General features: G+C 40.8%; 2 protein-coding genes across 2 annotated transcripts in view; one reads left to right on the top strand and one right to left on the bottom strand.

The window, feature by feature from the left end:
- The window catches only part of tedc1 (tubulin epsilon and delta complex 1), a 20,976-nt gene extending 20,199 nt beyond the window's left edge, over nt 1–777 (bottom strand). The window contains exon 1 of the mRNA XM_048551691.2: nt 426–777. Within this exon, the coding sequence (XP_048407648.1) occupies nt 426–557 (132 nt within the window). The 5' untranslated portion in view covers nt 558–777. The remainder of the gene's footprint in view (nt 1–425) is intronic.
- A 36,771-nt stretch (nt 778–37,548) lies between these two features.
- Nucleotides 37,549–71,695, top strand: nlrc3 (NLR family, CARD domain containing 3). Its single transcript, XM_048552443.2, has 18 exons — nt 37,549–37,669; nt 39,403–39,663; nt 40,835–42,590; nt 44,803–44,889; nt 48,810–48,893; nt 48,978–49,061; nt 52,022–52,105; nt 53,915–53,998; nt 55,338–55,421; nt 56,093–56,176; nt 56,565–56,648; nt 58,652–58,735; nt 60,259–60,342; nt 60,690–60,773; nt 61,543–61,626; nt 68,083–68,166; nt 69,547–69,630; nt 70,077–71,695. Exons 1-18 carry the CDS (start codon nt 37,663–37,665, stop codon nt 70,165–70,167), a joined length of 3,294 nt encoding a protein of 1,097 aa, XP_048408400.1. The 5' UTR covers nt 37,549–37,662; the 3' UTR covers nt 70,168–71,695.
- Nucleotides 71,696–72,089: the final 394 nt, after the last annotated feature.

Raw genomic sequence — 72,089 nt, 5'->3', positions numbered from 1 at the left:
GGACATTAAATACTGCAAAGCCCTCATCCCATGAATGAATAATTAAAAAATAAGGCTTTGGAATGGAAATCAGACTTTACTGTTGAGGGAAAATGATGAATGGAATATATCAAAAAAATTCTCCTGGGGATCTCCTCTCCTAACAAACGAAGATTTGGTTCAGTTTTTTTTAAGAAAAAGTGTCTTCAATGTCATCGAAACAAAACTAAAATACATGACTACTGGCTTCAAACGGATATCTAAAGAGTATAGGCAACTTTGACTGAACCTGTAGATGATCAATTCACTCCGTATTTTCCACGGTCCCACCCTAGAAACATGCCATTGGCTGTCCAACTTTGTGAAGACCCCACCTCCACCAGATTCATGTACTCTCGCCATCAACCAATGCAGACGATCCTACCCTCCTCCCTGAAATCACTCACCACTTCATTTCGGTTGAACTTGGCCTTGCGAAACATTTCCGGACTGACATCGGCTACAGCGGCCGCCCCATCCCCGAACCGAATCCCGACGAGCACTTTACACAAAGCAGCGATCGCCTCCTTAATCTTCATTGCTGAAAGCGCGAGCGCGAGCGCGCCCCCCTCCCTCGCGCTTCAGGCAGCCGTTAAGCAATGAGCTCGAGATGAAGAGACTTCCGCACTTTGGTCCTCCCCCTGCAGCGCCCCCACCGCGGACCCGCATCGTCGCAAATCTTAGATAATGAGAACTGCAGATGCTGGAGATTCCAAGATAATAAAATGTGAGGCTGGATGAACACAGCAGGCCAAGCAGCATCTCAGGAGCACAAAAGCTGACGTTTCGGTTCTAGACCCTTCATCAGAGAGGGGGATGGGGGGAGGGAACTGGAATAAATAGGGAGAGAGGGGGAGGCGGACCGAAGATGGAGAGTAAAGAAGATAGGTGGAGAGAGTATAGGTGGGGAGGTAGGGAGGGGATAGGTCAGTCCAGGGAAGACGGACAGGTCAAGGAGGTGGGATGAGGTTAGTAGGTAGATGGGGGTGCGGCTTGGGGTGGGAGGAAGGGATGGGTGAGAGGAAGAACAGGTTAGGGAGGCAGAGACAGATTGGACTGGTTTTGGGATGCAGTGGGTGGGGGGGAAGAGCTGGGCTGGTTGTGTGGTGCAGTGGGGGGAGGGGATGAACTGGGCTGGTTTAGGGATGCAGTAGGGGAAGGGGAGATATTGAAACTGGTGAAGTCCACATTGATACCATATATGGCTGCAGGGTTCCCAGGCGGAATATGAGTTGCTGTTCCTGCAACCTTCGGGTGGCATCATTGTGGCAGTGCAGGAGGCCCATGATGGACATGTCATCAAGAGAATGGGAGGGGGAGTGGAAATGGTTTGCGACTGGGAGGTGCAGTTGTTTGTTGCGAACTGAGCGGAGGTGTTCTGCAAAGCGGTCCCCAAGCCTCCGCTTGGTTTCCCCAATGTAGAGGAAGCCGCACCGGGTACAGTGGATGCAGTATACCACATTGGCAGATGTGCAGGTGAACCTCTGCTTAATGTGGAATGTCATCTTGGGGCCTGGGATGGGGGTGAGGGAGGAGGTGTGGGGACAAGTGTAGCATTTCCTGCGGTTGCAGGGGAAGGTGCCGGGTGTGGTGGGGTTGGAGGGCAGTGTGGAGCGAACAAGGGAGTCACGGAGAGAGTGGTCTCTCCGGAAAGCAGACAGGGGAGGGGATGGAAAAATGTTTTGGGTGGTGGGGTCGGATTGTAAATGGCGGAAGTGCCGGAGGTTGGTAGGGTGGTGTGTGAGAACGAGGGGGATCCTCTTGGGGCGGTTGTGGCGGGGGCGGGGTGTGAGGGATGTGTCGCGGGAAATGTGGGAGACGCGGTCAAGGGCGTTCTCGATCACTGTGGGGGGAAAGTTGCGGTCCTTAAAGAACTTGGACATCTGGGACGTGCGGGAGTGGAATGTCTTATCGTGGGAGCAGATGCGGCGGAGGCGGAGGAATTGGGAATAGGGGATGGAATTTTTGCAGGAGGGTGGGTGGGAGGAGGTGTATTCTAGGTAGCTGTGGGAGTCGGTGGGCTTGAAATGGACATCAGTTACAAGCTGGTTGCCTGAGATGGAGACTGAGAGGTCCAGGAAGGTGAGGGATGTGCTGGAGATGGCCCAGGTGAACTGAAGGTTGGGATGGAAGGTGTTGGTGAAGTGGATGAACTGTTCGAGCTCCTCTGGGGAGCAAGAGGTGGCGCCGATGCAGTCATCAATGTACCGGAGGAAGAGGTGGGGTTTGGGGCCTGTGTAGGTGCGGAAGAGGGACTGTTCCACGTAACCTACAAAGAGGCAGGCATAGCTGGAGCCCATGCGGGTGCCCATGGCCACCCCCTTAGTCTGTAGGAAGTGGGAGGAGTCAAAAGAGAAGTTGTTGAGTGTGAGGACGAGTTCAGCTAGGCGGATGAGAGTGTCGGTGGAGGGGGCCTGGTCGGGCCTGCGGGACAGGAAGAAGCGGAGGGCCTGCACATCTGCCAATGTGGTATACTGCATCCACTGTACCCGGTGCGGCTTCCTCTACATTGGGGAAACCAAGCGGAGGCTTGGGGACCGCTTTGCAGAACACCTCCGCTCAGTTCGCAACAAACAACTGCACCTCCCAGTCGCAAACCATTTCCACTCCCCCTCCCATTCTCTTGATGACATGTCCATCATGGGCCTCCTGCACTGCCACAATGATGCCACCCGAAGGTTGCAGGAACAGCAACTCATATTCCGCCTGGGAACCCTGCAGCCATATGGTATCAATGTGGACTTCACCAGTTTCAAAATCTCCCCTTCCCCTACTGCATCCCTAAACCAGCCCAGTTCATCCCCTCCCCCCACTGCACCACACAACCAGCCCAGCTCTTCCCCCCCACCCACTGCATCCCAAAACCAGTCCAACCTGTCTCTGCCTCCCTAACCGGTTCTTCCTCTCACCCATCCCTTCCTCCCACCCCAAGCCGCACCCCCAGCTACCTACTAACCTCATCCCACCTCCTTGACCTGTCCGTCTTCCCTGGACTGACCTATCCCCTCCCTACCTCCCCACCTACACCCTCTCCACCTATCTTCTTTACTCTCCACCTTCGGTCCGCCTCCCCCTCTCTCCCTATTTATTCCAGTTCCCTCCCCCCATCCCCCTCTCTGATGAAGGGTCTAGGCCCGAAACGTCAGCTTTTGTGCTCCTGAGATGCTGCTTGGCCTGCTGTGTTCATCCAGCCTCACATTTTATTATGTCGCAAATCTTATCCTACTTCTTGCTCCACTCTTCTTTTACGCAGCGTGACAGGTATTGAAGGAAGTGCTGTGGAAGATGTCACTAAGTTTTGGGGTGGTTGTTTCGCTGTGGCTTTTTGGCGTGGCTCAGGCTGCGGGAAGGACAAAACATAAACAAGAACAGCAACTCATATTCCGCTTGGGAACCCTGCAGCCCAATGGTATCAATGTGGACTTCACAAGCTTCAAAATCTCCCCTTCCCCCCCACTGCATCACAAAATCGGCCCAGCTTGTCTCTGCCTCCCTAACCTGTTCTTCCTCTCACTCATCCCTTCCTCCCACCTCAAGCCGCACCTCCATTTCCTACCTACCACCTCATCCCGTCTCCTTGACCTGTCCGTCTTCTCTGGACTGACCTATCCCCTCCCTACCTCCTCACCTATACTTTCCTCTCTACCTATCTTCTTTTCTCTCCATCTTCAACCTGCCTCCCCCTGTCTCCCTATTTATTCCAGTTCTCTCTCCCCATCCCCCTCTCTGATGAAGGGTCTAGGCCCGAAACGTCAGCTTTTGTGCTCCTGAGATGCTGCTTGGCCTGCTGTGTTCATCCAGCCTCACATTTTATTATCTTGGATTCTCCAGCATCTGCAGTTCCATTATCACACCACAAAACACAAACAGGTGCCTTGATGATAAAGTACAATGTTTAACGTTGGGAAAGGTTGCATTACACAGACACTCATCAAACAAAAAGTGAACACTAAGCTGGTTAGGTTGAATGGTCAGAATTGGGTGTTTGGAATATTTCATATGGTGCTTGAATGACAACAGCCTTTAGTAAACAAAAAGCAAAAGCAGAAATTGCTTGATAAACTCGGGAGGTCTGGCAGCATCTGAAGAGGATAAAACAGAATTTGTGACCCTTCTTCAGAACTTACGAAGAAATATTGATGTCAGAGGTCTAACGCTATCTGAGCACCCCATTGTAGGTGCATGGCAAGCTAAAGTGTGCAAAAGATGCTTAGCATTATCTTTCCACATTTTATTCTAGATCTGTTTCCTGCTTCCCATCCTGCCAGTACATCTATAGTTTCCTTCAGCTTCATACTGGGCAGACCCAAGTCATAGAGTCATATAGCATGGAAACAGACCCTTTGGTCCAACTAGACCATGCCAACCATATTCCCAAGCCAAACTTGTCTAACCTGCCTGCATGTGGCCCATATTGCTCCAAAGCTTTCCTATTCATGTACTTATCCAAATGCCTGTTAAAAGTTGTAACTGTACCTGCAGCCTCAGCTTCCTCTGGCCATTCATTCTAGACACTAACCACTCGCGGTCTAAAAAAGTTGATTCTCATCCTTTTTAAATCTTTCTCCTTTCACATCTCACAAACCGGATTGAGTTTTTTGAGGAAGTAACTGAAAAGATTGAGGGCAAAGCGATAAACATTGTTTACTTGGATTTTAGTAAAGTCTTTGATATGGTTCCACATGGTAGATAAATTAGTAAAGTTAGATCACATAGGATTCAGGGTGAGCTTACTAACTGGGTACAAAATTGGCTTTACGGCAGGATACAGAGGGTGGTTGTGGAACACTGCTAGCCACAGGCCTCCAGTCTGAAAAACAGTGTTCCACAGCAATCAGTACTGGCAACACATCTTTTGGTGTAAATAGCAAACAGCTCTGATCTGATTCCATTAATTTCTGAAAAAAAGTATAAGACCATAGACATAGGAGTGGAGGAGTGGAGTATAGAAGCTGATGATCTGAAATAAGAACAGAAAGTGCTGGAGAAATTCATTAGCTCCAGCAGCATTTGTGGAGAGATATACAAGTTAATATTTTGAGTACAATTTGACTCTTCCTGAAAGACGCTAAAAAGGGCAGTGTTATCAGGAGGATAAGAGGTGCCTTCCATTGGCACAAGACCTGCAGAGGAGATCCAGATCCCATTCTTGCTTGGATTCAGACTGTGCAGCTAAAGCTGCTGTTTAACTGTTGATGAATGAAATAATGGCCTTCATGTCCTTGTAGTATTTCATACAGATAGGCATTGGATAGGCAAAGAGTTGGATTTTATGGGCCCATCCCCTCCCCCACCTTCAATTGTGCTCATAGGAGAGTGTAAAATCACAATTAGTACGATACACAATGGCGCCATTTGGCCTATTGCACCTCCTTCAGCTTTGTTAATCTGGTGCCAATCTCCTCCTTTTCCCCATACTCTGCGCACCATTACTATCCAAATAATCCAATGGCCTTTTAAATTGTTCAATTGAACCTGCTTCCACCACATTTCTGGGCAGTGCATTTCATACCCTAACAACTCACTGTGTGAAAATGTTTTTTTCTGATATCACTCTTGATTGATTTACACATCACTTAAACGCTAAGGTTGTCACTGAAATGTGCCTTATGGAATGCCAGCTGAACAAAACAGGTTATGGAATTTTCAGACAAAATAGAGAAGGGGATATGGTTCATGGTGTTGGTTAAATAAACAATCACAACTGGACAATCAGTGAATAAGTTTTTCCCATTTTAATTATTAATTGGCCAAGATACTTGTGGGTTGTGCTAATTTTCAAGTAGTTTATTGATGTATTTGCACATTTGAAGTCATTTTTTGACCTTTGCTTAAGATTTTTTGCAATGAACAAATTATTTGTTAATTTAAGAGAACTGACTTATTGCTAGGGTATATATATCCTCAAATACTAGATGTATATGAAATTGATAATGTTATCACCCTTTTATTGGAGGAATGGGGTAAGGAAAGATCTAACTGGTTCATAATACATCACGAGCAACAGGATAATTAAGGAAAGGGTAGGCCCAACTAGAGATGAAAAGGTAATGTGTATATCTAGGCAGAAGGTGTGAGCCTGGTTCATAATGAACTCTTTGAGTCTTTTCACAAATGATGGGGAACAATGCAAACATTTTTGTTGAGGATAGTTGTGTTAGATAATGGTTGGAAGTCATTGAGAGGAAAAATATCAATGCATTTGGAAGCTTTTGAATTTTTAAAAAATGATTCCAGATTATTTGACTTGGATCAAAATTAGATCCAGGAACTCCACTTGTTAAAATTTGAGCAAATACAGGCTTGGGAACTGGAACAGCAGATCAGCTAGTGAGGAGAAGATAAAGGTTAATAGGATGAATGAGAAGCAAAGAAGCCCACAGAATTGAGGGCATATTACTGACATGGATTGAAGATTGGTTGAGTGGCCAGAAATGGAGAGTTGAAATAATGGGTAAGTGCTCAAATTGGCAGGAGGTGACTAGTGGTGTCCTGCAGGGATCTGTGTTGGAGCCTTAATTATTTGCAATGTTCATTAATGATTTGGATAATGGCATAAAAAGTCAAATATCCAAATTTGCTGATGATACGAATTGGGCAGCATTGCAGACACTGTTGATGACAGCATAAAATTCCAACAGGATATTTTATGGATTACATGAATAGACAAAGCTGTGGCAGATGGATTTTAAAATAAGCAAGTGTGAAGTTATTCATTTTGGACCGTTAAAGGATAAATCAGGGTATTTTTTTAGAATACACAAAATTAAATACAGTGGATGTTCAATGAGATTTGGGATTTCGGGTGCATTGCTCTTTGAAATGCCATGAACGGGTGAATAAAATAGTCAGAAGACTAATGGAATGCTGGCCTTCATACTGAAAGGGCTGGATTATAGGGATGCAGATGTTATGCTGCAGTTATTCAAAAGCCCTAGCTAGACCCCACTGAGGTTAGATAAAGATAAACTCTTTCTATTGGCTGAAAATTCTAGACCTAGGGGCCACAGTCTAACAATTAGGGCCAGGCCATTCAGGAAAGATGTTAGAAATCACTTCTATGTACAATGAGTAGTGGAAGTTTTGAACTCTGTTCCTGAAAAGGCAGTCAATGTTAATTCAACTGCTAAATTTAAACCTGAGGTAGACAATTTTTTTTATGAAGCAAGAGTACCAAGGGATAGAGGCCTAAGGCAGACAAATGGAGTTTAATCACATACCAGAGACTCATCAAACAGGTAGTTCCTTTCTTTGTGTTGGAGCAAGAATTAATTTAAGTCACCTGCAATTAATCTCAATGCGTCCAATGAAGAAAAATGTAATGACCGACGTGTTCTTGTAGCTGGAAGGCTGTTTCCAACGGAGTTCTTCAGGGTGCAGTATTGGTTCCCATGTTTTTTGTGGCACATACCCATGCGCCATACTCATAGAATCATAGAGGTGTACAGTACAGAAACAGACCCTTCGGTCCTACTTATCCATGCTGACCATATATCCTAAATAAATCTAGTACCATTTGCCAGCATTTGGCTCATATCCCTCTAAACCCTTCCCATCAATATACCCATCCAGATACCTTTTACATGTTGTAATTAGACTGCCTCCATCACTTCTTCTGGTAGCTCATTCCGTACACACACCACGCTCTGCCTGAAAAGTTGCCCCTTAGGTCCCTTATAAATCTTTCCTCTCTCAAACTAAACCCATGCCTTCTAGTTTTAGAATCTCCCATCCTTGGGAGAAGACCTTATCTATTTACTCTATCCATGCCCTCATGATTTTATAAAACTCTATAAGGTCATCCCTCAACCTCCAATCTTCCAGGGAAAGTAGCCCCAGTCAATTCAGCTTCTCCCTATAGCATGAAAACTCCAACCCTGGCAACATCTTTGTAAATCTTTTCTGCACCCTTTCAAGTTTCACAACTTCCTTCCTTTAGGAGGGACACTAGAATTGAGCACGAAGAGTAGGCCAAGTTTTGCACTTTCTCTAGTAGGTAAATCCACACACTGAATCATAGCATTTTCTTGTACACATTTAACAAATTCCTCTCCATTCAAACCCTTAACACTATGGCAGTCCCAGTCTATGTTTAGAAAGTTAAAATCCCCTATCGCAACCACGTTATTATTGTTACAGATAACTGAGATCTCCTTACAAATTTATTTCTCAATTACCCGCTGACTATTTGGTTGTCTACATTACGATCCCAATAAGGTGATCATCTCTTTTCTACATTTCAGTTCCACCCAGATAACTTCCCTGGATGTATTCCCAGGACAATCCTCCCTAAATACAGCCAAAATGTTATCCCTAATCAAAAATGCCACTCCCCCTCCTCTCTTGGCCCCCCACCTTCCAATCTTCCTACAGCATCTATACCCTGGAACTTTAAGCCGCCAGTCCTGTCCATCCCTTAGCCATGCCTCTGTAAATTGCTGTAATATCCCAGTCCCATGTTCCTAACCATGCTTTCAGTTCATCTGCCTTACCTGTTAGGCCACTTGCATTGAAATAAATGCAGTTTTAATTTAGCAGTCCTACCATGTTCTCTACTTTATTCCTGCCTGCCCTGTCTGTTTGACTGATAGAAGGAACTGCAGATGCTGGAGAATCTGAGATAACAAGGTGTAGAGCTGGATGAACACAGCAGGCCAAGCAGCAATCAGAGAGCAGGAAAGCTGACGTTTCAGGCCTAGACCCTTCTTAAGAAAAGAAAACGCCAGCTTTCCGGCTCCTCTGATACTGCTTGGCCTGCTGTGTTCATCCAGCTCTGCACCTTGTTATCTCTGTCTGTTTGACGTCCTCCTTTTCCCAATTGTACCAGTCTCAGACTGATTCCTCACTAACTCCCTGGGTCACCCCATTTACTAGTTTAAATCCTCCCAAGCAGCTCTCACAAATCTCCCTGCCAGCATATTAGTCCCCTTCCAATTCAAGTGCATTCAGTTCCTATACAGGTCATTTCTATGTCAGAAAACATTCCAATGTCCAAAATGTGAACCCTCCTCCTCTACACAAGTCCTCAGCCACACATTCATCTGCTCTATCTTCCCTTTCCTAACTTCACTAGCTTGTGGCCCTACGAATAATCCAGATATTATTACCGTTGAGGACCTACTTTTTAAATTAAATTTTAAATTTTTACAACTTCCTATATTCTCTTCTCAGAATCTTGTCCTTTTCTCTTCCTGTGTCATTGGTTTCAATGCATAAAACCTCCTGCTGGTCCCTCTTACCTTTGAGAATATTCTGCACCCTCCCCGAGATATCCTTGATATTGGCTCCAGGGAAACAACACACCATTCTGATGTCTTGCTGTCGGCCACAAAATCATCTGTGCCTCTGACTAGAGTGTCCCCTAATCAATCGTCACAATCAATCGCTTGGAATCTGGCATACCCCTTGTAACATTAGAGCCATTCTCAATACCAGAAATCTGGCCGGCAGTGATATATTCTTTTGAGAGTCCATTCCCATCATGTTTTCCAAAACAGCATACTTGTTTGAGATAGGGATAGCCACAGGAGACTCCTACACTACCTGCCTCCCTCTCCAACCTTTCCTGGGCGTCACTGATCTACCTGACTGTATCAAAGAAACAAAGAAACCTACAGCACAGGAACAGGCCCTTCGGCCCTCCAAGCCTGCGCCGATCAAGATCCTCTGTCTAATCTGTCATCTATTTTCTAACGGTCTGTGTCCATTTGTTCCCTGCCCATCCATGTACCTGTCCAAATATATCTTAAAAGACGCCAATGTGTCTGCGTCTACCACCTCCGCTGGCAACGCGTTCCAGGCACCCACCACCCTCTGTGTAAAGAACTTTCCATGCATATCTTCCTTAAACTTTCCTCCTCTTACTTTGAACTCATGACCCCTAGTAATTGAGTCCCCCTCTCTGGGAAAAAGCTTTTTGCTATCCACCCTGTCTATACCCCTCATGATTTTGTAGACCTCAATCAGGTTCCCCTCAATCTCCGTGTTTCTAATGAAAATAATCCTAATCTATTCAACCTCTCTTCATAGCTAGCACGCTCCATACCAGGCAACATCCTGGTGAACCTCCACTGCACCCTCTCCAAAGCACCCACATCCTTTTGGTAATGTGGCGACCAGAACTGTACACAGTACTCCAAATGTGGCCAAACCAAAGTCCTATACAACTGCAACATGACCTGCCAACTCTTGTACTCAATACCCCGCCCGATGAAGGAAAACATGCCATATGCCTTCTTGACCACCCTATTGACCTGCGTTGTCACCTTCAGGCAACAATGGACCTGAAAACCCAGATCTCTCTGTTCATCAATTTTCCCTAGGACTTTTCCATTTACTGTATAGTTCACCCTTGAATTTGATCTTCCAAAATGCATCACTTCGCATTTGCCCGGACTGAACTCCATCTGCCATTTATCTGCCCAACTCTCCAGTCTATCTATATTCTGCTGTAATCTCTGACAGTCCCCTTCACTATCAGCTACTCCACCAATCTTAGTGTCATCAGCAATCTTGCTGATCAGACCATCTCACCTTCCTCCAGACCATTTACATATATCACAAACAACAGTGGTCCCAGCACAGATCCCTGTGGAACACCACTGGTTACAGGTCTCCAATTTGAGAAACTCCCTTCTACTACTACCCTCTGTCTCCTGTTGCCCAGCCAGTTTTTTATCCATCTAGCTAGCACACCCTGGACCCCATATGACTTCACTTTCTCCATCAGCCTGCCATGGGGAACCTTATCAAATGCCTTACTGAAGTCCATGTATATGACATCTACAGCCTTTCCCTCATCAATCAACTTTGTCACGTCCTCAAAGAATTCTATTAAGTTGGTAAGACATGACCTTCCCTGTATAAAACCATGTTGCCTATATATATCCTATATAAGCCCATTTTCTTCCAAATGGGAATAGATCCTATCCCTCAGTATCTTCTCCAGTAGCTTCCCTACCACTGACGTCAGGCTCACCGGTCGATAATTACCTGGATTATCCTTGCTGCCCTTTTTAAACAAGGGGACAACATTAGCAAGTCTCCAGTCCTCTGGGACCTCACCCGTGTCTAAGGACACTGCAAAGATATCTGTTAGGGCCCCGGCTATTTCCTCTCTCGCTTCCCTCAGTAACCTGGGATAGATCCCATCCAGACCTGGGGACTTGTCCACCTTAATGTATCTTTGGCTTATCTCCCTCCCTGCAAGTGCCATCCATCACACCCCTAGCTCCTGTAAATTCCTCATTGCCTCTAAATACTGCTCCAACCGATCAATGCTACTCAATAGGATTCACAACCAAGCACACTTTCTGCAGACATAATCATCAGTAACATGGAAATTTTCCCTAATCTCCCACATCCAACAGGAAGAGCACATCACTATATTAAAGGCTACTTTTGCACCTTAACAATCTACACACCTAGAAAATAGCACAGTCTTACTGCTATAACGGCATTGCTGCAGACTATCATAGTACCTATCGTTTTATATTTTTAAAGTATTCTCAAGAGACAGATCGCAAAAACAACATATAACAATAAAAAACACTCTACTCGCAATTGTAGATTTACAAAAGAAAAGCAGTAAGGTTACACTTTCAAAAGTCACTTAGCTGTTCTCTTGCAGTGAGCTCCCACACACAGGTTTCTCCAAGGTCAACTGTGAATCTCACTGTCTGTTTATTTTTCTTCGAACAAGCTCAGACGTCTAGAGATACTTGAAACCAGACAGCAAAGGCAGCAACTGTACAGGTTACTGCCGGGTCAGACAGCAGTGTAGGTTTCTTTTCTCCCTTAGAATCACTTCCCATATGGCCAGTGCCTTTGCTGATCTTCCTCCTTTTTCAGGCGCCATTGTTTTGATCTTTTTTTTTCCAAAGTTCCAAAATAAGGCAACTGATTATAAAATGGTAATTACTGCTCCTAACATTCGAGGAAATCAACTCTAACACTGAAAATACCTCAAAAAAGGAGCAGCTCTTACAGTCACATTTTTCCCATCTTCCATCTTGGATTACCTAAAATGACTTAGGTATAAATGTGGAGAGCATGATTAAGAAGTTTGCAGAAGATGAAAAATTTGTTGTGTGTTTCATTGGGAGGAAGAAGGCTGTACACTGCAAGAAGATGTCAATAGACTGATCAGGTAGGTAGAACAGTGACAAATGGAGTTCAATACAAATAATATGACATGGCGCACTTGAGAAGGGCAAACAAAACAGGGGAACTCATTGCATATAGTAACGTATGACATGAAAAGAAGAAGAGGGACCTTGGATAAAGCTCTGGAGTACAGGAAGATATCATTAGACTAGTTGGATTAGCGAAAAAGTGACAAATTGAATTTAATCCAGTGAGGTACATATTTAGAGAGGATAAACAAGGCAAGGAAATTCTCAATAATGATAGGATACTGAAATTAATCTAGTAGTGGAACCTTGGATTCTGTGCCCACAGATCTCTAAATGTAGCCATATAAAATATTCAGAGATAGTAGGAACTGCCGATGCTGGAGAATCTGAGATAACAAGATGAAGAGCTGGATGAACACAGCAGGCCAAGCAGCATCAGAGGAGCAGGAAAGCTGACATTTCAGGTTTGGACCCTTTCTGAAGAAGGGTCCAGACCCGAAATGTCAGCTTTCCTGCTCCTCTGATGCTGCTTGGCATGCTGTCTTCATCCTGCTCTACACCTTGTTATCGCCTATGTAATATTTCCTTTTATTAGCTGAGGCATATTTTATTAGAGCAGGGAAATTCATTAGAACTGTACAAAATACTAGTTAGACATTGACTGGAGTGTATTGTGCAGTTCTGGTAACCTTATTAGAGGAACTATACATTCACACCAGAGGAATCCCAGAAGATTTACAAAAATGTCACCAGGAATGGAGAAATCTAGCTATGAGCAAGGATTGTATGGGTGTGGCCTGTTTCCTTCACTACAGAGGAGAGTGAGGAGAGATTTAATTGAAGTGCATGCAATTATGAGAGTCCAAGCTGGATGGTCTTGTGGCACAGTGGATAGTGTCTCTGCCTCTGAACCAGAATCTTGGGAGGTTCAAATCCTACTCCATGATTTGATGGCTGTGGGGAAGAGTTCACCCATGGCATAGTCATAGAGTCATACAACACAGATACAGACTCTTCGGTCCGACCGGTCCGTGCCAAACAATTCCAAACTAAACTAGTCCCACCTGCTAGCTCCTGGCCCATATCACTCCAAACCTATCCTGTTCATGTACTTATCCAGATGTCTGTTAAACGTTGTGATTGTACCCATAGCCACCACTTCCTCAGCAAGTTCATTCCACACGTGAACCACCCTCTGTGTAAAAATGTTTTCCCTCATGTCTTTTTTAAATCTCTTGTCTCACCTTAAAAATATGTCCGCTAGTCTTGGAATCCCCCATCCTAGGGAATAGACACTTACCGTCAACTCTATCTATACCCCTCATTATTTAATATGGCCAGACTGCTTGTGCATTAACTTGTAAATTCTTCCAACACAGCCAGTGGCAGGCATTAAGAGTGGGAAAGATTCCTAGTCAGCCATATAATGGAAGGAAATTAGAACTTCTACCATCACTGTCCAAAGCTGCAGGCTACAAAAGGTGTTTACAATGTATGCTTTCATAGCAACACGGACATCTGGGGACTGACTGACTGAACAGCCAGTGTTGATCAGATTAATGCCAAGAGGATTTATTCTGTTTCTGCCTGTTCCTGCCAAACAGACCCCATTTCTTCCTACCTTGACTTTACCTTTTCCTCCACTTGTTCAGTCCCGTCCCACTATCTCCTGTGATTCATCTGACACTTTACATCGGTTTTAAAATTTACAGTTTGCCACCTGCAACCCCCCTGTGCTTTACTGTGGATGTGCAATCTCTTTTCATGTCCACCTCCCTGCCAACCAAAATGGTTTGAGGGCTTTCCACATCTTCCTTGACTGCAAGCACTACTTTCCTGTGCCTGGCTAAATTTGTCATCACATTGAACAACTTCATTTTCAACTCCTCTCGCATTCTTCAAGTCAAAGGTGTGGCAATGGAGTTATACCTGTCTCTTTGTGGGTTACACAGGACATTCCTTTTTCCAGTTCTACTTGGGCCCTGCCAACAACTCTTTACACAGTACATCGTTGCTGTTTCCCTCACTCATCTGAAATTGGAAAAATTGACCAATTTTGCTTGCAATTTCCACCTGCTTTCACCTTCATCTTGACCATCTCTGACTCCTTTTCTCCCTTCCTCAACATCTGTTTCCATTTCTGGAGATAAGCTGGCCACCAATATTCCTTACAAACTCACCATTTCCCATAGTTGCCTTAACTACACATTCTCATGCCCTGCGCCCTATAAGGACTCTATTCCATTCTCCCAGTTTTTCTGGCTCTGCCTCATCTGTTCTGATGATGCCACCTTCTTCAAGGTCCCATAAATTTTCAATGTTTTCCTCAACCAAGGATTCCCTGCCACTGTGGTTTACAGCAATGTCTGACCCATTCCACACCCTTATTCCTTCCCTTCCCTCCTACAATAACGATAAGGTCCCCGAACCTCACGTTCTACACCACCCCTTCTTAGCCAAAGGATGAAAAGCCACCATTTCTGCCACCTCCAACAGGATGCCATCACCAGACAAATCATTCCTGTCACCTCTCTTTTCAGCATTCCACAGGGACTATTCCCTCTGAGACATTCTGGTCCACTCCTCCTTGACCCCCAACACTTTACACCCCCAGAGCACCTTCTCAAGCAATCACAGAAAGTGATTTGTCTGTTTACCTCCTCCCTCCTCACTATTCAATGCCACAGAAACACCTTCTAGGTGAAGCAGCAATGTACTTGCACTTCATTTAATCTAATCTATTCTACTTGCTGCTCACAATGTGGTTTCTGTATTGGGGCAATGAAATACAGACTGGGTGACTGCTTTGCCAAACTTATGCTCTGTCTGCAAAAATTACCTCAAGCTTCCAGTTACCTGTCACTTCAACACACCTCTGTGCTCCCATGCCAATATTTCTGTCTCTGGCCTGCTACAGGCCTCCAGTGAAGTTCAACGCAATCTGGAGAAACAACCCCTCATCATTTATCTAGATACTTTACAGCCTTTAGAACTCAACATTGAATTGAACAATTTCAAAATGTGAACGCCTCCTCTATGTTCATTACCCACCACACTAAGCCCTAGGTCATATTTTATATAAGTTACTCCCAGAACAGCCAACCCATTTTCAACCATTTGCATTCCTCATTATCACCCTACCCAGCATTTATCTCTATCTTTCAGTTTACCATCAGCAATCTCTTTGTTTGCCTATCCATTTTTTTCCTTTCTCTCTCTGGGCCACATCTCTGTATACTCTATTCACTTGCCCTATCCCATCATCAGCAAAATATCATTCCCAGATATTTTCAGTTCTGATGAAGGGACACTAGGCTCAGGACATTAATTCTGTTTCACTTGTCCTGATGCTGCCAGACCTGTGAGTTTCTCTGGCACATTTTGTTTTTGTTTCAGATTTCTAGCATCTCTAGTTCTTTATTTTTATTTTAGCATTCGATTTTGTGCTGGCTGTAGCAGATTCCGAAACTGCCTCCCAGTCCAATCTATAATGGAGATTGCAATGCTATTCAAAACTGAAAAAGAGTGATTGAAGGACGTATTTCCCTTAGTAAGGAAGTATGTAATTGGTGAGCATTCAAGTTGTATATAACTTCAGAGTAATTGATACTCATCGGAGATGGAGGTAATTTAGTTCACCATCTGGGTGTTTGGAATTCACTGCCGTTCACTGGAATAAATAGGTTATCAACTTTTAAAGAATACTTGGATAACCCAAGGACCACAGACCAAGAGGGGGAAAATAGAATAAACTGAATCACTCTTTTTCTGCTAGCACAGGAACAATGAGCTGAATGGGCCCTTTCCTTGCTAATAAAACATCAATGTTCCTAGTTTACCCTTTGTCAGGCTAAGTGTAGGGGTGGACATGTCAGGTATCAACTAACTCACTGCTCCCACTGCTGAGAAAGCTGGCTGTATTGAGTGCCAGTCAGCTTGTTAAAAGTTGACCAGTGAATTTTCTCTTCTCAGCATATTGTAGCCCTGAACTGTGCCAGAGTGACTCATCAGAAGTTGCAGACAATGAGAATCCCTTAGTTTCTGGGTCCTAAAGCCAATTATTTGAGGCCTGCTCTGCATGGAGACCTAATGGTGAGAAGGTAGGTTTTATTCTCATTTGCTTCCTGCAGTGTATTTGTAATGGAGAGAAGAGATGAAGGCTGTAGAAGGCAAGGGTGGGAAGATGCCTTCATGGACTACTCCCTTGTAACCATCCATGCCTATAATTTACACCGGATTGGGTCCCTCTCCCCACTTCCTCCAACCCTTTCCTAACCAATAGGTTGGGAAACTACTGTTGTTACTTGCTGGGAGGCCCAAGTCCCACCTCCTCCAGAGGTGTGTAATAACATCCCTGAATGGGTTGATTAGAAAAATAGGTTAGATAAAAAAAAAGGGTCTTAATTGCTGGCTAGTCAAGAAGGTCCCCAATGGGCATTTTCGCTCCTCAATTGGTGAGGAGGCGAGAGGGTATGAGTTTCTCTCCAGGGTAAACTTGCCTAATTATTTCTCCACCTCCAGAGAGGAAAAAATTTCACTCATGGACATTGTATCTACTCTTCCTACAGTCCATTACTGTAACATTCCTTTTGTTTTAGTCTTGCAACTTTAAGTTTCAGCACTTCCAGATGCTTTGCAAGGTATCTTTGCTACTTCCTCTGCATCTGCATTAAACAATTCTAAAGGGGAGGAAAGAACTACATTAGTGTAGTGCTTTTCACATGCTCAGGAAATGGCAAAGTACTCCACAGTCACTTATGCGGTGTGAGCAAATATGCAACAGCTAATGCATGCACACAACAATGCTGCACAAAGAAAATGAAATAATTAGCCAATTTGTTTCTCTTTCAAATGGTGGTATTTGTGTTAGATATATTATGTGGTCAAGTGTCTGAAGAGAAGCTTGAATCCACAACCTTCTGATTCAGAGGCTATTACTACTACCACAAAGTCAAAACTGAAAACACTAGTCCATTTGTCATTGTCTCTCTCTACCCATGTACACATTTTTAAGTGTTGCTGTTGGCTTCACTTTATTTCAATGGAGAAAAATGACAATCCTGATGGTCATTAGTGACAGTTTGATCCCACTTTTAGTTGCCATTATTGAGATGTTTTGGGGTTTCTGCCCCCAATATTTCTCGTGTGTTTAATGTCTCAGAAGATTCTCATAGGTAAGCTATAACTCAGATTGTGCTGCTTGTAGGTAACTGTAGTGAACTGAACAAAGAAACAAGGTCCTTGTTGCTGAATTTCCATTTGCTGATTACTACATATACTTAAGTGATTTTTTTTAACTTTAGAAGTTACTGTAGAAATGCGAGCAATATGATATATTAAAGACAAAAATATTGACTATCTACCCTGTCTCTGCACCACCCAGAATACATATCTACGTTGGTGTAACCTGTCCAACAGTCTGGTGGAGAGGATGTAAGATGGGGGACATTTTAAGTATTTTGGTGCTGCCACATGATCCTTTTTTTTGTTTTTAGAAAATGTGTGCACTACGATAAGTATTTAACCAGAGCTTCTTGTGTTACAACTCTTTGAATTATGGGTAAGAAAAATTTTGATTATGCTTTTCATCATCTCGTCATGAGCTCCGAGGCAGTGTTCCCTGCACTTTACTTGGAGGCTACAATCAGCAGTTTAAACCCACATCCCCCTCTCTGATGAAGGGTCTAGGCCCGAAACGTCAGCTTTTGTGCTCCTGAGATGCTGCTTGGCCTGCTGTGTTCGTCCAGCCTCACATTTTATTACTAAGTGAAGCATCTAATGTAGTCAGTGACTTTACCACAAAACCTAGATGTGCACCAATCAACTTTCTGCTTCTTAAAATTTGTGGGTGTTTCCTGTAATTTACTGTGGAAAAAATGACTTTGCTTGAAGCTGCATGCACAGGAGTTCAAGTGGAGCTGTAAATTTGAGTGTTTTCTACTGTCATTGGGTCAACATTACAGATCTATTTTGGGGTGAAACTCCAATGTAACACATTTTTTTGATTTATCACTTTCTAAGGCCGTCCTGTAGTTGCTTCTTATATTTCTTTCTGCCCTCCCCAAATAATTTTTGCTCTACTTCCCTGAAGGTGGTGACTTCCCAGGTGTCTTTGCCTAACAATGAGCACTGATGGGTTAATCAATCTTTGGAGTATCACAGAGTCATTTCTTCTGTTACCTCCATTGCTGTGAAACTATCCGTGACAACCAATACTTGATACATCTCAGTAACTGTCTAAAGACCAAGAATAGGCAAATTTTTATTCCTGCTATGGTTCAGAGACAGGCTACGGTAGAAATTGCCTATTGATGTGGAAATTTAGATGAAAGGAAGTGATGCCCTAGTGATATTATCACAGGACTGTTAATCTACAGACCCAGATCATGTTCTGGGGATCTGGGTTCGAATCTCGCCATGCTAGATTGTGGAATTTGAATTTAATAAATATCTGGAATTAAGAATCTAGTGATGACTGTGAATCCATTGCCGATTGTTGGATAAACCCATCTGGTTCACTAATGCCCTTTAGGGAAGGAAACTGCCATCTTTACGTGGGCTGGCCTACATGTGACTCCAGACCAACAGCAATGTTGACTCTTAACTGCCCTCTAGGCAATTAGGGATGGGCAATAAATGCTGTCTAGTCAGAATGAATAAATCTATAGTGTTGTTGTATGACTTAATTGTACCAATCTATGGTGTCCAGGTTAGGTTAAATAAGCCGTGCAGGAGCCCAGACTTTCATGTAGGATGTTTATAAGTATAATGTCAATGGTCACAGTAAGCAGATTTTACCTTTCCTACAAGTTTGGGTAGACCTTTACCAATGTGATATGCATATGTTGCAAGACTCCAGGGGTAAACATAGAACTCCTTCCCATGTCTCACTGGAATGTATCTCACACTAACTCATTGCCTCTAGTTAAATAGGTGAATAAATCCCAATCAGAATCAACCATCATATACACTTACAAAGGGGAACAGTAATCTAGTAGTTATGAGAGTACTCTAATAGCCTTGAGGTTGAGTTCAACTCCCACATTATCTTGAGGTCTGGCACCAGGAAATGACTGCCAAATTTTGTAAAAACTCAACTGGTTCTCTAATATCAATCTACATGCAATCCCAGTCGTACACTATTTTGTGGTTGGTGTTTCATACCCTTTGACAACTAGAAATAGTCAATAAATACTGACCTGTCAGGAACACCTACAATGCAGTTGTCAAAGGGGATAAACTTTGTTGCAAGTTACAGTGAGGAGGTAAATTGCATGTTATATGAGATGTATGAAGCATTCTCTTCTAGTCTGGGATGAAGATGAATTCAGAAAGATCTGGATTCCCATCTTCCTGATGTGTGAAGAAGATAATATAACAATAACTCAACTAAAGTATAAAAGATTTAGTTTTCTTCTAATAAGGATAAAAAGGCAAATTTAATTTTGTAAAGTTTTAGAATTTTAGAAATAATTTTCATTTTGTAAAATCGAAATAGATTGCTTAATAATGTTGGGAATAAGGACTGTGAGGTTACGTTTAATGCGCAGTAACAGATGTACTGCAATGAATTGTACAGTAATTCTTTCTGTGCTTAATTCTTATGTGGGCTGTATGATGCATTGAGAGGGATGATACCCCTTGCAGCTTAACTCATCTTTGTATTGTCTTGTTTTTTGTCTGCATTTTGATTAGTTGCCATGTGCTGATTATTCTCACATCCTGTTGTCTGTCATACTAACAGGAAGACAAAAAAAAAGTCAACCAACAGGAAGAGATGTCACAAATGGAAGACAAGCTGTTTTTTTTCTTCAAGAAATTACAGTAACTGTAAAGATTTGCCAGGTGCGGTAAAACATCTGATGAGACATTCTCTGTTGCCCTGATGGCTACGGAATTCTTCTAAAAGAGTAATTTTGTTGCGTCATTTTTAAATATCGAGAAAAGTGACAGACAAGTCACTAATCAGAAGGGTTCCTCGTGTGGGTCTGTTTGCGGTTTCCTTCTACCTACCAAGAGCTTGTCTGCATTTTTTTTGAATACTCTATAACATTTGAAAGGAAGTAATTTAACGGCTAAAGGAAAGCTCCTCTGAAAAAGAAGCCTGTTGGATAAATACCAGGTTTTATTTCATCTTTCTAGCACTTTGGTCTCATTTCTGAAACTTCACCGGGTATACATAAGGTAAGTTTTCCTTTAGCCTCAATACCTTTGTAAGTCAAGATAAAGTATTTACATGACTCTACACAGCGCTGATATTAGTTTGATCTCAGTGGTTACAGGGCAGGAATTATTCTGTATGTCGACATGTAAAGTTCTTTCAGTTCTAGAAAGGTGACTTAGTTTAAGGAGCAAACTTTGTGGGATGACTGCTGAAGTGGGTCAACAAAAGTTGGTGGAATGGGTTAACATATGATGCTTTCATCTCTAAGACAGAGGTAGGTTTGAAATCAACCTCTTCGATCTTCTAGCAGTGAGATTTCCATGAAAAATAAGTTTCTATCTTGAAAACAGTACCTAAAGTACGGGCGGCACGGTGGCTCAGTGGTTAGCACTGCAGCCTCACAGCGCCAGGGACCCAGGTTCGATTCCAGCCTCGGTGACTGTCTGTGTGGAGTTTGCACATTCTCCCCGTGTCTGCGTGGGTTTCCTCCAGGTGCTCTGGTTTCCTCCCACAGTCCAAAGATGTGCAGGCTAGGTGGATTGGCCATACTAAATTGTCCATAGTGTTCAGGGGTGTGTAGGTTATAGGGGGGTGGGTCTGGGTGGGCTGCATCAAGGGGCGGTGTGGACTTGTTGGGCCGAAGGGCCTGTTTCCACACTGTAGGGAATCTAATCTAATCTAATCTAAAGGATTGAAGCTCAGAAATATATTACTCCCCTTAATCAGTCATAAAGGTTACTTCGGATGCGCTGACCTCTTATAGTTTGTGATTAATGGTAGATCTAATTGAGATGTTTAAGAATTTGAATGGAATGAATAGAAGCTGCTTCTTTTGGTGGGCAATCCAGAAAAAAATAATTAAGTTAAAGCTGGGCCATTTAGAGGTGATGTTAGAAAGCATTTCTTTATACAAAAAAAAGTAGAATTCTGGAGCACTGCCAAAAATTGTCCCTGTAATTTGTCCTCTATAGTCCCATCAGAATGCTATAAGAGAAGTGGTCTCAATAAAACCAAACTTTCAGTTGGCAAGTTTCAAGTATATCTTAACACTAATTGAAGTTAAAAATAGGAGCAGATGCAATTGACACCAGGCTAGAGACTGAAATTTCTCAGAAATGGGTGCCAACAATTTAAAATATAGAGCAAGCAAGGACGTTATATCACAGCTGTTGAAGTTAGGACATTTCTACACAGTGGAGTTTGAGGGAGTTACAGATCCCTGTAGTGAGTCTGGTGAATATACATATGGATATTCCGTGCTGCTATGAGCCAGCTGTGATGATTCATATTAGGTGTGTAGCACTGGAGCACAGTTGTCAGGCAGTAACTTGCATAACATTGGAGCAGAAAGGGCTGTTAGCCCCCTGAACATGATCTTATTTGCTCCATGCCCATTTATACCTTTGGTTTAATATTTTCAGTTGATTGAAAATCAATGACCATTTATGAACAGGGTTTTGGATTTCCTTAGCCTTTTGAGTGTAGAAGTGTTTCCTGTTTTCAATTCTGAAAGGCCTAGCTCTAACTTCTAGACCATATCATTGGTCTTCGACACTCCATCTAACCGAAATAGCTTCTCTCCATCTGTTAAAATAAAAACTGAAAGAGCTGCGGATGCTGTAATTCAGGAACAAAAACAGAAATTGCTGGAAAAGTAGGTCTGGCAGCATCTGTGAAGAAAAAGAATCAGCGTTAACATTTCATTAGAAGTCCTTCAGAACTGATGGCACCTAGAAAATGTTGGTTTATATGCAGAAGATAGGGAGGGTGTTGGCTTAGGGAGTAAACAAAAAGATAAAGCATAGAACTCAAAGAGAGAGAAAAGCAGTTGGATAGACAAAGGAATTGATAATGATTTGGCTAGGAGGGTGAATGGGGGACTGTTGGTGACGAATGTCTAGTGTTTAATGGAAGTCTATGTGATAAAAGGGACAAAAACAAAAGTTGTTGGAAAAGCTCAGCAGGTCTGCAGTATCTGTGAAGAAAACGTCAAAGATAACATTTCAGGTCCAGTGACCCTTCCTCAGAACAGATGCTGCCGGACCTGCTGAGCTTTTCCAGCAACTTTGGTTTTGTTCTTGATTTACAGCATCTGCAGCTTTCCGTTTTTATTATGTGATAACAAGGCCTGGTGTGTGGGGTAGGGGCTAGAACATGAGAGTTTAGGCCTTAAAATTATTAAACTCGAAATTGAGTCCTGAGTTTCTTCATCTCCTATGCATATGTTCTGATGAGGCTAACTTCGACAGGGAGCTTCCTTCTTCCTCAAACAAGGATTCCCCAGCAACACTGTCAATTCAGCCCTCAACTGTATTTCCGTCCTCATCCCCTCTCTTCCCTCCTGCAAGAGCGATAGGGTTCCCTTATCCTCACCTACCATCCCACCAGCATCCACAACGAGGAGACCATCGGACACCATTTCTGCCACCTCCAGCGAGATGCCACCACCAGACAAATATTTCTTTTCCCTACCTTGAATCCTTCTGTAGCATCCATGCCCTCCGGCACACTTTGATTCAATCTTCCTTCACTCCCAACAGGCCCACGGCACTTTCCCTGAAACCAGTGAAGGTGCAACACCTGCCCATTTACCTCCTCCCTCTCCAGTAACCAAGGGCCCAAACACACCTTCCAAGTGAAACAACACTTCACCTGCACTTCACAGAATCCAGTCTATTGCATTTGCTGCTCACAATGTGGTCTCCTCTATATTGGGGAAACAAAGTACGGAATCAGTGACCACCTCACTGAACATCTACATTCTACTCGCAAAAAAGACCCTGAGCTTCCAGTTACCTGCCGCTTTAACACATCACCCTGTTCTCTGGCCAACATCTCTGTCTCAGGCTTGCTGCAGTGTTCCAGCGAAGCTCAAAACAAGCTGGAAGAAAACCTAATTTTCTGCTTGGGGACCCTGCAGCCCTCCAGACTCAATATCAAGCTAAATCATTTTAGGGCATAAACTCCCCCATGTCCTAGCCCCCTAACCCATACACCAGGCCTTGTTATCACATAGCCTGCCATTACACACTACCTATTGTTAGTTACTAACAGTTCCTATTAACAGCTGTTCATCCACCTGGCCAGATCATTATCACCTCCTTTGTTTATCCAACTGCTGTTTTCTCTCTTTGGGCTCTATCCTTTATCCCATCATTTACTCACTACCCTATCCCCCACCCTATCTTCTGCATACAGACCAACGTTTTCCCAGCTACCATCAGTTCTGAGGAAGGGTCACTGGACCCAAAAAAATTAATTCTGATGTTTTTCTTCACAGATGCTGCCAGACCTGCTGAGTTTTTCCAGCAACTTGCATTTTTGTTCTCTCTAGCTGTCCTCTGTATTCCCCTTAAAATCTTGACAGTTTACAAATTACTGACAAATTACCACTAACTTTCTAAATTTCAAGGAATAGTTTGTGCAATCTCTACTCATCAGTGAAATCCTTGGCGTTCAGGTATCATTTTGATAATGAGCACAGAGTAGGATAAGGCAATAAAAAAGCAGGCTTATTACAGATACTGAGGATAAGATACCGCAGAATGCCTTGAAAAGTGTAAAAGGTTCAGGGGTGAAACTGAAAATGAAATTAGGAAAGCAAAGAGGAAGCATGAAAGACATTCACAACTAAAATCAAGGAAAACTTAAAGATTTATAAGTATGAAAAGAACAACAGGGAAGAGTGGAGCTGATTAGATACTGAAAAGGTAACTTGTCTGTGGAGGCAAGTGAGATGGGCATGTTTTAATGAACTTAAGAAATACTTTGATTCTGTTTTCAGAATGGAAAGGATTGATACAAATAGATACCAAATTAAAGGGGATGAGCATGAGACATTGAATGAGATGAACATAGTGAGAGAGGAGATATTTGACATCTTTGAAAGTGGACAAATCACTACGCTTGAACAAACTGTTTCCCAGACTGCCAGGAGCACGGGGAGAATTTTTCCAATCCTCTCTGGTTGCAGACATGATGTTGAAGGAGTGAAAGACTGTCAACATTGTGCTGTAGTTTAGCAGAGAAAGAAGTAATATACCAAGTAATGACAGAGCAGTCAATCTGACCTCTATGTGGGCAAGTTATTGGAAAATATATATAGGGGTCAGTATAAATCAGCTTGAATGACACAAATTAATCAGCATGGAGTTTTTTTTATGTATGACTAACTTAATATAGAAAATGGGGTGGGAGAAAGTTATAGACCGCAGGAAGATATCAATGGACTGGTCAGGTAGGAAGAAAAGTGACAAACTGAATTTAATCCAGAGAAGAATTATGTGTGTATTTGGTGGGGAAGCAATCAACAAGTGGAATTCACAATAATGGTGGGATACTGAAATGGATACAGGATCAGAAGGACTTTAGCATGCATGTTCACAGATTCCTAAAAGTAGCAGTGCAGGTATTAAGGCAGTTAAAAAACATATAGGATACTGTCCTATTTTAACCGACATATAGAATATATGTACAGATTAATTACTCATACCTGGTTGTACAGGGCGCAATTTCAAAATTTGCTGATGGCACAAAACTTGGAAGCGTTGTGAACTATGTGCAATATATCAGGTGACATGGACAGACTGGTAGAATAGGTAACCAAGTAACAGAATATTGTAATACAGAGAATGTGTGAAGCCCTAAGTTTTGGTTGGAATATTGAGGAGAAACAATATAAAACAAAGGATAGCATTCTAAGTAGGAACAGGAACAGAGACACAGGTGTAGATATGTATAAATTGTTGAAGGTGGCAAACAGGTTGACAAAATGATTTTAAAAGATATTCAGATCCTAGGCTTATAAAGAGAGGCTTGGAATATAAAAGTAAGGAGTTTAGGATGTGCCATAATAAAACATTGGTTAGGACACAGTTAAATTATTGTATCAATTTTTGGGCACTAACACTTTGAAAAAGGTGTGAAGGCTTTGAAGAAGGTGCAGAAAGATATTTGAGAATAGATGAGGGTTTTATGAGGATGTAGTATATGAGCTGGAACAGAAAGCTTAGAGCAGAAAGTGCTCAAAGCAGAGTTGATGGAAGTGTTCAGCATCATAATTGTTTAGACAGTGTAGAAAGGTTTAAAAGGTCACCAGAGGACACTGATTTAAGGTGATTTGCAAAAGAACCAAAGATAATGTGAGAAAAAACCTTTTTGCACAATGCATGGTTAGGATGTAGATTGTACTGTCCAAGAGTATGGCAGCGGCAGATTCAATCAAGGATAATTATCTAAAGATAAAACAGTTGCTGTCTGCAGGATCAGGGTGGGGGGTGGGGGGGGGGGTGGTGGTGGTTTGGTGGGGGACAGTGGGCCTAATTGGTTTGTTCTTCCAGAAAGCTAGCATTCATGCAATGGGTCAAGTAGCCGTCTTCTGGTTACAATATTCTCTGATTGTAAAAGAACAGAGAGGTTACTCTGCAACGAAATGAAACACAAGTTAGAACGCAGCCAAACTATGGCATACAGTTCTGATCGCTGCATTGCAGGAAGAATGTGATCTTATTGGAGAGGTTGCAGAGGAAACGTGACAACATGACCAGAAATACACAATTTTAACTCCAAGGAAAGATTGAATAGTTTGAGCTGAAGACAAAAAGTGCTGAAGATCACATTGGTCAGGCAGCATCTATGGAGAGAAAACAAACTAATGTTTCAAGTCTTGATGACTGTTCATCAGAGCTAAAGTGTGGAAGGGGTAGCATTTATGCAATAGTTGGTGGGAGTTTTGGAGTGCTGAGAGAGAAAGGATATTGATAGTTCAAATTAAGTAATCAGATGTGAGAATATTTGAGGATAGTTTGAGGTTATTCTCTTTGGAACAGAAGAGACTGAGGAGACATTTAATTGAAGGTGTACACAATAATGAACAGATTTGATAGTGAATAATAAAATGGTTACAGCACAGATGGAGGGCTATCAGTTTGTCATTTTTCTGTCATTTCCATAAGAGCAACAAACTTACTCTCATTCCTATACCATTCCTCTACCCATAGTCTGCAAATTCTTTATCTTAGGATAATGATCCAATTCTTTTTGGAAAGTCACAGTTTAATCTGCTGCTGTTGCATTCTCAGGCAGTGACTCCAAATCACAACAGATACAAAGGTTTTCCAAATATTGCCTCTGCCCTTTTGATAAGCACCTTAAATCACTGTGTTCTGGAGCACAGTGCTTCTTCAGATGGGAACAATTTATCTCTATCTAATCTGTACAGGCACCTGTATGAAATCTCTGGATATGCTGTTCTCCAAAGCTCCTGTAGTCTAAAGTTCTCAATCATAGAATCCCTACAATGTGGGAACAGGCCCTTCAGCCCAACAAGTCCACACCAACCCTCAAAGCATCCCACTCAGACCCATCCCTCTATAATCCACCTAATCTACACATCCCTGAACACAATGGGCAATTTAGCATGGCTAATCCACCTAGCCTTCACATCTCTGGACTGTGGGAGGAAACTGGAGCGCCTGGAGGAAACCCATGCAGACACGGGGAGAATGTGCAAACTCCACACAGGCAGTTACCCGAGGGTTGATTGAACCCACATCCCTGGCACTGTGAGGCAGCAATGCTAACCACTGAGCCTGGAATCATTCTTGTGAATTTTTTCTGTATCTTCATTAGTGCCTTCACAAACTGTAATGAACAATACTGCAGTTGAAGCTGAAACAGTTTTTAACAAAGGTTCATCATGACTTCTATAATTTGAATACTATGTCTGTATTTATAAAAGCCAGGATCCCTTGTGCTTTATTATCCACTTTCTTAAGCTACCCTCTTACCTTCACTGATTTACAAACACATAGCCCCTGGTCCCTCTGACCATGCACTCTCTTTGGAATTGTACCTGTCTCTCCACGCTATTCCTCTCAGAATGAATCACTTCATGCTGCATTTACTTTCATCAATCACTTGTTAGCCAATTTCAGAAATCTTTCTGTCCTTTAAAAGCTCTACATTTTCATTTTCACTGTTTATAAAACTTACAATTTTTGTATTGTTTGCAAATTTTGAATTCTGCCCTGTGTACCAAGATTTGGATCATTCATATTTATCAAGAAGAGTTGGGTCCTAAAACCGACTCCTGGGCAACTGCATCAACTTTTCTAAAATTCTTCTATGTACACTTTATTAAATGCCTTTTGGAGGTCCAAATAAATCATATCAACTGCATTACTTTTATCAACCCTTTCTCTGTTCTAACTTTCCATTTTTAATCCACTTTTGTCCATTTTTATCCATGGCTGTTGTTTGTAAAAGATTTTTCACTACTGTGATTAAACTAATTGATCTTTAGTTGTGAGGCTCATCTTTCTACATTTGTTCAAAAAAGAGTCTACTATTTACAATTCTTCAGTCCTCTGGCATTATTCCTGCATCTAAGGTGGATTTTATTCAAATTTATTCATTCACAGGATGCGAGTAGTTCTGGCTCGGCCTACTTTTATTGCTCATGTTAATTTCACAGAGAGCAATTGAGAGTCAACCACATTGCTGTAGGTTTGAAATCACATGTAGGCCAAATAAAGGACAGCAGTTTGCATCTGAAAAGGACATTAATGAACCAGATCCTGTCAATCAAAAATGATTTCAGGTTATCATTGAACAGTTAATTACAGATTTGTTATTTAACAATATTGAATACTGTTGAAATTCCAACATCTGCCATGGCAGGATTTGAACTTGGTTTTCTAGGACATTGTTTGGGTCTCTGGATTAATAGTATAAGCAACAATACCACTAGGCCATCACCTCCCCTAGATTGGAAGACTAAAGCCTTTTCCACTGTAACTTTCCTAGGTTCATTATTTTATTTAGCCCGAGTGATTCATCGACCTTAATTGAGCTAAAAATCTCCTCTGTACCAATTTTAGCCCATGTATTGTCTCAACCATCTATTTGGGAGACATTTCCCTTGATAAACCCAGTACGCATTTAGTATCTCAGCATGCCCATTGCTTCCAAGTCCACTTTTAGGTCTCTAACTGGCCTCACTCCTTTTGCTATTGTTTTACCATTTATATGCTCTTATAAGACTTCTGGATTCACTTTTCTGTTTTCTGCCAGCATCATCTTTGTCTCTTTTATTTGTTTTCTCACTTCCCATCTGAATCTTCTATGTTCAGCTTAGTTCTTAATTGTATTATCCACTTGATATCTGTCCTAAGCATTCTTTATTTGCTTCATCTTACTCTCTGGTCGTATTTTTTGCAGAATCTCCTGAATCATTTAAAATTAGTGGAAGTCACTCCACCATTTCTAACAAATGCCATTTTTGGCAACAAGCGTATATATCATGTGGTTGGAAACCCACACCCATTTGGACTGTTATAAATCAGTACTGTACTCAACTGGATCATACTTTGGCTCCTCCAAGGTCCTTGACTACATTGTGAATGTCACAAAATGATACACTAGGCATGAACATTCCTGAAAACACTTAACGTCATTTTAAACGTAATTTGACCTGAGGTTTTAAAACCCCCAGCCCTTCAAACATGAAAAAAAGGCTGTAGCTGTCTATTTAATAAAAAAAATCCCTCTGTTGGACAGTTTTGATTAATATGCAATCTAGTACAGATTAGAAAAAAAAAATTTCTGCACTTTAAGATAACAAAGTGTGGAGCTGGATGAACACAGCAGGCCAAGCAGTATCTTAGGAGTAAGTTGAGTTCTTTGTTGACATTTCCTGTGGGTTGCCATTACAACTAATGACATTATAAAGGTTTGGTTGAGTTTCAAAAGCTACAAAAGCCCTTATCCTGGGGGGGTGGAGACAATAATTTCATGCTTTGATTAATAGTTTTAAAGAGGCTATTAAATGATGAGTTGTCTTTGAAATGGTTACTGAATAAAATTACGTTATAACAGATTGAACACTTGAAAGGATTTAAAATCTTTGAATGTATTCAAATTGAAGCTTTTCAGTATCAAACCTGTATGAGTGAGAGTTTTAATAGATTGCTAAAAGTTTAGTTTTATTTTTGTCTCCACATGACTCTTGGTGTCTACCAATGTTGGATATTCGGTGAGTGCATATGGAGATGGTATAAGTATATGAAATTGAATGGATAGGAAGGACTTACTTTCCTTAGCTAAGAAGTCAATAACCAGATGACATTGACAAGTAATTAATGACAGGATTAGAAACGAGTCGAAGAGTATTTTTTCGGTCTGAGGCTCAGCTAGGACCCTGGAATTCACCACCTGAAAAGGTGGTAGATCTGGAAACACATATTACATTAAAAAAAACTTAGATATTTACTTGAGAAGTACCTAGCTGCAGGAATACAGACCAAGGTCTGAAAAGTGTGGTGAGGTTTATCAGTTATTCTTCACCTAGTACAGACTTGATGTGCTGAATAAATGGTGGCCTGTGTGCTGTAAACTTTATGTTTCTACATAACATTAGTTAACAGTCTCCTACAAATAACTTCATCAAATGTCTTCACTTACATTATTTTCATAGACATTCTCTTGTCCATTAATTTAGCCAACTCTTCAAATAATGCAATCAAGTCTGTCAGGCACGCTACCCTTTACAAATTTGTGCTGGTTTTCTCTGATCAGCTGAAAATGATCAATTATTTACTCACCCTAGAATTTTTTAGCTATTCTCAAATCCAGTAGTATTCCAATAGCAGCTGTTAAGTCAACTAGTAAAGCTTATGATTCTCTTTGTTGCTCCCCCACTTTTATTAATCAGTGTAGTAACACAGGCAGCTTTCTAATGTGAAAGTATGGTTTTGGAATAAAAAGAACTTTGCAAAATTAAAATTAAAGCATCTGTCCTCTAAAATTGTGCAATGGAATCAATCTGTTCTTGGGAACATAGAACATAGAACAGTACAACATAGCACAGGCCCTTCAGCCCACAATGTTGTGCTGATCTATTATCCTACTCTAAGATCAAATGACTCTGCATATCCTACATTTTACTATCATGAATGTAAGGGTATTGAATTTCATTTAAAGTATCATTGTTATCATGGAAGCCTCATTGCACCTGATCACCTTCATTTCAAAGGAAAATGGCATTTAGTTTTGAATCCCTCTTAAGTTTACTTTCATACTGTTTTGTAACTCTTTGCCGTTTCTATCCTTCCCAATTGCCAGAACCTATACTTGTTTCATTTTTGTATGTTTTTAATTTTATGTTCTCTCTTAACTCTTTAGCTGTTGTTTGCTCTCATTTTTGAGAGCCTCTTTTTGGGCTAGGAACTGCTTCTATATCACGTTAAATTATTTTCTAAACACCTTTCACTCATTTTCTATCATTTTAGCTAGGAGCAGATTTGCCCAGAGTGTCTGTCATTCTGTTGAAGTTCATCTTATCGAAATTTAGATTTGTAGCAGTTGTGTTGCATTTTGTCCTTTCAAACCCTACATTGAAGCCGGTCATATTAAGATCACCATTAGATGAATATCTATGTTCTTCAAACATTTACCTCATTCTTGTTCATTTCTCAATCCTAATTCAAATTTGACTTCCCTTTTGCTCATATAGAACATTTTCCTCAGATAATGACACAGTCAAGAAATGCAGTATGTGTCTGATATGTGCTAGTCGCTTTCTCCCAAGCTATATGGATGTTAAAATTTCCCAGTAAAATCATTCATATTTTGCTATATGCTTGTCTAGTTTCTTCATTGGTATAATCTACTACATCACAGCTGCTACCAGGGGGTGTATTCACAATTTCCACTATAACCTTAAATCCCGAACAATTTCTTAATTTTACCATAAAGTCTCTACTTCCTGCTTTTTATTGTTACATCTGTTCTTATCATTGAATTAATTTCAACTATAAGGCTATTTGTCTCCCTGAACCAATACCGTACCTTTCCTGTGGACCTTATAACTTAGTAGACCTTGCTGTCACATTTCAACTGCGTCATAGCCTCGAAGTTGAATAGACATCTGCAGTTAAGCCAGTTTGTTCCTTTTCATCAGTATATTTGTGAATAGGATGCTTATTTGGGCGACATACTCTAAACTGTCTTTTTGCTCAAATGTTTTACACTTTTTTTCACTTCTGTTGTTGTGTTTCTGTGATTCTCCGAATACCTCAAGTTTTGAAACTCCAGCATACAGGCGGAATTACTAGAAGGAGATGACTGCAGACAGAAATCTTCGATATTTCCTCTCCCTGTGCAGGGAAAATAGCTGTGAAAGCTGCCTATCAATAGGCAGATAAGGTCATTGGGATGGGGGCTAGGCAGATGGAAAATTGGATCAGGAAGTCCTGGAGGTTCTCTAAATCATATGTTTTAATGTCTGTGTGTCAGGCTCCTCTGCAGTATTTCCTATATTTCAATAGTGACTGCGCTTCAAAATTATGTATAGAGTTTCATAATACAGAAACATCCTGAGGTTGTAAAAGGTGCTATAGAAATGAACATTTTCTTGTTGCGAAAGGCAAGTGTAGATGAAGCTCTATTCTGTTTCTAGTTTGTGCTGCAAATATTTTATTCTGTATTTAACCTGTGCTTTAGTTGCCCTGGGAGCATTTGATGGACAGTGCCGAGAAAACTCTCTTCCATATTTAATCTGCTCTATATCTGCCATGACCTTGTTTGTTGAGATGTCACAGAGAGATGAAGATGAATGTTACACATGGAAAGAAATTGAGAATGTTTTTACTCTGTTTTTAATGTTTAAAAAAGAACAATTGCAAAAATGAACAGTTAGTGGCTGATCTAAGCGTGGATATCCTGCTCAGACTATAGCTGCAAGGCACTATGTAAGTTTGCATGTTACTGCACACTGTGTGGTTTGATGGTTTCTAAGCCCACAGCTTTCAATATGTCAACTGTTTGTGAGTTATAACCTAGGTCATCTGGGTACTTTCCTGATAATTAAGATTTACTGCATGACTCCAAGCTTCCTCAGTATTTTAATTCAACTCTTTTAAATGTATTAAAACATTCCTAAAGGGACATGAATCCAGTCAACATTTCCAAAATCAATCAGACTGAATCCAATTTTTAAACATATTCGTTATAAGCTCTCTCTACATTGCTCCATCAAATTTTCTAGGGTAGTCAAGAAAAGGGGTTAGATAGAGAATAAAGCATCCTCTTTCCTATCCCATCAAACAAATGAATTTGTCCTGAATACTTCTTTGGCAATGCCATAAGATTTGTTGTTTCTGACTATCACTGTCATGGCAAGTACAACCAAGGTAATATACAGAATAGAGCTCCCTCTATGGTGTCCTGTTGTATATTCCCAGTGCAAGCACTATAAGCAGACACAGAATAAAACTCCTTCTACAGTTTTTCCAGTCATAATATGAAAATGTTAATTTCTCTAGCATCTTTCACAACCTCAGCATGCCTCAGCCAACGTCATATTTTTGAATTGTAGTCACTGTTGTAATGTGGGAAATGCTGCAGAGAAAAAGCCGGTCTCACACACTTGAACATATATTTGGGAATGCATATTTACGGACTATGTCAAAAACTGGAAAAAATTGAATGGTTTCAACACTTTCTGGATTGAAAAAGGATTTTACAACGTGGCTTATTGGAAAATTAGGTCAACAGTTTAATGTGACCTGTGATTTGCCTGCTATATAGAAATTCAAATGACTTTAGCGAAAAAGACATGCAAAGCTTTTAAGAAAATAAGGGATGAAATTTATGGCCTTTAATTGCTAGCAAACCTAGCTTTGTGAAACACTGTGGGAGCCCCAGGCTGATGGTTGCTTAGCAACCTTGTCTGGATTTGATTTCTGTTTTCACGGACCTATTTGGTTAGTAAGGAAGAAAACCTCAAGAAGTTAATTTGGATAAATTCAAGGTTTTGCATTTTGGTCAAACAAATGAGGGTGGGACTTACCCAATTGAAAATGGGGCTTTCGGTAGTGTTTTAGAACAGAGAGGCCTAGAGGTTCAGATACACAATTCTTTGAAGTAAGTGTCACATCTAGACAGGTTGATTAACAAGGCATTTAGCATACTTGCCTTCATTGCTCAGACCAATAAGCACAATGGGACCACATGCTGAGGTTGTGCAGGACATTGGTGAGACTTCTTCTGGAGCACTGTGTCCAGTTCTGGTCACCTGGATATAGGAGGGATATTACTGAGCTGGAGAATGTTCAGAGGAAATTTACCAGGATGTTACCGAGATGGAGAGTTTGCTTTACAACGAGAGGCTGGACACATTGGGACTTTTTTGACTGGTTGAATGGTATCCTTATAGACATTTATAAAATCACGAGGGGTATAGATAAGGTGAATGGCAGGTGTCTTTTCACTAGGGTGGGGCATTTCAAGACTAGGGGACGTAATTTTAAGGTGATGGGAGAAAGATTTAAAAAAGACATTGAGGGAATTTTACTTTACACAGAGTGGTTTGTGTGTGGAATGAATTTCCTGAGGGAATGGTGGATGTGGGTACAGTTACAACACTTCAAAAACATTTGGGTAAAGGGATGAATAAAAAGTGTTTGGAGGGATATGGGCCAAGCGCAGGCTTGTGGGACTAGTTTAGTTTGGGTTTATGGTTGGCATGGACTGTTAGCAAGGTTAGATCACATGGAATACAGGAAGAACTAGCCATTTGGATACAGAACTGACATGAAAGTAGAAACAGTGGGGAGTGGTGGATGGTTGCTTTTCACTCTGGAGGACTGTGACCGGTGGTGGGTCCACTGCTTTTCGTCATTTATATAAATGACTTGGATGTGAACATAGGCGATATGGTTAGTAAGTTTGCAGGTGACACCAAAATTGGCAGTCTAGTGCACATTGAAGAAATATACATCAGAATGCAATGGGACCTTGATCAGAAGGGCCAATGGACCAAAGAGTGGCAGATAGAATTTAATTTGGATAAATGTAAGGTGCTGAATTTTGGAAAGGCAAATCAGACAGGACTCATACACTTAATGATAAGGTCCTGGTGAGTGCTGTTGAACAAATGGACCTTAGGGTGCTGATTCATAATTCCTTGAAATTGGAATCCCAGGTAGATAAGATAGTGAATGAAGATCCAACGCCAAAGTCTCTGATCCAATGTGATTTCAATCTGAGCTCAATATCTTCCATCAGTCTATGGCTGTCAGCAATTTCATTTCATAGCTAAGAAATCTATGACTGTGAGATGTTATCAAAGTCTGTTCTTTGTTTTCAGACTTTTAGCCAATAGGGGTACTTTTCCTTTTGCCTTTGTACTTAGCCATCATCTTTGCAGAGTCTGTTCTCTTTCGTGTTGTGTGAATAAATGTGTGTTGGAAATAAGGGAATAGAGTTCTAATTCTAGATTATAGTTTAGATATTAATCGGCGTTTGCCACCTGTTTTAAGAATTAGTCTTGTATTATATAAATACATTATTTTTAGTTAATTAGAGAAGCCAGATGAAAGCCTCTATCATTCTGGATGGTCAAAATCCGAAATTATAACAGGTTATAGTCTGACAGGTTTATTTGAAATCACAAGCTTTCGGAGTGGATAGGCAAAGGAGCAGTGCTATGAAAGCTTGTGATTTCAAATAAACCTGTTGGACTATAACCCAGTGTCATACGACTTCTGATTTTGTCCATCCCAGTCCAATACCAGTGCCTCCACATTCTGGATGGTCATGCAATAGGGAATCAATTGGCCATTTTGATAATTTAATCAACACATTTATATTAATGGTGTAATTAGTGGAGTAATGGTGCTTAATTACCAGCGCATTCTTCTTATCACAGTCATAACAATATGATTGAGAGAATCTCAAGGAAATACTATCAGGAAGTTCCACCTCTACTATTGTCTCAGTATTATCTCCCAGCCAAGTAATAGTAAAAAGGATTAGAACTTGGACACTTTGAGCAAACAGGTCAAAAAATACTAAAGACAATGTTTTACTTGTAACAATATAAACTACCTTTAATCCCCCATAATGCTTCACAAGGATGTTATCAAACAATATTTTACAATGAACCATGTATTTGGAGTGTTGACCACAGCATTAGTAGAAGAGATTAGTTTAGTTTTAAAGAGTGTCTTAATTGAGGAGAAAGGGGTTGGAAAGATTTGGGGAGGACACTCCAGAACTCCAATCATTTATTGTCTTAACTGTCTTTGAAAATGTTTGGTGACCCATCTTCTTGAACCACTGAAGTCTAGTTCGTGAAGGAGTCCCAAGGTGCTATTAAGGAGGATCCAGGATTTTGTGCCAAAGATCACAAAGCATAATCAGCATAGTTTTGTGTTGGCATAGCTTTGTTATTGGAACATTGTGTCTTAATACCTTACTTTAATATTTTGAGGAAATGAAGATTGAAGAGGATAGTAGAGTGGATTTTGTTACATCGGTTTTAGTAAGGTATTTGACAAGATTCCAACATTGCAGACTGTTTAAGAAATATTAAAACCACAGGATATAGGGGAATGTGGTGAATTGGATCAAAAATTAGTTCACTGACAGGAGACAAAAGGTCAATGGATATTTTAGTGTATGAAAAGCTACTTCCAGTGGTGTTCAATAGGGCACAGTTTTGAGTCCCCTGCTGTTTATTAATATTAAAGATTTGACTTAAATGTAGGAGGCATAATTAGGAAACACAGACAACACAGATATTGGTCAGATAACTTATAGTGAAGAGGATGGCTGTTACCCACCAGAAATACAATCCAGAGTGGTGCAAGGTTATGCATTTTGGGAGGGCAGATAAAGTAAGAGAATACAAAATAAATAGGAAGATGTTGAGAGGGGTAGAAGAATGCATGTCTGCAAGTCCATGAAGTTGGTAGAACAGATAAATAAGGTGGTAAAGGAGGCATATGGGGTGCATTCCTTCATTGGGAAAGATATTGAATACTAAAGCAGTGATGTAATGCTGAAACTATACAATACACTTGTTAGGCCACAGCTGGAATTTTATTTACATTTCTGTTTACCACATTCCAGGAAGGACATAATTGCTCTTGACAACATATAGAAAAGATTTACAAAAGTCTTGCCAAGCCTTGAATATTGTGAGTATGAGGAAAGATTGGATAGGCAAGAGTTGTTTCCCTTAGAACAGAGAAGGCTGAGGGGTGACAATTGAGACGTATAAAATAATGAGGGCCAATGAAGACTTGTTTCCTTAGTGAGAAGTTAATTACCAGAGGACACAAATTTAAGTAGAATGTTTAGAGGGGACAGGAGGAAAACATTTTTTACCCAGAAGGAGGTGGTTATCTGGAATTCACTGCCCAGTTTGACAGTACAAATTCTAAATTCATTCAAGAGGAGCCTGGGCGGTCAGCACTGCTGCCCCACAGTGCTGGGGATCTGGGTTTGATTCTGGCCTTGAATAACTGTCTGTGTGGAGGTTGCACATTTTCCCCATGTCTGTGTGGGTTTCCAACAGATTCCCCACTTTCCTCCCAGACTCCAAAGATGCGCAGGTTGAAAGGATTAGCCATAGTAAATGTGAGGTTACGGGCGGTGGGTCTGGGTGGAATACTCTTCAATGGGTAGGTGCAGACTTCATTGGCCAAATGGCTTCTTTCTGCACCACAGGGATTCTGTGATTTTATGGATTGACACCTGAAGTGTTAAAACTGGCAAGGCTATAAACCAGATGGCTGGTCAGTGGGTTTAAAACACGTGGCTGGCCTATTCAGCTGGTGCAGATACTGACAAGACTGTATCTGTGCTGAAACTTTTCTCTGGCTCTGGCAGCTATATACTGGACAGTTCTAGTCTGAACTGGTTCCCCAGACCATCACAGGACTGAGGTTATTTTTTCTTATATCTCAATTTGTTGCCTTGCTGATCTTACCAGCTGTGTGACTGTAATTTTGCTTGAGGGAGAGAAGTAATATACAAACATAGAAAATAGGAGTAGGACTCGGCCATTCAGCCCTTTGAGCCTGTGTCTCCATTCAATATGATCATCCAATTCAGTACCCTGTTTCTGTTCTCTCCATGTACCCTTTGAGCCCTTTAACTGTATAAACTATATTGAACTCTTTCTTGAAAACAAAACAGTAAAAGTGTAGACTTTTAAAAGTGTAAAACAGTAGACCTAATCTAGAAGAAAATTGAGTAAATTATACAAAATGTATGTGTGCCAGAATTCTGAACATTGAATGAAATACTAATTTTTCTTTTGGCAGGATGGAGAAAGGGTGACGTGAGGGGCAGCTGTGGATGGTGATATACAGATTGCAATTTCAAGCCAGTCGCAAATGTTATGTTTTAGAGCTGGTGTCAGAGAACAAGCAGAGGTGAAGGATCATCATTGTCCTGATTGGAACTGGCAGCCCAAAGCTTGACAAATAATGTCTCAGGGCTTTGGAAAAAGCCCCTTGCACCTTTCAAAGTTGTAGCTGCTGTGTGTGTGAGATAATGGAAGGTAGGTCTAGTCTATGAGATCTGGGATGTGATATTTGGACAGGTAATGAGCAATATTGATCCATATCATCAACATAACATTTCAAGATATCCTTCCTCAGGAGATACATCAATGAATTTGAATATGCCTGAATAATAAAAATTTGCATTGAGGTTGGAGGAGACACTTTATCAAATCCAACCCCATTATACATATCCCCTGACTTGAAAAGCACTGGGTGCCATGGAACTGAGTTATCAGACACATTTTGGCATAATGATTGATCCAATTATGGCCAGAGTATTAGGGTCCTGAAGAGGGAGGTTCAGGACTGCTCATATCAAGTTTACAGCAGTGACCACCAGAAGGGTTACAGATCAAGGGCAGGGAGAGCTTTTAAGAATTTGTCTCTGGGACGTGATTTCATCCCAAATTGTCCTTGAGAGATGTTGAGCCACCTTCCTGAACCGCTGAAGTCCATGTAATATTGGTACACCACAGAGAGTACTTTTAGAGAGGGAATTCTAGGTTTCTGACTCAATGGCAATGAGGGAATGACAACTGAGATCCAAGTCAGCATGATTTGGAGGCGAACATGCACATGCTGCCTTATAAGTCTTACAGGACACAAATTGGTGCTGTCAAAAAGAGCCTTGGTGAATTGCTGCAGTGCATTTTATATATAGTACACACTGTGCACTGGTGGAGAAACAATTACAGTGCTGGTAGGATGGGAGTTTCAGTTTTTTGAATCAGTGTCATTACATGGCAATATATTTCAAAACCAGGCCAATGTGTGATACAGTATTTAGTCATGCTTCATATCGTGGGAGTGGATTGAGTAATGATAATGATATTGAATGTCAGAGGCTGATGGTCAGATTGTCTTCTGCTGGAGAAGATCATTCCTTGGCAATGTTACGTGAAGCTTTCAGTCCAACCCTGAATGTTTTCCGTTTCTTTCTATCATTGCAGGTACAACTCCTCCTTACCTGAATAGCTCAAAATGGAATTGAACATTAGTACGATCATTAATTGTCATTAATTAGGAAGTTGAAGTTGGTTGATCTTTACGCAGCCAACTCTCTTTGTGCTAGATATGACCCAACCAATGAAGTAGATATGACCCAAGTTCTGTTGACTTCAATTAAGATAGGTCATCTTGATGCTGCACTCAGTTAAATATTAACTTGATGTTTGATGCAATCACTAGCATCTATGTAATTCATTTTTTTGTTCATGTTTGCACTAAGGCAGTAATAATTTCAGAAGGAAAGTGGCACAGGCAGAACACAAATTGAGCATTGGTGAATCGCCTATTTCTCTATGCATGCTGCTTGGGCAGCATTGTCAATGATAACTTCCATTATTTTGAGACTGAGAATGATGGAATGGCAATTGGCTAGATTTTACTTGCCCTGTTTGGCATGGACCAGACATAACCTGGGTAATTTTCCACAATTTTGAGTAAATGCCAGGGTTGACAAGGGTACAGCTAGTTCTCAAACAAGTCTTCAGTGCCACAGCTGGGATGTTGACAGAGAACGTACCTTATACTGCACTGTATATAATTCCTTCAGTTGTTTCTTGATATCACTTCGATAGAATGGAATAAAATTGTCTGGAAACTGGTATTTATAATAGTTGGGACCACAGGAAGAGGTCAGTGTTGGTTACCCACTTGACACTTTCTTTAAGGTGGTTGCACTCAGAGTTTAGGTTTTCATTTCCATCATGTCTTGTGTGCATTGTAGGTATTTGGATCAACAGATATCGGAAGCAACTGGTAAAATCCATCAGCGGGCCCTTTCTGGAGACTATAATCCGTTACATGAAGAGGCAGGATTTGATCAGTGCTGAAGAAGTGAATCAGATTCAGGAACTGAGTACCCTATCAGACAAAGTAAAGGCAGTCATTGATGTTCTAGCTGGTAAAGGGAACACAGCCTCTGAATCGCTGCAGACCTTTATAGAAACCACTAACTCACAGCTGTATCTTTCCATTACCATTTATGGTAAGATGTTTTATTTGAACTGAATTGCCCCTATGTTCTCTGTTCTGTTATCCTCTGGTCTCTTTGGATGATGGGGCTACAAGAGCCGATCTTAGGCTCCCACTGGCTCGTGTAATGTCATTAGGGCCTAGGACGACCTTTTTTCAGATCAGTATCTCACCACAGCTCTGGTGAAAGTCAGCAAAAGGGGACATAAAAACTCCTGGACAACAGGGAATTGAATAGTGGAGGAAACCGAAAAGGGGGAGGAGATAGAGACAACAAGGAAAGAAGTGGCGGAATTATGAAGGAGGTGCTCCAGCCGACCCATCTTTGCATCTTTCTGAACACTAATGGAAGAACTATTCATGCAATCGGGGTTCTGCAATATCATTTAATAATGTTCAGTTTCTTTTATTTCTTGAAGATTTTCTTTTGCAAAAGTAGTCATTTCTACAGTACATGTGGATAAGAAGCTATCTGGGTGTCTTTATTGGACATTAGTGTCAGGTAAATCAATGCAGACAGCATTTTCTCAGTTATGGAAATCAGCTTCCTGTAGTGACACAAGGAACCTGTTCTATAGGAAATCAGGGGAGCAACCTCTGACCTGATTTTGAACTTAAGACTGGCTGACTTGAAATGAAGTTCTTTCAATATACAATGGAGAACTTTTATGCGTGTACTTTAAGCAGTTGGGTATTTCATTGTTGGAGTAATTGAATTTCATTTATCTGCTGGTAATTTATACTGTTCCTGATGCTGAACTACAAAATGCATCCACTTGTCAATCTTAGCAGTATCATCAAGCATAGAGGAAAATTAGCATAACTGCAAAGAACACACCAAGAGCAAAATTTGGTGTATTTTGGATGGCATTGCCTCTTCACTGCCTCATTTACTTCCTATCTCTTCATCTTCCTTCTTTCGCTTTTCTTTTCCTCTCCTTCTTAACCACCAGTTCCTCCTCATCTCTTCCCTAACTCTCCCACCTGCTGTCATTCTGAGTGTTGTGCCAATGTGTTTACCCTCAAATAGATTAAAGTGCCAGGTCTTAGTATTTTAATTTGTTCATTTGGTAAGGTCACCAACAAGAATTAGTAACTGATGTCAACATGCCTTATGTGGGCTGGTAACTTGTCTTAATTAGCAATCAGGTCCTCATTTCATTCTCTTCTGTTTTTGTTCAAAGAGCCAATGGTACAGAAACATATCGAGGTTTTGCAGAACAAGTTTGGGAGTGGGAATGACATCAGCGCAATGTGTGAGAAGTCCTCCCTGGAAAGACTGACCAATCTCCTGCTCATTGATGGGCTGACGGACATCCAACAGAAAGAACATGATGTGATGCAAACTGAGGCCACCAGAGGGATGAAGAACAGCCCAAAACATATCCCATTGGAAAGGCTCTTCCTTCCCCTTTCAAAGGTTAACATCCCACCACGTATTTCAGTAACAGTTGGGGTGGCTGGAATTGGTAAAAGCACTTTGGTGAAAATATTGGTGTACAAATGGCTGAAGGGGGAGTTGTACAGAGATGTATCTTTCATATTCCCCTTCATGTTTCGAGAACTGAACTCCTTTGAAAGAATATCTGCAGAAAAGCTGCTGAAGTTGACCTTTCCCCACATCACTGAAACCAACCACATCCTGAATGGGACAGCAAAGGTGGTGCTTATCTTTGATGGTCTGGATGAATTCAAGTATCCACTGGAGTTTTCAAACTCCCAGATATGCACTGACCCAAAAAAAGACATCCAAATCGACAACTTAATCACCAACATAATACGGGGTACCATCTTTTCCCAGGCAACTGTCTGGATCACTTCACGCCCAACAGCAGCAGGTCAAATTCCAACTGGACTTGTGGACAGAATGACAGAACTCAGGGGCTTTGGGGAATTGGAGATTAAGGACTTCTTAGAAACACTGTTTGAAGAAAGAACAATGGCAATGCAGGTCTTTCTGTGTATAAAGGCCCATAAATCGCTCTACATAATGTGCTCTGTCCCGGCCTTTTGTCTGATGATTGGGCTGTCCCTTGCATACTACCTCAGAATCAGTAATGATGGTCTTAAGGCTGGGAATTTCCCAAGGACAATGACAGAAATCTATACATACTTCTTCAAAATGATTCTCAATGGGGACTGGCAGGAAAAGGAACAGGAGGCACTGAAGATTGGACAAACATTTAGTAATAACAAGAAACTAATTATTAACCTAAGTAAGCTGGCATTTTATGGGTTAATCAAGCGGAAGTTTGTTTTCTATGAACAGGACATGAAGGCATATGGCATTGACCTCACTTCACTACAAGGGAGCATGTGTACTGGGATCTTTGGCAAGGATGACTCCAATATCTGTACAGTTTACTACTTTACACACATAACCATACAGGAGTACCTAGCTGCCATTTATTATTACACAGCAGCCAAAAGGGCCATATTTGACCTCTTCACTGACAGTGCTATGTCTTGGCCCAAGATAGGCTTCCACAACCATTTTAAGAATGCAATCAGTAAGTCCCTTCAGTCAGAAGATGGTCATTTGGACATATTTGTGCGATTTCTTTCTGGGCTGCTCTCGCCAGAAGTGAATGGATTGCTGCAAGGCCTGCTCCTGACAAAGGATGAGCAAAACAGCTACCGAGCACCAGTGATGCACCACCTGCAATGCTGCCTCAACACCGACTACATCATCTCCTCACGAACGGTCAACATAATGCACTGCCTCAATGAGTTGCAGCACACTGAGATTGCAAAAGGGGTGGCAGATGCCCTACGAACAGGGAGTCTGGCTGGGAGACTGACACCCATAAACTGCTCTGCTCTGGCCTATCTCCTGCAGGTATCTGAGGAATGCATGGAAGAGACCAATCTCTCCAACTGCCTGAGCTATAACATCTTCAAGAGCTTGCTCCCCCGTCTACTGTATTGCCACAACCTCAGGTGCCTGATTTTTTTTTTATTTGTTGAATGGATGTAAGCATCACGGGCTAGTCCAGCATTTATTGCTTATCCCCAAATGCCCTTGAGTAGGTGGTCATGAGCTCCTTCTCGAACTGAGATGGTAGGAACTGCAGATGCTGGAGAATCTGAGATAACAAGGTGTAGAGCTGGACGAACACAGCAGGCCAAGCAGCATCAGAGGAGCAGGAAAGCTGACGTTTTGGCTCGAGACCCTTATTCAGAAATCAAAGGTTCTGAAATCTGAAGAAGGGTCTCGACCCCAAAATGTCAGCTTTCCTGCTCCTCTGATGCTGCTTGGCCTGCTGTGTTCGTCCAGCTCTACACCTTATTATCTCCTTCTTGAACTGCTTCAGGTTAGTAGCTGAGATTTGCTACTTTAGAAAGAAGTTGAATTTTGGAACTTCACCTCATCATTTGTGTGGTTCCTGTTGCTTCATGGTTTGTATACATAGACTGAATAACTAGGCATACATTGAAAACAGACAATAGATAGTCTTACTCTTAGAAATTCTCTGATTGGACAAAGGGAGGTGGCTATATGGCTGGAGGAGCTTGTTGACAGATGGTTGGGTGAGACCATGTAGAGATTAAAGGGAAAAGGTTTACTCTGTTGGGTGATGGGGAGCTCGCCTATTGATGGGGTGGATAACCGTACAGAATAAGAAGCAAATACACAGAGTTTCTGAAGGATGAGAGGATGTGTGATATTTCATTCTGAGGGTCTGGGATAGAAGGACTAAGGTTTAGGGCAGGTAGAAGTATGTAGTCTTGTGAAGGGCAGGGAGAAGGTGTATGGATATGAACCTTCACTCTTGTGTCTACAGTACATTAAACTAGTCCAGTATTGTTCATTCAAAATGAGAAGATGGACAGAGGTTTGGTATCAGTAGCAAGTATGCAGATTCAGTGGGGTCTAAAGCAATGGTTTCAGTCCTCCTTTAGTTCTGCTGTAAGTTCAGACGTCCACAATATCAACTGGGAAATATGACAGCACAGTAATAGTTATCAGGTGGTGCGGAGGTGTTTCTGGGTGTCATCAGCATGTGGGCAATGACAGCTGATATATCAAGGGCTTCTGTGGTGCAGTGGTAGTGTCTGTTCCTCTGAGCCAGGAGACTCAGAGTTCAAGTCCCACCTGTTTGCGTGATGTATAATAACATGATTAGACTGATTAGAAGATATCTAACCGTCTCCAAGTCATATGATCAGCTAAGTCTCAAGGATAGATTCTTAGGTGTACAAGACCAAGTGGGTGTTGCATTGTTGGTTTTGGACTGACAAAGTGCCAAATAATTCATGTTTGACTTAGCAGAACTAAATCGTTGGAAGTGATTTTTTGATGGTAGTAGGTCAAATATTTATTGCACATTGTGTGATCTACAGGGGAGAGGGATGCTGCATCATTAAAGATGCTGTACTGAGGAAGTACTGCATTGCTGGGGATATTGTACTGAGGAAATAAAACAACGTTGGTGTTGCAACAATGGAGTTTTGTACTGTGTGAGGTGTGCTGTGAGGGAGTGATGCATCTTGGACTGAGGTTCAACAGAGTTTGAGGACTAAGTGCTGCATTGTTGGTGTTAGACTGGGTGAACAACACATTGATTATTTTGAAAAGAAGAAGTGTTGCAGTTTGTTTATGGCCATGAGAGTATTATATTCATGTTGAGGGAGCACTATGTGTGTTACTGAAGGAGTGTATGTTGTTCCAGCAATTGGGCTAGAGGGAATATTACCTTATCAATATTACGCTGGGAGTGTGCTACATTTTGATCTTAAACTAAGAGAATTATACATTAGTGGAAGAGTTAGCCAACGGTGTGTTGCATTCCCAAAGTGGTATTTTTGGATGTGATATCCTTGACATTCCTGAGATGATGACCTTGACAGTTGCACTGACCAGATGAAGATTGCGGGACCATTTAGAGGATGCCTCATGAACCTGCTGTAGGAGAATGCAGTTATCCCTAGTAGCTATCTGCTTCATGTTATGGAAACATATCTGTGCTTACCTTCAAAGAGGGGTGGGTATCTTTCCAAACTCTAATGCAGATCATTGACTTCTTTCATTTGTCCATTCTCAACTTCACAGTAAATGACAAATAATAAGCTAGGAACCAAAGGATAGCCATAATATCTGGTGACAGTGCTGAGCTCAGCATAAAATGTATGTTTTATTTATTTTCTAAAGGCTGGAAAACAACCAGTTCAATGACAATGTGATGGATCTACTGGGCAGCTTGTTGAGTGCTAAGGACTGCCAGATCAAAAAGATTAGGTATGCCTTTTTCTTAACTGCTTCCAAATGGATTTATACACTGAAAAAGCTCTATAGAAATGCAAACTATTGTTCTCTTACACAATCTAATTCCTACTCAAAGCAGTGTATTGTGTACCATAGCCAACACAAAATCATTGAATTTTACAGTACAGAAGGAGGTCATTTGACCCATTGTCTCTGTACTGGCTCCTGAAAGAACTACTCAGCTAGTCTAATTCTCCAGCCATCTCTCCATGGCCCTCTAAATTAATCAGTTTCAAATATATATCCAGTTCTGTCTTGAAAATTCCTATGGAATCCGCCCCCACTAATCTCCCAGGTAGCACATTCCAAATCCTAACAACTCCCTGAGTAAAGAAGCTTGTCCTCATCCCACTCCTAGTTCTCTTGCTGACAATCTTAAAATTGTGACTCCTGGTTACTGACATGCCAACTAGTGGAACAGAATATCCTTCTTCACCTGGTTAAAATTGGCAATAATTTTGAACAACTCAGTAAAGTCACCTCTTAATCTACTCTGTTCCATGGAGAATAAGCCCAATTTCTCTAGTCTTTCTTTGTATCTAAAATCCATCTAAAATAACCAAGTGATTGTCCATTTTGCCAAATTGTCAATGTCAGCATCATCTACCTAGCTTAGTATCACCTGAAAATTTAGAAATTTTGCCCTTAACACCCATCTCCAATTCATTTATGTAAGCCAGAAAAAGCAAGAGTCCCAAATCTGATCCCTGGGAACATTATTTTCAACTCATCTCTAATCTGAGAAATGCTCATCTAATACCTACACTGTGTTTCCTATCTTTTAGCCAATTTCCAATCCATGATGCCAAGGACCTATCAATCCCAAACGTTTCTAGTTTGCTAACCAACCTGTCATGTGGCACTGTATCAAATGCTTTTTACAAGTTCAAATATGCAATATCCACAGCAATAGCTATACGTTTGTTTGTCTGTGTCACCTCAAAAAATAACTTACTGAATTTGTCAGACATAACTTGTATTTGACAAAGCCATGTTGATTGTCTTGTTTTAACTTATTTTTCTCTAAGTTTATATTTATCTTATTCCGTAATGTGGCCTCCATCAGTTTTCCTACTTATTGATGTCAGGCTGACAGGTCTGTAGTTTTCTGGATTAGCTTTCCCCCCCTTTCTTAAAGGATGGTGTCACATTTGTAATTCTCCAGTGCCCTGGATGAATCCTTTGTTCAGAGAGGCCTAGAAAATTTCTGTTGACGGCTCTGCAATTTGTTCCCTTATATCTCTCAGCAATCGAGGATGCATCCCGTCTAGATCTAATTACTTCTCTACTTAGAGTGAATCATAGAATAGAATAATAGAATCCCTACATTGTGTAAATAGGTCATTTGGCCCATCAAGTCCATATTGGCCCCCTGAAGAGCATCCACCCAGACCCATCCCATCCCATCCCTGTAACCCCAAATTTCCTATGGCTTGCCTACCTAGCTTGCACATCTCTGAATACTACAGGCAATTTAACTTGGCCAGTTGACCTAACTTGAACATCTTTGACCTGTGGGAGGAAACTGGAGCACTCAGTGGAAACCCACGCTGACACAGGGAGAATGTGCAAATTCCAAAGACAGTTGCCTGAGGATGGAATCATGCTGCCAGCCTTTTTAGCTCCTCTTCTGCAACTATCACAGTACTGCTCAGTTGCTGAACACTCACATTTTCAGTGTCACTATTTTCTAATTTGTCAAAGACAAAAGCAAAATATTCACTTTGTGAGGAGCTCACCCTGCTTGGTCCTAATGGGTCCCCACTCTATGCTTCACTAATCTTTTACTATAAATATGTTTGAAGAACATTTTACTATTTGTTTTAATGCAAGCTGTTATCCTTTCCTCATGCTTCCTCTTAGTCTTCCCTATTCCTGCCTTAGCCTCTTTCCTGCAGTTGAAATACTCTTCTTGATTTCTATTGCTGTTATTCTAGTATGCAACATATTCCCCCTTTTAACGTCCTTATTTTCTCATCAATATTCTTAGTCATCCATGGTATTTCACCATATTTAGTTCTCATGGGTATATACCTGGCTTGCACCCTATTCATCTGTCTTTTGAAATTCTCCCATTTTTCATCCATCAGTTTATCAGCAAAACTTAATCCAATCAGTTGTGAATTGCTCCAGTTCAACTTTTAGACCGCTAAAATCTGCCCTTTTCCAGTCTAGCATCTTAATCCTTGGCTGATTTTTATCCTTTTGCATCTTAATAATGAACCTTTTATATTATGATTGCTATTTCCCAAATGCTCCCCTACTCTGACATTCTCCAGATCTATCTTGGCCTGCCTCATTTCCTAGGACCAGATCTACCACAGCTCCCTCCATGGTAGAACTGGAAATATACTGTTCCAGAAAGTTCTGTTGCACACATTGCAGGAATTTGTCCCCTTTCTTGCTCCACACTCCATCTTTTTCCCATTCCTCTCTAGGGTAATTGAAATTACCAACTATCACAACCCTACTTGTCCCGCAGATATCCATAAACTACCTACTTCTTCTATCTTCTACTATCTCCACATTATTTTTAGGTCTGTAAAAAATACCCAGAAAGGTCATCACTTCCTTTCTATTTCTCACCTCTACCCATATAGGTTCTAGTTAAGGAACTGCACTTCGTTTAATGGCAATGATATTATCTTTGACCATGATTGCTACACCGCCACCCTTTTTACTCATCCTGCTTCTACTGAAACTTCTACTGTACCTTGGGATGTTAAGTATCCAGTTCTCTTCTAGCTTGAGCTACATTTCTGTCGATGTTACGGTGTCAAATCCCCTGAGAGCAATTTCTGCTTCCAGTTCACCAGTTTTGTTCACTATACTCCACACACCAGGGCAAAAAAAATATATATTTATATATATTAAAAATAGACCCCCGTCAAGAGCTACCTTTTTGTTTTTTTACAGGCTACTTTTTGCTTTGAGGGTTTTTATTCTTACAAACATCTTTATTAGATGATGCAGAAGATTTGATTAATAATCTCAACCCCAATAAATTTAAACGGTGGCTAGAAAGATGGTTTTAGACTTTGAGACCAGCTCTGGGAAAATGGGAGCTATACAGGGCAGATGATTTGCCCCTGAATGGAGCAGAGACTGATTTCATTGCAGGATGTTTTGCTGGGGCTCCTAGGGAGGGTTTAAGTGAACTTGGCAGAGATGTGGAAAGGCCAAAATATCAGAGAGGAATCAAGGTGCACTGAATACTGGGAAAGTATAACTAGTACTAAATTAGAGAATAGAAGTGTAATTGATTGGGTTTCATTGAAGGAGAATGTAATGAAGTCTAAATCCGTGTTACTGCGTATGTTTGTAAATATACAGAGTGTAATAAATAAGATTGTTGAGTTGCAGGTGCAGATGCAGATTGACAAGTGGAGATGTAATATTGTGCCCTTACAGCCTGCCTTTCTGTTCTTTACCCTTGCAGCTTCACTCTTCACTCCTTGCCATTGCAGTCTTCATTTCTCTATTATCCATGTTGTAGCCTCTTTTCATGTCCTTGCAACCACACCCATTCTCTGATCCCTCTTGTATCTCCACCTCTCATCCCCTCACCCTGCCCTGCAGTGTACTTGTCTTTACCACCCCTTGTAGCTTATCCAGTCTCTCACTGCTGCTTTGCAACTTCCCCCTTGTGGTCTTCCAGAGAAGAGGATCTTGGGCTGGGATTGTGAGGGAGTTGGGACTGGGCTGGACAGGCAGCAGGAGAGGCCTTGACTAGATGTTTAAAGGTGTGAGTCTAGACTGGAAAGACAGTGGGAATTGAGACTGGATGGGAGGACAGGAGGATTATGGAAGGTTGCAGCCAATTGCTTTAACTTGTAGAGATTATGATCATTGTTGCATTAATCCTGGCTTTTGGTGTTATTTGTTTTGAGCAGTTTAGCTGAAAACCTAATTGGCAACAAAGGAGCAAAAGCAATTGCACGGTCATTGATGGTGAACAGGACTCTGGCTGCATTAGAGTGAGTATTTTCAATGAGTGCTATTCCTAATGTTTTCCTTCATGCACTTTCATCATTCTGCAACTGTTTATTATTTCTCAACAGCCTTAGGAGCAATTCGATTGGTCACAAAGGAGCAAAAGCATTTGCAGATGCCTTGAAGATAAACCAGGGTTTGGTCTCATTGAAGTGAGTGACTACATAGAAGCTATAACACAGTAACAGGCAATTTTGTACAGCCTGCCTACCTGCTTTATGCTTAATTTCAGCTTCTTCCCATCCTTCCTTATCTTACCCCATCAGTTATCATTCTGTTCCTTTCACGTTTTCATCAAATTTCCCTTTAAATGCAGCTACAATGTTTACCTCATTCACTCCCCATGGTATTGAGTTCTACATTTCCACTACTTTTTGAGGAGAGAAATTTCTTCTGAATTGCCTTCTTGATTTCTTGGTGACTATTCAGTGGCCCTTAACTACTTTTCCTCTATACTATAATCACAGAAGCATTCATTGTAAGTAAAATTGATCGTCTCAGTAGGTGGCAAGATGTGAAACTAATCAGGTAAATTGTGCAAGAAGAGATATTCGTCCACTTGTTGCACTCATCAATTAACTGCTGGACAAGAAGGTCTTTTGGGAACTTTCTCAACTCATCAGCAAATCAAGTCTTTGGATTGTGAATTGCTAGTGATTAGAGAGCCTCAGCACATCATTAGCTGGATTATTTGTCATCCTGAGAAAAGTGGCTGATTTCCTGTATTGAAAACAAAGATAATCTGCCTAATAGGAGCAAATTATTGCAGATATGGTAATCTGTGCTGAAACCAACAAATGCTGGAGATCACAACGTGTCAGACAGCATCCACAGAGAGACAGAAGCTGAGGTAATCTGCCAACTGGGTTTTGTGGAACACTCCATGTGGGGACATTCATGAGCTGTATAGGACAGAAGGTGGGTATCTGCTGAAAGCCACCCCACCACTCCCTTATCTTAAATCTCCTCTCACTACAATACCCCTCTGTGAGAGCCAAAGGAAAAGATTTACCTTCTCACTGTTGGATCCCTTAAATACTAGGCCTTAGACAGTTTTTTTTAGGATCCAGAAGCAGCTGGCCTCTGAATGGCTGGAAGTTCCTGGCAAGACAGGAATCCATTGTTTAAGCCTATGATTGGCTGAGAAGCTCACTGGTAATTCTTAACAAGGTGATTGGAACTTGATCTGGTGAGCTATTTTGGTGGAGGAGGTAGCGAGTCAGTTGCTATTTGAACACATCTTGGCTATGATTTTCCAATTTGCAGTCTATGTGTCCACTCTACTAAAGTTTTCCAATAACTTTAACAATCTTGACACCAACCTCAATTTTCTTTTTATAAGAGAAAAGAGATGTAGCCAACTCATATTTCATAACAAGGTAATGTGTTCATAATTTTGGCATCATCTAAGTAAATTGTTCTCTGTGCCCTCTATTTCCTTTTCAGCAGACACATTGAAATTGCGTACAGTTCTGGTCTGCCACATTAAGGAAGAATATGGAAGCACTGGAAAGGGTGCAGAGGAGATTTACCAGGATGTTGCCTGGTATGGAGGGAATGCCTTATGAGGAAAGGCTGAGGGACTTGAGGCTGTTTTCATTAGACAGAAGAAGGTTAAGAGGTGATTTAATAGAGACATACAAGATGATCAGAGGGTTAGATAGGGTGGACAGTGAGAGCCTTTTTCCTTGGATAGTGATGGCTAGCACGAGGGGACATAGCTTTAAATTGAGGGGTTATAGATATAGGACAGAAGTCGGAGGTAGATTCTTTACTCAAGAGTAGTAAGAGCATGGAATGCCCTGCCTGCAACAGTAGTAGACTCGCCAAGTTTCAGGGCATTTACATGGTCATTGGATAAACAAATGGATGCTAACAGAATAGTGTAGGTTAGATGGGCTTCAGATTAGTTTCACAGGTTGGTGCAACATCGAGGGCTGAAGGGCCTGTATTGCGCTGTAGTGTTCTATGTTCTATGTTCTAAAACACAAAAATGAGGGAACAGTAATGCAAATCCTGTTCTCTCATAACCTAGGAGAGAAATTTGTGAAAATCAAATTTTGTGCAAAACTCAAGTTATCTTAATTTTAAATATTTAGCAAATGTTAATCTGCTAATAGGCCTTGTTATTGGCTATTTCAGTTCAAAAAAAGTTATTGTTTTTTTGAAATTATGAAATGTTTTGATGGAGTAGTTGCTATTGAATGCAGAGTATTGCGGTCGCTACGTTGACATCAGAGTTGATCTGGCTGGAGCAAGGATGAGCGAGATAAAAGAAGCGGGGCATCTGACTATAGCTGCTGATGTATGACATTGGAATGCTCATTGAGACTAAGAGTCAAGGCCACAGCTGGTCAAAAGGAATAACACTGTCTGTGCAAAAGTTTTCAGCCTCTGTGTTCTGTTGAAAGAGCCTGGTTGGGCTTAGGACCTCTTCCTCTATGAAAATGATCAGCACTGGTTGAATTTGCCTTTTTAAGTACCCCGTTGTCGAAAAGTAAGTGTAAAACCAGCAATCTGTTAGGATTAAGGAGATATTCACCACTAAAGGCAAACCTGTGTTTTGGAGTTGAGCAAACATGAGTTAATTCATTTGTATTAAACTGTCGATTTAGGACCTTTTGAATCAACATTTTCCTTGTTGCCTTCTGTGGTTTAGACTGGGAAGCTTCTAAGTGTTTTCCTACTGTAGACCTTCTGTTGCACAGTATCTGTTTGGACAATTTTGGAGCTCATTTTTAACTACAGTGTCGACTATCCTGAAATTGACATGCTGCTTCAGGCCTTTCCTTACATGCACTTCCCTTACATATCACTTCATTTAAATAAGTTTATCAGAAAACAAAAGGTTTCAGTTCCAAATTACTACTTGAATCCTTGTTATGAAAGGAACTGATTTTATTTATTTATTTTTATTTCCTGTACCTCACTTCCTGCAAAATGATTGGATATTTTCAATGGCTGCCAAACCCACTGCATATCTTTTAATTTGTTTAACCACTGAAACATGTGACAGGATTTCTGATCATTTAGATTAAAATGAGGCTGTACAACCTTGATGATATCTGACTGAGTTTTTGCTGCTCCAACACATTATTTTGCTTTCCCACAGTCTTCAGAATAATTTTGTGGCTGAAGATGGGGCAAAGTTCACCGCAGAAGCTCTTCATGTGAATCGCAAACTAACAGTATTAAAGTAAGCCTTGACCATCTTTCTGAATCATTGTTCCTAATTTTGTGTTAATGCACTAGAGGCCCTATCTGGTGAATTTGCTTACGTGATCAAAGTGTAACAAGCTTCATTGTCTGGAAAGTGCAGGGTCCTTTCTGTAGTACCTAATGATGATCAGTTGGAGGTTAAGATTTTGGGCATGTGCACAATTCAGCCCCATTACTTCAGCTAAGTATCCATGAATTGCCTTGAATTCTCATGCCTGATTGAGGGCTTAAAGGTCATTGAATATTTTTAAGGCAGACATGAATTGATTCTTGACCAATATACGTTATGAAATTGGATAGAATATTCGTGAATTAGAAAGCAGGAAGCTAGAGTTTATTGGTTAAAAATGATCATGAGGCAAAGAGTGTCCTGGTCCTTGAAGAGCTTGTGCTTTGTCTGTGTTCGGAAGTTTGTAAGTGCAGGTGCACAGTGTGCCCGAATGGAAACATTTTGCATAGAGCAGCCAAGTAGCATATTTAACAGGACAACAGATTTGAATTTGGCCAATTAATTTAAACCAAGCACCTAGATATGGAAAGCCAATTGAATTTAAATCTGATAGTTTCGGGTTGTCAACACTAATCATATTATGTCATTTTGGATATATAAGACGAGGGCATTTGGAAAATCAGAGAGTGTCACTTGCCCCCTGCCAGAGAGGCTTTCTCTGAGAGCTGAATAATGCTATCTAATTAATCAAAGGTACTATGGTATTATAGCTCGAAGTCTTCATTGAAGAAATTATAGAGATAACAAACCCTGACCACATAATAAGTGGAGCGTGTTTATGGAGAGTGGAGAAGACAGAATATTCCACAAGTAGTCTGTGCAAACTTGGAGAGATTAAGTTTTAATTTATTGTTTTCTTTATTAATCAGGTTTATATAAATGGGACTTATGTTTATTCGAATAGCATTCCATTAGAATTTAGGAGATAGTTTCAGTTAGGGGATAGTTTGTACTTAGGGGAAATTGTTCAGTTTGTTGGTAATTCAGTTAATTGCTTCATAGTTGAGTTTAAATAAATAAATTGTTTCTTGTTATTTGTAAAGTGGAGATCTGGGATCATCGTTCCTTTAACGGATTTTAATAGATTACAAGGGGAAAGGCAAGCTTCTGTGGGTGTTCTGGGAGGTGATTATTATGAGGGAACTATTACTACCGTCGTAACAGATTGAGGTGTGTGTTGTAGTTTAATAATCAGAGGGTTTTGGCTACTCCTTCTCCATAATATAAGGTTATCAAAGATAACGGGGATTAGACTGGAAAGTTAAGTTGAGGCCACAGTCAGATCAGACACAATCGTAACAAATGAGAGAGCAGTTCGAAGGATCAGAGGCCTACTCCAGCTCCTAATTTGAATGGTCATAGTGACTGGGCAGCTGACAAATACTATTGGATCAAGAATGTGAGCTTAACCTGGGGAGAACGATTTGTGTGTCTCCTGCCTGTAGTTAGAACAGTTTGACTCTGAGCAATTATAAAACTTCCTCACTGGGTAAGTACTTAACCTTACAGGCCAGCTTTAGTCCGAGACTACGCTGTGCCATGTTGGGGAGCATGAGGGTATTATTAGGCTTCAGATCCCGGCAGAGGGAGGGAGAAAGTTAGTAAACTTCCCTCTCTTCTTACTCCTTCCCATTTAGCAATCAGTATTTGTGAACGTTATTGGAAAATTTGCAGGTGGGCTGAAAGTGGGGTTGGATTGGGTCTAAATGTGAAGTTAGCAAGTATTCTTTTTCTTTGTTTCACACAATTAACCCATCTTTCTTTATTTTGTTTCAGCCTTCAAAAGAATTCCATTGGCCATGAAGGTGCCAAGCGGATTGCAAGTGCCTTAAAGCATAATGGGATCTTAAAGGAACTCATGTAAGTCCCACCTGTCAGTTCTCCCATGGACTTTGGGCACTGAGTGATGGAAAGGTTAAACATATCCATGATTCTTCTTACTATGGAGCTCAGTGGCAGCAAGGGTTCAACAAAAGCTGCAAATTTGCCAGCGCCCATTAAATATCAACCTGTTAACCATCTCACCGCACTGCCCTAGTCCTGCCTCATTAACACTGATACCTATTACACAGTTCTCTCAGTGATGACTGTCATGACCATGGGTTAGAACCTCCAAAGTACTTTGGACATCTTTCACTTGTAATTCCAAAATCTGGTTTTAAAAGAAGGCCAATGCAGCCAAAGATGGCTGCAAACATAATTCAAGGGGCTGTTTGGTGAAGAGGAGACACATGGAATGCCACACCTAAAGATGCAAAGGAACCTCAAACAGAGGAGAGACATATCAAAACAGACTGACTGTGATCTGTCTGTAATGATGATGTGGGGCTGATGGTGCCTTGCTGTGCAGATTATGTTCCAACCTGCAGTCACATTTAGTATTGTTCCCTTTTGAAGAATACACAAGTACAAGAGTTAAAGAGCCAGTTTCAGTTCCACTGAAGTTTGTTGCTGGCATTGAGGTTCTCGTATATACCATTGGGCTAAGATACCTGTATGTACTAGTCTGAATTCAAACATTAGCATGTTGTAAAGATCGTAGACAAATAACTATTACCTAGTCACCCCCTGTGTTGCAGGTAAAGGGATTTCTTAAACTGAATGCTAGGAGCCAGCTAGTTAGCTAGCAAGCTAAATGTTTGAATTCAGTCAAGAACAACAGAATTAGAGTTAGAGAAATTAGAGCAACAAAATTTCAACTAAGCTGCAGGACTAAGAATCTTGAAGTCAACTGTTCAACCATCAGCGTTACCAGTGACTTCTTCTGCAACAGCAGTGATGTTTAACTTCTGCCTTTTGCAAACATTTGTACACATAAGTTCAGATATCTGATATCTGTTGTTCTTAACTTTTTTCCTTTTTGGACCTACCTCTTATTATTAATCTATATGTAGGTTGTTATTAAATTTTCCTCATTTCATTATTCATAAAACCATTGTTTGCTCACTCCAGAGAGTCTGTTTAAATTGAATCATTTTAAGTTAATTTGGGCCAGGGAAAAAGGTATCCACAAGAAAAGGGATCAATTTTTAAATTTACTCCGTTGCAACCATCTGAGGGGCTGGGTGAATAAAGGAGAGCAAGTTCACCCCTCCTTATCCCAGACCTTAATTGAGGTATCCCATTCGGAACTGTAACAAATTGGGGAACCTTGCCTGGGGTCTGGGCGTACCATGACGAGAAGTGCCTTCTTTTCCAGTTTGTCCAGCAACAGCATTGGTGATATTGGAGCTGCTGCCATAGCTGAAGCCTTGAAAGTGAACAGAAGCCTCATAACACTCAAGTAAGTTTCTATCTGTGTCTTAACGATCGGCAATCTCTTAACATCGCATCAATTCTTCAGCACAGGGTTTTTGTTTATCACAGGACATTGTTTCAAGAATAGTCACGGAATAAATACGTAGGCCGCTAGGGAAAATTTCCTCTCCTACCCTGCTTTGGGTTCAGTAAAGGCCCAAGTGTAGATTTAGGTATTCTTCACCTCTCTGGGCCTCAGAATAACAACGTGTGATGAAGTGAGATATAACCAGCCCATAATCACAATGTTGCTGCACACAGTCTCTAATGCCAAAAGAGGTCAATGCTCATAATAACATTCAGCATCATCCAAAATATAACCATCAGAGCTGCAGCCCTTGGATTTCATGGTCAACTTTTCCCTCCTTCTTTCCTAACTTATGCATTAATTTCAGATCTGTCCAAATGTAATACTCCTGTATCTAGGGGATCTCTTTTAACCTCCTCTGCCACACTCCTGTAAAGATTTCTTGTAAAAAAAGATGAGTCTCATCTTTTCTCCAGGCACTCTGTCTACCTCAACTTATTTGAACAAGAATGCAACTGAAGTTTTGCATACTGTGAAATTTACAAATATGTTAACTGATTTTGGCCAGTGCTGATTGGTCAACAAATTCTTCGTTCACACAATGACTTATGTAATTTTCTTTTCTGCAGCCTCCAGAGTAATTCCATAAGTAACAATGGTGCCACTGCCCTAACCGCAGCTCTCAAACTGAATGAAGGCCTCATCAACCTGAAGTAAGACTCTGTATTTTGACCCTGAATCTCTTGGAGATCAGATATTGGAAACCAGATTTTCACTGTTTCTGTGTGAATGGGGTTGGCCTTTGAGTGACGTGTGGATGTATATCTTATACATAAATATGCATGTAATGATGTATAATTATAATTCACATTTATAACATTAGCATGTGAATGTGACAGTGATTGAATAAAAAAGTTCCATTTTGCTAATGATATTTCTCTATTCTGCCATGGATACCCCTTATTGCTCCTTTAGATATGTACCATTAAAGTAATGGAAGATGTTCTGCTGTTCCTTCATTATTGTCAACTGACAACTGTATTGTTAACTGCTTAGGAACAGCAGGATAAGTTCCAATTTTATTATTGTTTCTATTTCTAGCCTTCGAGAAAATTCTATTAGCCTCAATGGTGCAAGGGAAATTGCGAATGCACTACGTGTGAACAAGGTGCTTAGGACCTTGGAGTAAGTCTAACACATTAAATTTACTTTTTTACTTCAAAGAGCCTTAAGCAATTCTTAAGGGTTATACCATGTGTCACTAGAGTGAGAGCTCTTTAATTTATCACTTAGAAGTATTTCTCAGCTTAGAACTATGAGTTTGTATCTTAGATGGGTTGTGATTCATTCAGAATCCTTCATATGCAGGATCACCCTCTGATGCAACATCTACAAAGACTATCATAGACAATCTCTACAGAGCAAAGTACTGTGGATGCTGGAAAACTTAAATAAAAACAGAAGCTGTTGCAAATATTAGATGGAAAAAGACTTAATCATCTGCTGATGAATTCAATATTTTAAAAGACTGCGTTTACTGACACCAAGGAGCTTGCGCAGTATGCTCTTGGGAGATGTTTGCCCATGTGACAGTGAATGAGATTTATTTAAGTTTTTCACTGGCATGCCTATTTCTGCTGGAACATGGACCCAGGATGGAGAGGGGTGAAATTAAGACTCGGGAGGAGAATTCCCCACTGGTCTGAATTCCCCCATGTTGAGTCTTTGTCCACCCTCCTTTCTGAACCCACCCTGCTTGACCCTGGAGGTCTTTTCTGCTGTGCACTTCAAACGTGACACTAAGACATACTGTGAGCATGCTGGTGCAGTTGCAGTGTCAGCAAATGCAGTTCTGGAATTGTGTGCAGGTGCATTTCCAAGTGAACATTCGGATGGAGTTGTGGTGTCAGCAAACACTGTTGATTTTAAAATCAGTATTTTAAAATTATTTGCTATATTTTTCTTTGAATCCCTACAGTGTGGAAACAGGCACACACCAACCCTCAGAGCATTCCACCCAGACCCATCTCCTCCCCCCCGCCCCCCCCCCCAAATAGCCCACCTAATTACACACCCCTGAACACAATGGGCAATTTAGTATGGCCAACCCACCTAACCTGCACATGTTTAGACTATGGGAGGACTGGAGCACCCAGAGGAAACCCACACAGACACGGGGAGAATGTGCAAACTCCACACAGACAGTCATCCTTGGGTGGAATCGAACCCGGGTCCCTGACGCTGTGAGGCAACAGTGCTAACACTGAGCCACTGTGTTGCCCTTAAACTTTAATTTAATATGCCTTGATCTCACCTATAAACAAGCATTGTAATTTATTGTCTCACTTCAAAAAGTCTCGATAATCAGATATCCCACTGTGATAATGAAAGATTGTACAATCAATCATGGAGCAATAATCTTGCAATGATAAATCCTAACCTTATGTCATTAAACAAAGTAAAATAGCAACTAACGTTTTGGAACTCTGCAGTTTTTTTTAAAACGGTATTTAAACAGCAAGAGTTTTAAATAACCTAAAAACATGAAAGCTCTCTTTGAAGAGTTTAGATTTATTGGTCCCTTTGAAAGCTGTTTAACAGTTCAGCCTACCAGCTCTATTGTTAGTTTAAATTAGATTAAGCACCTTTTTACATACATTCATGATTACCTTTAAATATCCTAATGGACACCTTATCTCTCTTCAGTACATTTCCTGGGACCATAATCCAAAGGATATCTTCCATATCTAAGCAATTCTGGAAAGTTTACCACAGAGTTTACAAATATTGCAGCTCTGATTTGTATATGTTGTATTTTGTACTCTTGGCGAGCTGAGACCAGACAAACTGGTGATGACTGTTGTTTTATATTAGCAGCTGCCACTATGGATCATGGATGTATGATTTGTAACTTACTCCCACTCTCCTGCCCTGGTGAAATTGGTTTGGAATGTTTTCATCAGGAGCTGGACTTCCAAATTTCCAAATGCCTGGCCTACAATTCCTCCAGCTCAACAATGTATTACCTCTGACTCCAGCATCTGCAGTTCTTGATATCTCTGACTTTTGTGACAGACGTCCTTTAATAAACCCCAATCCTAGATTGCGCTGTTCCTCCTGGAGAATTAATTAATGTAGATAATGTTTCAAGTATAAGGGCTGCTGAATAGTCTGTTCATTATTTTCAGTTTAACAGCGAACTTGTTACATGATGAAGGAACAGCAGCAATTGCGTCAGCTATTCGAGAAAATCAAACTCTTTCCTCTCTGCAGTAAGTATAATTTCTTCTGGTCATATTTCTGTCTCGGTAGATCCATTTGCACTGTATCACTCTGTCCTGATCTCATAGCTTTTCCATTCTTAATGTGGAGACTGAAACACATAGGTAGGGAAATTTTACTTGTGACTAGTGTTAAAACAAAAGACCAATCAAGGAACAGAAGTGTACAAGGGAACAATTAAAAACTTGATTCCATAATAGTGTTTAGGTTTAATATGAAACTGAGTTTTAAGTAACTGAAAGTGTGTGTATGGATTGAGTATGTCTTTAAAGGATGGTATGTATGTAGAACAAGAGAATTTTAATTTTGAACTCCGTTTTCTCCAGTTCCCATAAGGCCTTCCTCTTAACCTGCTAAACCCAACAGACAGAGTGCCTTCACGAAAGGCACCTTCCCACACTTGACTGTATCAACGAAGCAGCAACTGGCTCATGGCCCCAAGCTTTTGTACTACAACTCCCACATTGCCAGTGCTTACTTAAGTAGCTCTTCACTGCCCTTCCAATCACAGGATTTTTGCTTCTGTATTTGTTGTTTATAGATTTACTGGTTAGCCTATCTGCAGCAAGGATAGGAAAGAACAACCCTTTGATTGGACAAGCAACTGTCTTCACCATTTCTTCTATTTATGGGGAGGAGACACTTCTCTGTTTGGTCCCATCAGTGAATTTTCCCAGGAGTTTTGGGGATTTCAGGGATGAAAACACCTGCTAACCGCATGTATTTTGAGCATTGATGTGGAGTATGTGTTGATAGCATTGAGACAGTGAGCGGAGTGTGTTCAGAGCAGAATTAATATGTTAACAGTGGAATGAGTTGACATAAATAGGGCAGTACAGTGGCTGTGGTTGCAGTGGCTGCCTCACAGCGTCAGGGGCCTGTGTTCAATTCCACCCTCAGCTGGTCGTCTGTGTGGACTTTGCATGTGTGTGTGTTTCATCCAGGCATCCCAGTTTCCTCCCACCGTTCAAAGATGTGCAGATTAGCTGGATTGGCTGTGCTAACATTGCCCATGGTGCCCTGGGACGTGCAGGTTAGTCTTGGGACTAATAGAGAATGGGGCCGGGGGTTTACTGTTCGGAAGGTTGGCGCATTCTTGATGGGTTGAATGGCCTGCTTCTATTAAGATTGTATGATTCTAGGAGTCTGAGAGTGAAGGGCATGTGTGTTTGTTTGTGGTGTTAAGGTTTCAATGAATAAAATTTAACTGAATGCAAGATCAGGTCATAGCCACACAATTAGTATGGGTTATGCTAAGTTTGACAAGAAAATACAAAATACTGAGTATAGGTTTGAAAATTATTTGAATAAGAGGCCATATTTACTCAAACCAAACTTGGCGCACGATGTGCCCAGTGACAGTTGTAAAGGTAAAGAGATACAAATATAAAGATAATTTGTTCTGTCTTGCATTCTGTAGCACTATTTAGTACATTTGCGAAATTGCTGCAGAGTACAGACGTGAAATGTGATGGATATTCACCGTTCAAAGTCTGCCCATGTTCTCTTTCAGTCTTCAGTGGAACTTCATCAGTTCAGAAGCTGCAAAAGCTTTAGCTCAAGCACTACAGTCCAATCACAGCATAACCAGCCTTGAGTAAGTTTCTGACTATCCTACCTGTTGCCAGCTACAGCCAGAGAGTCATGTGTCAAAAGTGAACCCTAAAATGCAAACCTCATACCATCACTATTTTTAGGTCTTAATCATTGATAAACTGTGCTGCATTTCAGCCTATGTCAGTCTCCACTCTGCTGGAAGTCATTTCTGTGCTTTAGTCACTTTTACACGACTTTTCTAATGCTTGCTTGGGCTTCTTGTGGAAGGTGAGACTATAGGTCAGTAAGGGATGGCTTGATGAGTGACTGGGGCATTGTGACTAGAATTATCACCTATGTGTATTCCTGCTGATGTCCTTAACATTAATTTTTTGGTCTTATTTCTAGCCTTCAGGAAAACAGCATTGGAGATGAAGGGATCATCGCTCTTTCAGCTGCACTCAAAAATAACTCAGTGCTGACCTCTTTATAGTAAGTTATTTGTTCACTTCAGCTAACAGGAAATAATGTGTTCAATTTAAAAGTCAAATCCCAACTAAGTTAGAAAATCACAATGAACTGGAGTCATGTGCATAGGGTACAGGGACCAATATCCAGAACTGGTACAAAACCAACAGGATTAAACTCCGTAAATGGTAGAAGGTAAATTCAGAATTCCTGGGACAGTCCTGCTGTAAGGGAGTCTGGCTGGAGTCGGGACTGAACACTAGTGAAGATCCACTGATCTGCACACTCTTGACCATAGCTGTTCACTCTGAGCACTGAATTTACCCAAAATTCCATTTTTAAATACAATAGTTACCGGCTATTAGCTGAAAGAAGGTACCAATCAATTCAATAGTACAGTGTATCACTTAATCACTACTACTGATCAGAGGTGCTAAGCATCATCACTTTCTTACACATTATTCTGGAAGAATTTGTTTTTGTGTTGGATGCCATTTGTTGAATGTGGATCTGTTTAGTGGGCTGTGTGTTGGGTAAGATAACCTGAAGTTTGATTCTTGTAAAGTACACATTAAAATGATAAATGTTACATAGAATTTGAATTTGGAAGGGAGTGGTGTCCATGATTGCCATGGTGACATCCAATCTCTATGAAGGCAGAATTACTTCCTGGACCTGATAATGCACATGGGAAGAGTGTTTCCAGCCACTGATGTGATGTGTCCTGCAATCGTAGTTTGCATTCAGATAAATGTGATCCTATGATGTAATTAATTAGTCTCTTTTATCCTAGCCTACAGGGGGCGTCAGTGAGTGTGAGAGGTGCAAAGGCCTTGGCTGATGCTTTGCTGGTGAATAACAGCTTGATGACTCTGGAGTGAGTACAACTAATGATACTGCTGAACATTTAGCATTCACCTACACAGAGGGCCATTTTCTATGAGTTGTGTAGGGGTTGATTAAAAACTGACAAGGGCACTGATTTCAGTTTTGAGCGCTGGATTATAAGAAGATAATTTCTTCTCGGAGATTTGAGGATCAGGAATTCAACTCCTGATAGAGGTTCAGAAAATTGTCTTTTCCTTTCCGGAAATGTGTAAAATGTTTCACTCAGATTGGAGATTATATTGGGACTGATCAAGGATAACTGTCAGGTGCTGAAGAGTTCAAATACTTAAGGATGATAATAAGGCTAAGAAGGGAAGTTATTAGGATGGAGGTGGCATGCAAACAGAATAAATTCCTACTGAATCCAATATAATCTTTGGGAAGATGAGATAATTGTGTCCCTGGATAATGAAGTAATAAAGAGAAAGGGTTAAGTGAGTTTCAGGGAATTTGGAAAGAAATGGGTTTTGTATAAGGTAATAATTCCAAAAGGGTTAATGCTATAGACTACATTAAACTCCAACAGGATTCATACTCGAAATCCCAATGGAGACCGATTTTTCTCGTGTCACCTGATAGTCAGTCTGTCTTCTTACATCTAACGTTTTTGCACAGACAAGTGTCCCTCCTTGTTAAGAGTCAGTAGTAGGTAATGTTCTACCCGTATTAAGCAAATAGGCCCCTGGACCCACTGTAGTATGGAGGACTGGTGGCAGCATTCAGCCTCAACTAATTGTTGGTAATGGTTTGACCAGCAGCACATACAACATGGTGATCAGTAGTAGTGTCATAACTTATGTATCACATGGAAACAATGGAGTAAACTATCCACTGGACCTATGAGAAAAGATATTCAGATGACAAGTGAATTTACAACTTCTTAAATACTCTGCCACTTTAACTGCATGAGTTGTGAGAGAGAAGTAGGCGATTAAGCTCATCGATTTTGCTCTGCCTTTCGAAGAGATCATGGTTGATCCAATATCCTCAACCCCATTTTCCTGTGTTTTCTCTATAACCCTTGATTCCCTTACCTTTTAAAAGTTTGTCTCTCTCAGCCTTGAATATACTTAATGGCCCAGTCTCAACAGCCCTTTGTAGTAAAGAACTCCACAGATTCACTACCTTCTGAGAGCATTGCTTTATTGTACAGTTTAGAAGATGGTAAAATGAAGAAAATAAAAACAGCATAAGAGATAACAAGGTGTAGAGCTGGATGAACACAGCAGGCCAAGCAACATCAGAGGAGCAGGAAGGCTGACATTTTGGGCATAGACCCTCCTTCAGAAACATCAGCCTTCCTGCTCGTCTGCTGCTTGGCCTGCTGTATTCATCCAGCTCTACACCTTGTTATCTCAGATTCTCCGGCATCTGCAGTTCCTACTATCTCTAAAATAAAAACAGCATTGCTGCTTACAGGTGTTTTTAAAAAAAAAACTTCCAAGACAAAAGGATAAAACAGCTTTGGTTTACTGCAAAGTTAAAAGGTTTGTAGTCTTTAATACAACAGAATTTAGATACTGAAGAATTTCATATAGCTTCTAATGTGAAGAATAAATAATCACATTAAGAATGTGTGGTTGGCAAGAATAATACTACAGAGATTCAGTATAAGAGGTAGGCCAGATGGAACACAAGATTGGAATCTTGGAGAAAGCCATTATTTAGATATAGAATTACTTCAACATTAATATTATACCTGAAGCTGAAAAAAAATGACAGTATTGTATGAGGATATACAGGTATTGATGTCATAATTTGCAAAAATATAAAAGGCAAAGATAACTCTGCCAAGTTAACTGCAGTTCTTTTAACTTTTTTACAATGACTTTAACCTGAGAAGGAACAGAATTCTTGAAAAAGCAAGGTTTAACAGAACAGTTCAGCATCCATGAGCATCTGTAGATAACTATATTAATAATCTCTCTCTAATCTAGATTAATGGAAAGATGTGACTATGGAGCTTTGAAATCAGAATGCAGATGAGAGAATTGTTGGAATTATTGATAAATCTTTGTTGGGTGTATTAAAGTCCAAAGAAGATTTGACTTTGGAAGCAGAAGCCAGGAGATTCTTGGATGACAAACTCAGAAAATGACAATTTTATCACTCAATCCATCCACTTTATAGAATTATAATCTATTTTATACACTCTAAAGACATGTCTTTAGGCCAGGCCAAATATCAGATAAAATGAGTCAGTGTGGTACAAAGCAGTTTCACAGGCACAAGCAGTACCCAACCAAGACAAAAGAATGCAACATCTATAGGTTACTTCCAAAAGATGTCCAGAAGTAGGACACAACTTCTAGAGCAGTAAAATGCCAAATGCTTTCTCAGATAAAGGTGTTAATAAGGTGGAACCATTATCATTAGAAAAGATATCCAAAGCATTCTAAAGGAAAATCAGTGATTCATCTGATTTTTTGTTTTATTTATTGTTACATGTACCAATATATAGTGAAAAGCTTTGTTTACGAGCGGTACAGGCAGATCATAGTAAGGAAAGGATGTACAGATCAAAAAGACTTGGAGGCATACAGGTTACATTGCACAGGGCATGTGCTAGGTGAGATCAACGTTAGCAAATCAGTGTGACTTGAGACTAGAGTCCATTTATCAGGTTGATAACAGCCAAGAAGAAGCTGTTCCTGAACCTGCTCGTGCATGTGTTCAGGCTTCTGTATCTTCTGCCTGATGGAAGAGGTTGTAGGAGATCATTACTGGGGTGCGATGGGTCTTTGATGTTGGCAGGTCTTCCACGGCAGCACACCTTCTGTAGTTTCTTGCAGTCGTCATACCTGACCGTTATGCACCTGGACATGCTTTCAGTGGTGCATCTGGGGAAGTTGAGGGGCTTTATCGGCATTACAAATTTCCTGAGCTGCCTGAGGAAGGGTTGTCGTTGTACCTTCTTGACTGTCACATCTGGGAAGTCCAGGACAGCTTGTTGGTTATCATCACTCCAAGGAACTTGATGCTGCCACCCTCTCATTTCTGTTGATGTGGATGGGGTGTGTTCTCCTCCTATCTGAAGTCAATCATCTGTTCTTTAATTTTGTCAATGTTGAGAGACAGATTGTTTTCATTGCACCACATCACCAAGCCCCCTATCTCCCTTCTATAGTTTGACTAGTCATTGTTAGATATCCGTTCCACTAAGGTGGTATTGTCAGTGAACTTGTAGTTGATGTTCATTTGGAATTTGGCAACACAGTCCTAGGTCTAAAGGGAGTACAGTAGAGGGCGGAGGATGTGTCCTTGGGGTGGGAGATCTCCAGCATTGTGGAGGAGGTGAACTTACCTAGCTTCATTGATAGCTTTCTGACCCACAGACCGCAGAGGATCCAGTTGCAGAAGGCAGTGCTGAGACCAAGGTCATGGAGTTTTGAGATCAGTCTGGAGGGGATAATGGTGTTGAAGATGGAGCTGTTGTCAATGAGCTGGAGTCTGATGTAGGTGCCTTTGATGCCTAGTTGCTTCAGGGATGAGTGCAGCGCTAGGGAAATGGCATCCTCTGTGGACCTGTTGTATCGATAGGCAAATTGTAGGGGATTGAGGTGGGCTGGGAGAGTGGAGTTGATGTTGACTTCAGTTTGACATCTAATTAATTTAAGCTTGATACAACGGTGAATGTCACTGCTCTATCAGATTAAATACCATGCCTAAAGAAACAGAAATTACAGCTTCTGCAGAACAACCAAAGGTCAACTGGCAGAAGATCTCAATGTGCTTCCTAGACTCATGATGGAACTTAAAAAGAAGAGAACATCCATGAGATTACCTATGACGGCATCAAGAAATGTTTTGTATGGCAGAGAAGAATCAGTGACCAGAAAGCCAAGCAAAGATTCGTGCAATTCAACAAAAACAGAAGAATCAAGTGTACTACCATTTGCAGGCATTGCATTAAAGAATGGCCAGACCAAGCATCCAGTGAGTCGGCTGAGAACACAGACTTTGATCACTGAACATTTTGAAATAGATGAATACTAATGCATGACCAAAGACTAGTTATTCCAGCATCCTTTCAGGAAATTGTCTTGGAAAAAATACACTGGGATACTATGGCATTGCCAGATGTATGGACAGTGGTCAGGCAGTGGTCTGTGGTTAGCGATCTCAAGAGAGATCTTCAATCTGAAGAGAGATCTTCAATCTCTCAACTTGCTGTGAAACTTGTGATCAGACAGAATTGTCAAACAGACCTATCATTGAAGAAAGATCAGAAGAAGCATATCCTGAAAACAAGACTGACTGTATAATTTACATAAGCTCATTAGCAAATCTTTAACCAAAGTTGTTCAGGTAGCAAAACAGTATAGTGAACAAATTGATACAGCAGATTTAGTTTCTATATTTGATGATCAGATGATAAGTTCAAGAGCAACATTTCAATCCTTCCTCTTTTAAAGAAGAATAATCTGTGTAAGTGTCAAAGATAATATTAAGTAAGCGATAGTAACAAGTCTAAGTATGTGAAGATATCCAGTGTACCAGGAACACATCTTCAAAGGGTAAACAAAGATGTGGCACTTTTTTGACAAGTCAAAGTGCTTGCATACTTCAACATAGGTGTATCAGCAGATTGAGAATGAAGATGAGCTGCATACCACATCATGGAAGCCAGACCAGTATTCACAGCAGGACATGGTTAAGGAGAATTCCACTGGTTCCAAAATCCAGGATGCTGTAAACAATAAAGTACTTGCTTCCACCGAGCAGCCATCTCATTCCCGTAATGGAAACTAATGAGATTAAAAATCCTTCAGATGGCGCTATAGAGTCATAAAAGAAATAATCATTTCTCTACTGAAGGATCTTTATGAACCAGTCAAGGTAAAGATCAATGTCAAGGCCAACATTCCTCAAGACAAAGAACCCACTGACTACCCAAGTCTGGAGGTAGTGTGTTCTGGAAGAACAGTGATTACTCTAGATATTCTGAATGTGTGAAGTCAAGAGACCTGGAGAAATGGAGTCTTTGTAAATGTGGTTACATATCCAAATGTATAAATGTTTTCTACTGGCAAAAAATGCTTGGAAGGAGATATTGTAGTAGGTAATATTCTTAAACAGTTAATGTTGGCGACTGCATTAAGCTGTACCCGTCTTGAAAACGTTCTCAGTGGTTTGGTGGGGTGAGGGGGTGGTGGTGAATATAGTTTGAGAGCCTGATGGAGACATATGTCATAATTATCTCTTCATCGTCTTAGTTATGTACCAACCAGACCAATGTGACTTATGTTACTCGATAACCTATATCTTGTTAACTTTGAACCTCAAATGAATCTCAACCGAATAGACCCTTTTGAACCAGTATTCAAGTCCTACCTGTTCCAGACATGTCATAGCATCTCTGAACCAGGTGATTTATAAAATAACTATGTCCTGCTCCAATAGGGTCTTGCAGCACAGTAGTAGTGACCCTGTCTCTGGGGCCTAGAGACCTGGGTTCAAGTCACACTGCTCCGGTGGAGATGTAATAACACCTCTGGGTCGATTAGAAAATCAATTTAGAGATTAATAATTAGGTTTTTCCCCCAGAGAGGGGATTAGTGTCAGCACAAGGAAAGGATTCTGACAAACACATCTCTGAACTCAGACAGATTGGATGACTGTTAAGAAACACACACTGACCCCATTCCAATGGCTCTTATGGTGCAATGGTAGTATTCCAACTTCTGGGCCAGAAGGCCTGGGTTTACGTCCGTCCTGCTTTAAATATGTGTTATGCCTAACGCACACGTTGATTTGAAAAAATAATCTAATAAAGAAACTATGGTAGTTAAGTAGGGATTGTGTGATGCATTAGTAGTGTCCCACCTCTGAGCTGAAAGACCCAGGTTCAGGTCCCAGCTCCAGAAGTATGTCAAATATGTTTGAACAAGTTGATTAGAAAATGTCTAGCAAAGAGGATTGTTCCTCCACCAAGGGCTGTATAATCCAATTAAAGTTTTGTTTAAGAATGGAAAGGAAGATTGTTTCCATTGGCATCTTGATGTTTTGTTATGTTGCCCATTAGGATCTGTCTAAACTATTACTGTTCATTTCTTAATTAAAAAGTAGCAAAGAGGATTGGATGCAGCACTCTACCCACAGCCACTTTCTGTTAGTGCAATAGAGCAGTAGATTGGATTGTGGGACAGGTAGTAGAGGGTCGTTGAGAGTATGGAAGGATATAGATCAACCTACCCCAAGTTTATCTTCAAGCTTTGTTAGTGTTTCATCACATTGTCAGCCCTAATAGCATTATGAATCAACCTACAGCAGGAGGAATGCAGCAGTTCAAGAAGGCAGCTCATCACCACCACCTGATCAAGGGGAATTTTAGGGATGGGCAAGAAATGCCAGATCCCCCAAAAAAAATGAATTAAGGGAGTGTGTGCCATTTGACAATAACCAGATCCTCCGACCGTAATGTTTTTCTTATTTCATCTTTCAGTCTCCGAGGAAACATGGTGGGTGTAGCTGGGGCAAAGGCAATCGCTAATGGTCTGAAAGTCAACAACAGCCTCCAAACTCTCAAGTATGTACATAATTCATGATTTGCAATTTAACCTATATCCTTGGAAAAAGTACTTGAATGAAATGTAATGGCCCTGAGGTGTGGTATCTGTCTTGTCTTTGGGAAAACATGGTAGGCGAGAGGTGGTACCCAGCAGTGTGAAGAATTGCTGTGACAATACTGGGCAATGACTGAGAGACTGATTTATCTGCTCCACACAGTGACTCATGTTGAAAGGGAAGAGACACGTCATAATCGACAAACATAGCAAGATTCCACAAAATAGAAATGAGCTGAATATTTGGAGTGTGACCTGTACATCTTAACCCTCTGTTCTGAATGGTGTCTAGATATGCTGAAAGTCAGTTCAATACGTTAGAACACCACTGACAATGCAGCACCTCAGTACAGCATTGTAGGGCTGTTTTAAGATCTTGTGCTCAAATTCTAGGATGACTTTCTGAGCAGTGAAATTGCCATGAAGCAAGCCACACAGACACTTTTACTCACTACCAGGTGTTTCTGGGAATATTTACTGACCAAATTTAGTTAACTTCAAGGCTCTTGAGAGTTAACCAAATATGTTAGAGCAGTCTGGAGGCCCCTGGCACAGTCTGCTTGAAGGACTGTAATGTAATGCTGAACATTTTATTTCTCTTTTTCTAACTTATTCTTAAGAACTGTACCTAAATACCCATTTTTTTGGTACCTAAAATGGCTCTAAGTGGTGACTTTGTAAACTTTTCACTGCATTCATGAGTGCATGTGACAATAAATCTAATATCACTCAGGAGTTAGAATAGGAGGTTGCCTTTCTTGAAGGCCATTAAGGAACCAGCTGGCCCTTTAGGAAAATCCAAACAGTTTTGTGGTCACCTTTTACTGATACTAATTCACAGATGATCAGATTTCTTGAATTCAGTATCACAGTTAATGTTTGGAACTTGAATTCATATCCTGTGGTAGCTGGCTGAAGTTTGTCCTCGTGCATCGAGCACTCAGTATATTAAAAACATGAAATGTTGAAAATACTGAGTGGGTCAGCAGCTGGCAAGGACAAAGAGGCTGATATTTTAAGTTCGGAGGGTGGTTGCTGATTGCCTTCTGTATGTTACTAGAATTCTATTTTTGACATGTTGAGTCGGAGACTAAAGAATTGTGCAAATTTTGGTGATGGACAATGAAAATAATCTGTGAAAGTGGCACTTAGCCTTAAGTCAACATCTTGAGTCACTTGCACATACAGCAAACTAAACCTGTAAGTCTTAGTCTTAAATGCAATCTTGGTTTGACTCTGAGATGAGTGATGCATTGTGGGCTTTGCCATTCACTGACCGTTGGAATGCTCCTTTATTTATTTACTTGAATAAATAATTTAGTTTCTGTGTTTTTCTTTTGCAGCCTTCAAGAAAATTCCTTGGGACTTGATGGGGCAATGTGCATTGCAATTGCTTTGAAATACAACCGCAGCCTCAGCCACATCAAGTGGGTGTCACTTTTGTTGTTCTTCTAACCTATTTTAAATTTGCTTTGTCCCTCTGCCTCTCTTGAGGTACCCAAAATAGCCAAAGAGTAAAGTTAACCACAGAGGTGCCTCACTGCTATCACAGATATCAGTGCACCAGTGAGAAGTGGTGAATAATTGGTTTGATGCCATTTTATAGCTAAATCAACATCAGGGCTAACAGGGCAGTTTAAATAATGATGCCAATCATTAACAACATCTCAGGCCTTCTGCTTCCTCAGTATCATGGCAAGCAGTTTTGACCATGGACATGTAATGGTGATAACTTGGTTAAGCAATAGTCTTGCAACCTGTCACAAAATACATTGTTACAAATTAGGTTATCCTTTCCCTTCTAGATGCACCCCAAACATTAACGTGACAGTGTTGTGTTCTTTTCATTCCATTGGTTCTTTTTCTCTTGCAGTCTCCAGGGCAACAGGATTGGAGAATCGGGGGCAAAGGTCATCGCTGCTGAAATAAGAAGCAAGTCACCGCAATGTGTTGTTGAAATATGAATTAAGAATAGTCTGTGTTGGAATCCAAGCAGTATTGACCAGCTCAGAGTACCGTCTTCCTTCCCTAACACATTCCATTGCACTCAAATGCTTTGTACATTTTGAGCTGATCACTGGACAGGCCATGATGCCTCTGCTAGGTGGGCACAGTGTGGTGATCCCCATTACTTCAGACTTTCTGAGACATTTGCAGAAGGTGGTGTCCACCTCGTTTTTATTTTCTACCCCCCCCCCCCCCCCCAACAAAAACCACACATGGATACTAATGAGTATAAGGATGTTCCCATTGACAGGAGTGGATAACATCAGTGAAGTGACTACACATGCAATAATTATTTCAAATTCAATCCCTGTGAAAAGGTTAACCTAACATTGTTCCAAATGCAGCCTATAACATTTTGTTTTCTGTTTTCACCTGTCTGAATAATTTAACTTATTGGACTGGGCAATGTATGACTGGTGCTGATGCTGTTTGTAGCCCCAAGGCGTCAAAAGCATAGGAACAGTGTTTTAACACCACAAACCCAATAGGGTAAATTGTGGTTAATTACCATTCATAAATAAATCTGAAGGATTATTTCCCATTATCAGCAGTAATGTTAAGACAAGGTAAACCATATGGCGATCTGAATTTTTGTTGGATTAACTTGTATAGGAAAAATTGGGAGAAAGAATATAAAGAGTATCATTTTAAAAATTTGAGGTGGGGGGCAGTGGAAGAGCAGTAGGAACTGGGGGTATATGTACACATCATTGAAAGTGGCAGGGTAAGAATGTCATGAATGAAGCATCAAGATTCTGGCTTTATAGGTAGAGACATAGGTTGAAAAATATAATGAGAAATGAAAAACTTGTGGTGAAACACTGGTCAGCCTCAACTGGAGTATTGTGCAATCCTGGGCATCACACTTTAGGAAGGATTTGACAACACTTAGAGGAGTTACAGAAGCTGAGGCTGTTCTTCTTGTGAGAAGATTGAAAAGAGATGTGATATTGAGACATTAAAAACTCACTAGGGGTCTAGACACAGTAGAAGCTGATTGTATTTGTAGAAAGGTCAAGATCCAAAGGATGCAAATTTACAGTGATTAGCAAGAAAAACAAGGAAAAGCTTTTTTTTAGACAGTTAGGCTCAGAATTCACTGCCTGATAATATGGTAGAAGCAGATTCAATTCTGGCTTTCAGAAGAATTGGATCATTATCTGAAGGGAAAACAACGTCAGGCACAAGGACAAAAGACGAGGGAATTGCTCTGCAGAGAACCAGCAAGGACGTGAGAGGAGTGGCTTTCCCCTTTCTTATGACCACTTTGTCACCCCGTTGTAAACAAACATGTTCTCTAACTCCTTATGGACAAGATCCACAGGTTTGAGTGTTGCAGACATTTGCTGTAATCCTCTGGTCTATCAGAAGCTAGTTTGTGATTTGGTTTCCATCATCTTCCATTAATTGTAACTTTTTGTAAAACTCAGCATGACCAGTTATTGTTTGAGGCTGTGCAGAGTAGCAGTGAGTAGGTAGGAGGTTCTGATGACAATAGTTTTGTATGTGTATACATGTTATTTACAGTATAAAGTTTTATTTATCACTTTTTTCAGAAAATGCACCAATAAAACAAATTGAGCATCGAAGTGTGAGGGTGGTGAGATGATGGTATTCGGTTTCTGCCTCTCAGCTCAAGCTGCTGTGACTCCAGTACTGAAACTGTTTGTTTCTGACCCATACTCCCTATGTGAAATCTTTCTACTTTACACTTCTGCTTGTGAACAGGGAACTGTTAGTTTTGTTGGCTAGTATGTGGTTCACTCTCGAATGGTATGGAATTGATTCCCATTTTTTTTTTTTTTTGCAGAGATAGGTCCCAAGTCTATCTCCTATCTTGAATCCAACAGTAGAAGGCAATGCCAAAACATGACAAAAA

This window comes from Stegostoma tigrinum, chromosome 23 (assembly GCF_030684315.1).
Source record: "Stegostoma tigrinum isolate sSteTig4 chromosome 23, sSteTig4.hap1, whole genome shotgun sequence".
Taxonomy (NCBI): Eukaryota; Metazoa; Chordata; class Chondrichthyes; order Orectolobiformes; family Stegostomatidae; genus Stegostoma; species Stegostoma tigrinum.
This window is presented reverse-complemented; position numbering and strand designations above follow the sequence as displayed.

Excerpts from the sequence above, each read along its gene's own strand:
- nlrc3 (XM_048552443.2), top strand. Across the intron at positions 39,664-40,834 it reads TCTTTCCATTACCATTTATG|AGCCAATGGTACAGAAACAT; the intron begins GTAAGATGTTTT and ends TTTTGTTCAAAG. Across the intron at positions 44,890-48,809 it reads TGCCAGATCAAAAAGATTAG|TTTAGCTGAAAACCTAATTG; the intron begins GTATGCCTTTTT and ends TGTTTTGAGCAG.